The 71,356-nt window shown below is 39.7% G+C and overlaps 5 protein-coding genes and 1 pseudogene across 7 annotated transcripts in view; 3 read left to right on the forward strand and 3 right to left on the reverse strand.

Moving 5' to 3' along the window:
* Nucleotides 1-4,091: 4,091 nt before the first annotated feature.
* Nucleotides 4,092-9,226, forward strand: LOC121995563 (protein trichome birefringence-like 14). 3 transcript variants are annotated; one of them, XM_042549283.1, is made up of 6 exons: nt 4,093-4,364; nt 7,000-7,114; nt 7,216-7,439; nt 7,536-7,688; nt 7,869-8,064; nt 8,211-9,226. In XM_042549283.1, exons 3-6 carry the CDS (start codon nt 7,289-7,291, stop codon nt 9,037-9,039), a joined length of 1,329 nt encoding a protein of 442 aa, XP_042405217.1. In that variant the 5' UTR covers nt 4,093-4,364; nt 7,000-7,114; nt 7,216-7,288; the 3' UTR covers nt 9,040-9,226. The 3 variants fall into 3 exon arrangements, with proteins under 3 accessions (XP_042405218.1, XP_042405217.1, XP_042405216.1); XM_042549284.1 differs by lacking the exon at nt 7,000-7,114 and having other exon boundaries at nt 4,092-4,364; nt 7,257-7,439; XM_042549282.1 differs by lacking the exon at nt 7,000-7,114 and having other exon boundaries at nt 4,094-4,364.
* Nucleotides 9,227-10,842: 1,616 nt separating this feature from the next.
* LOC121995562 (protein ROLLING AND ERECT LEAF 2-like) lies at nt 10,843-15,231 on the forward strand. Its single transcript, XM_042549281.1, has 4 exons — nt 10,843-12,094; nt 12,224-12,408; nt 13,859-14,082; nt 14,152-15,231. The coding sequence occupies exons 1-4, from the start codon at nt 10,966-10,968 to the stop codon at nt 14,945-14,947; spliced, it is 2,334 nt and encodes a 777-aa protein (XP_042405215.1). The 5' UTR covers nt 10,843-10,965; the 3' UTR covers nt 14,948-15,231.
* A 3,116-nt stretch (nt 15,232-18,347) lies between these two features.
* Nucleotides 18,348-18,519, reverse strand: LOC121998944 (annotated as a pseudogene).
* Nucleotides 18,520-36,391: 17,872 nt separating this feature from the next.
* Nucleotides 36,392-39,737, forward strand: LOC121995565 (CBL-interacting protein kinase 1-like). Its single transcript, XM_042549286.1, has 13 exons — nt 36,392-36,750; nt 36,854-36,916; nt 37,609-37,680; nt 37,783-37,890; nt 37,989-38,069; nt 38,170-38,223; nt 38,303-38,428; nt 38,507-38,719; nt 38,818-38,922; nt 39,019-39,135; nt 39,219-39,287; nt 39,369-39,443; nt 39,530-39,737. The coding sequence occupies exons 1-13, from the start codon at nt 36,595-36,597 to the stop codon at nt 39,656-39,658; spliced, it is 1,368 nt and encodes a 455-aa protein (XP_042405220.1). The 5' UTR covers nt 36,392-36,594; the 3' UTR covers nt 39,659-39,737.
* A 95-nt stretch (nt 39,738-39,832) lies between these two features.
* On the reverse strand, nt 39,833-48,735 carry LOC121995564 (meiosis regulator and mRNA stability factor 1-like). Its single transcript, XM_042549285.1, has 3 exons — nt 48,315-48,735; nt 40,296-41,625; nt 39,833-40,215 (listed from the first exon to the last, which is right to left on the reverse strand). Exons 1-3 carry the CDS (start codon nt 48,586-48,588, stop codon nt 40,023-40,025), a joined length of 1,797 nt encoding a protein of 598 aa, XP_042405219.1. The 5' UTR covers nt 48,589-48,735; the 3' UTR covers nt 39,833-40,022.
* Nucleotides 48,736-68,801: 20,066 nt separating this feature from the next.
* Nucleotides 68,802-71,356, reverse strand: part of LOC121995566 (pyruvate dehydrogenase (acetyl-transferring) kinase, mitochondrial-like) — a 6,419-nt gene continuing 3,864 nt past the window's right edge. The window contains exons 5-6 of the mRNA XM_042549287.1: nt 71,148-71,356; nt 68,802-69,223 (exon numbers count right to left, since the gene is read on the reverse strand). The exon at nt 71,148-71,356 is cut by the window's right edge and continues 2 nt beyond it. Coding sequence (XP_042405221.1) covers nt 69,165-69,223; nt 71,148-71,356 — 268 coding nt within the window. The 3' untranslated portion in view covers nt 68,802-69,164. The remainder of the gene's footprint in view (nt 69,224-71,147) is intronic.

Consider the following 71,356-nt stretch of genomic DNA (forward strand, 5'->3'; position numbering starts at 1 on the left):
AAACTACCACAATTGACGAGGAGGATTACCGCATCGATAAAAAGGAGCATTCTGATGATGACTGGGAGATGGTGGAAGATGAGGCTGAGGCGCTGAGCTATTGAGCTAATGCCTAGTTTGATCGTATTACAGATTGTATAATACATTTTACATTAGCCGCCTATGGTGTTGAACAAACTCTTCATGTTGCACAACATTTAGCTTGGTGAAAAACTACAAATTCCGTTTGCTGTAAATATAAATGGGATCAATGTTCTCAGTATGTATTATTATTGTAAAAGAAAAAGGAAAAGAAAATGTGTCGTACAAACTAATTGTGAATAAATATATATTCGCATTGCCTGCCATTTCTATATGAACTTGGCTGCTATAAAAAGAGAATAGACTGGATGGACCAGTAACAATTCAGACATTGTAATTGACTAATTGTGTACAATAAAAAACAACAAAGTTTCGTTCATTAAGAAGCAAAAGAAGACAAGATATGAAGATTTATTCTTATATCGAGCTAGTTCATGCAACATCTCAACAACATAGCTGACAAACAGCAAACATGCCAAATTATTTAGCAAACCAAACCAAGCTCTTCAAGCACTAGACAGATGCTGATAAAGAAAGTTTGCCTCAAGCACAACCAAGTTCTGAAAGCAAAACTAGACCCACAAGAACACTGAAAGAGCAGATCAGTCACCCAACAAAGCGAGAAGAAAGGTCTCGTAGTCTCCAGAAGTCTTCTTAGCCACTGCATGTTCAAGGGGAACATTCTTCCTCTTATGAAACTTGTCTTTGATCTCCCCAAGATCTTTCTCGGCATGCAGTACGATAATGCATTAAAAAAATAAAAATATAAATACTATAAAAAATATATAAAAACATTAAAAAATAAAAAAACACATAAAAAAATAAAAAAATATACAGAAAAAGAAAAGTAAAAAAACATTAAAAAATAAATAATAATAATAATAATATTATTATTATTATTATTTAGTATAGTTGGTTTTGTAACTGAGGGTAATACGGTAAAATATTAAACTAGGGTATTCATTAAAACCTTCAAACAAACAAGTTTTTGTTGCATTACCTAGGTTGAACCAAACAACATTGGTTATGTTTTATTCCCCATAACCTTGGTTATGTGATTACCTAGTAATCACATAACCAAGGTTATACATGATGACTTGAACCAAACGCACCCTATGGGTTTATTAGGTAAACTTGAATCCAAATAAGTCCTCGTTTATTTTTTTAAGGCCCTTCTAATAATGCTCAAAACGAGTTAAAACTTTCAAAACATTGTAGTGTTGGTTTTCAGAAACCAGTACCACAACGATGTTGATATTTAAGCTATAGTACTGGTTTCTAAAGACCAACACCAAAGGAATTTTTATTTCATTTTATTATTAATTTTATTTTATAATTAGGTATTAAAAATAGGAAAAATATTTTTGATATTTGTTAAATTTTTTATTAAAGTTTTTAAAAAATAAACAAATTTAGAATGCCGATTAAAATTTAAATAATTAATTTTAGAGGAAACCGAAATGAAGAAAGATATTACATGCATCGACAGATTAAAAGAGAGAAAAGAGAAGAGATTAAATGGAAGGAAGGAGAAAACCATACTTGAAGTGCGCCTTTTGGAAAATTGTCGCTCTAATAAAAAATGATAACAACAAAAAAAACTTCGTTGGGTTAGATGTGTGCCTTTTTGGGGTAGCTATGTTAGGATAATATATTCTTCTTAATTAATTTGTTTGTATTTTATCGTGGACCGATGATACTAAACCATTTGGAATAAATGATATCACTCTTTTGCTCGGATAACGATAAGAAAAAAGTAACATAGATTTGTAGTTGATACTTATACATAGGGTATTATTGCAATAAAGTCACAGAGTTGAAGATCTTCAACGTGTGTATTGCAATAAGTCACTTAACCTATTCAAAGAGTTACTATGATGAATGAAATTATCATAATTTACTTTCTTCCTAGGCCCAGACCTAGAGTGTAATAAGTGAGACAAGTGCCTCATGTCCTAAAAATTTTAGGGCACACAAATCTTAAAAAAAAAAATAGTTTAGGGCACTAAAATCTTTAAAAAAAAAGTATTAGTATAATAAGTTCATGAGCCCATTTTAAGAAGCCCGCAAGTAATAGTTGATAATATAAGCCATATCTTAATTTGTATCCAAAAAAATCCTATCTTAGTTTTAAACGTGATTATGTAGAAAAGAAATGAACATATTCAACAAAACGCTGAATAAGGGAGAAGAAATCAATAAATTCATCAAACTTTCACATGCTAAAGAGAGGGAGGAGACAAAGATATTGGCGGCTGAAGTAAGAAGTCCAATTGTTGCAAAAAAACACACGTATAGTATTTCACTGTGATACTTGATTGCACTCTAGATGCAAGTCACGGGGAATAGATGCCCCTTGTCATTAGTCATTAGATGTGTAGATGATTCAGAAAATGCAATAGCGATCGAAGAATTTTGGATTGAATTTTCGAAAGTTCATGAAACTTCCGAGCTTGGGCTGTTTATAGAGCTAAAATATTTTGAGCATTCTCGAACTTAAGATTAAAAATATAAGAGGTCAAGGATATGACAATAAATTTAATATGAAAGAAAAGTATAAGGAAGTACATAGTATATTACTTGAAATTAATAATAAAGTTTTCTACACTCAATATGGATGTCATAGTCTTAATATCACATTATGTGATATGATAAATTGTTGTCCTAAAGTAATATATTTTTTTTAGTGCTATACAACACAGATATTCATTATTCTCTTCTTATACTAAGGATCATGTGCAAAGTTTTACGGTCAAGCCATTATCACAAACACGATAGGAAAGTCATGTTGAAAGCGTGAAGCCCATAAAACAACATATTTTAAAAATTTGAGATGTTTTAATTGAGTTGACAAACACTTATGATGACTCAAAAATAAAGAGTGGAGCTGAGAGTTTGACATCATTTGAACTTGAGAATTTTAAATTTCTGATCGGAATGATAAGTTATTATATAAGATTAACATTGTCAATAAGTTTCTCCAATAAGAAAAATATAGATATTGTTGTTATCAGAAAGTTAAAGGGCTTATTTCTTTTCTGCAAAAGTTAAGAGAATTTATGTTTGATTAAGCCTTGGTTGAAGTCGAACATATTGCAAATGAAATGAGAATTAAACCTATTTTTCGAGGAAAGTGCATCATTCGAAAAAAAAGATAATTTGATGATATCAACAATGAAGAGTTAATCCAATCTCCTAAAGAATTTTTTTGAGTTAATTACTTCTTGTTTATAATTGACCATGTTTTTTCTTCACTTCAAATTCAGTTGGAGCTGTTTTAAAAGTACAAAAAAAACCTTTGGGTTTTTATTTAGCCTAGAGAAGTTAAGCCTATTGATGATGATAGTTTCTTGAACTCATGTGTCAATCTTTAAAATTCATTAACATATTATGAACACTCCGATATTGATGGATCATATTTATTTCTAGAACTAAAGTTGTTAAGATATTCATTACCGGAGAATCAAAAAGAATAATTGATGTGCTGAATTATTTGAAAATCATGGATGATTGTTATCAAAATACTTATATTGCTTATCGAGTTTTGCTGACTATACCATTTATAATTGTATCTTATATTTGTTGAAAGAAATTTTTTAAAATTGAAGTTGAGTAAAACTTATCTTCAATCAACTATATCGTATAAAAAATTGAATGAGTTAGCTATGTTATCTATCCAAAAAAAATTATTAAAAAAATTGATTATACAAACTTAAGCAATACTTTAATCTAAAAAATAAAAAAATTACGAGACAAGTATTATTAAGGTATGTATTGATTCAGAATATAAATTTTATATTTGGTTTGGTTTTTTTAGTATTTAATTATGACATATTATTTTTATAATATATTTTATCTATATTTTATTTTTAAATTTTATAATAGAAATATTATTATAATATTAAATTTTATGGGTACCATATTTCAGCATGTCCTGCATCGGGGTCCTTCCCTATCGCGAAGGGACAGTCCGGAGGGACGGGCATGGGATTATCACCGATAACGACAAGGAGAAAAAAAAAAAAAAAAAAAAAAGGGAGTGCGGGGGGGTGCTTGGAGACAAAGGATCTGATAACAACAATGGCACACGCGCTTTCCACTTCGATTTATGCTTCGACGGAGAATCCAACGGCTGCCCATCCACTTCTCCGCCTCCTCCTGACACCATTGTCATCCACACAGTCACTCTCTCTTCCTCCTTCCTCCTTCCTCTTCGTCCAATCCATCCGTCGCCGCCTCAGCCGCTGCCTTCGACTGCTCCGACTCGATCCCACCCGGCATTGGTACGGACAGATGTTCTTCCTCAAGAAAATTCCATTTTTTTAAAAAAAAAAATTATTTTGGTCACCGCTTGCCCTAAATTTCTTCCGGCAGCGTTTGGCGTTGATGATTCCAATAGAAAGTGCGGTTTTTGATGACTGAAACTTTCCCTAATTTATTGGCTACATTGAGTTCTCGTTCATGTCTCTCGTGAGATTTGGCGGGTATCTGGTTTGGACGTCTGCTTGATTTAACTTCAGTTAAATTCCTATATTTCTATCATTGCTGATGTTGATTTTGATGTTTGATCGGGTTAGTCTGAGATTATCATCCTTGAAAGGTTTAATTAGATTTTGTCCAATAAAACTTGTTATTTGGATCTCTGACGCCTCTCGATCAGAACTGGTAGGTTTCTTAGAGTTCATGAGAAAGAAGAGCAGCCACTTCAATGCGTTGGGGAAACATGGTTGATTGAGATGGAAATACGGTGCTAAAAGCTAGTTGTGACATAATCAGTCACTGTTATACTTTCTACCAGGCTATCGTCTTTTGTTAAACCTCGATTTACTTTGTATCACTATTCACTGGTTTAAGTATTAATCTAATTCCTTAGGTGTCCTCTTGGTAATATTTTTATCATGCAAGTTGATGATGATTCGATTTTATCACATCCATGAATCAATCAATTCCGATGCCAAGTAAAGTAGAGAAGTTTCATCAACAAATTTATACATTTCAGTTATATCATATTGTAGAATCGTTACGTATGTGAGAGGGTGGGTTTGAATCACGTGGTTTTAGAAAATCTATCTTTTTCGGTTTTATAAATGAATACATAGCGGAAAAACTAAGTAAAATAGAAACTGAAAAAGCACAAGAACTTAAGCGGTTTTACTTGGTTCAGAGCTTTTGGCGACTCCTACTCCAAGACCCAGGTCTCTCGGATCTATCGATGGGTAATCCACTAAAGCTTCTTTCGGAACTATCGGAAGAGAGAATCGAGTACAGATAAAAGAATAGGAAAGTGTAACAAACCTACACTTTCCTTTTGTAGGTATGTAAAGTAAGTACAAAATTAAAACCCGTTACCAACACGAAGACGTCAGAGTGGGAACTCTCGTGTGTCGGTGACGGCTTGTCTGTAGTAGTCGGGCGTAACAATGTTGTAGCAGAATAACAGCACGAAGTCGGAACAGTCGGAATGTCGGACGAACGCGTAGAAGCTTGTAGAAGAAGTGATGAAGAAGCACCGGTCGAAACACTCTTTTATTGAGGGTTGAAGGCGCCTTCCATCCGCTAAGTTTTATCCCGAATAGCTCGCCTCTTATCGTCAACAAAGTCCTTAATGTTATCCGATCGAAGGTGCCTTCAAGCCTCTCCAAAGCAACTTTCATTGCCCATCTCAAGGTGCCTTCCATGCATGGAAGGCGCCTCGGGTATTGTTCACCGGAGGCATTTTGTACTTCTTTTGTCCTGCAAAATGTGTTAGTCTAACAAAACAAAGTATACCCTCCGAGACAAAGTTAGTACAATAATCAAATAGCAATATTAATTAGATCCTGTCTATCCGAGACCAGGATTTAATCAAGATCTCAGTTTATGTTTGCAAAATATACCTAAACTAGACTTACACCTAAAGTTCCAAATTAGAACTTGTTCTCGGAATACTCTCTTCCAGTGACTTACCTTACTTACCATGCAGAATCACTTGACTCTTCCTTGGTCCTCCAGGTGTTCCCGTCAAGTCTCGCGGATACAGCCAGACTTCCCGTCAGATATCCGGTCACTCCTTGACCTATCTGGACTTTTACACCAGCTATCAAGTCCTTTATACTTAGCTAGATTTCAGTAGAAAAGGTTAGATCACAACATATCTAACTTTAATCCATTTATCATTCATCAAAACTTAGGTTTAATCATTGGTGCCAAATGCACCAACACATATAAGTATCAAGTTTATTTTTTTTCTGAGCACTAGTGAAGGATGGCCTGTAAAACTTTATAAAACAGGTTGGAATAGCAAAGCTTGAATCCTGTGGTATCCTCCAAGCTGTTTTGACTGGAAAAAAAGAAGAAGAAGATAGAGTCTTGGTCTGGAATTACAAATTTATTTTATTACGTGCCTTGTCCTTTTGAACATTTTGTTCTTGCTGGTTATCTTCTTAGTATTATCCATTTTTCATTTACGAAATGGATGATGCCTGTCAGCTAACTAAGAAAACATGGATGATTGATAAATGAAAGGATAAGTTAGGGTCCTGTGATTATTTTATTGCACTAACTTCTGTTTGGAGCAACATTTGCATCTGTTCCAACGTAACACAATATTTTTTGCTTCACTATGGTTTCAACTCTATGGTTAAATGTACCTTCCGTTTAATGATTTTATGATATTTATCTTTAGTATTTTAGAAGGAACTCACAAAGCTCATCAGGGAAACTGAGATTTCTTTATTATTTACCTACTACAACCATTGCAATCCCCGTTGAGATTTCATAAGGCATTTGTAGTCAAGAAAATTCTTTAAATTATGGTTTATATATATATATATATATATATATATATTTTTTTTGGTTTACACTAGTACTCTAGAAGGAAATAAGACAGCTCATTATGGAAACTGAGCTGTTTAGTATTCTTGTTGTTATCACCTGCAGCTTACAAAATCAACTTAGTTGAATGCAAAGGCGTATAGAATCTAGGAAACAAGTCAAATTTATTGGGACAAGAAGACGGATAGATTCCTTTCTGATTAAGTAGTGATTTAAGGAGGTGCTCTCAGTAATTTTATTCTCTATTCTTTGGAAGGCTATTCAATTATTCCTCTGCATCATTGTGCAAGTTTAATGCGTGTTAGTCCATTTCTTTGGCAGACATGAAACTGTATCCTATGATGCAATATACAAATTTTTAGGCCAAGAAGTGATCCGGCTTTCTTGTAGAGGGATGAAATTGGGAAATCTAAATGGACTGAAAGGTAAGCAGCTTTCACTCACTCTCATCATCATCTTCACAACACTCCTTATTTGGAAATGGGAGAGAATGCCATACCAAGATTCTTTCCACCAACAACAGGACCTGGATTTGTTCCCTCAAGGTTTGTCCCATTGTTTCATTTGTATGTTTTTCTCTCTTTTGAGTTTTTGTATTCATTATTCTTGCATCATACAAAGGTTTTTTTTTCTACTTGTAGTTGCTAAGGTAGACTATGGGAATAAGCAACCTTTGGCCGAGGAAGACTTTCCTGATGTTGAGGCAGCCGGCGATCAGACAAGTGGAATGGCGGTTCAAGTTCCCAGCTATAATGTTGAAGGTTCTACGACAGCAAGTAAACAACCAGAAGCTGGTAAGAATTTTCACTCACAAATTGTAACAAACGTAGGTAGCTTTGTGTTTTCTAAGATCAACTTATATGCAAGAGGTTAAAGAGAGATCTATATATCATGGTCATGATATTTTTTGACTTGTTACTCGCAATGAAATTTATGAAATTATCTTCTTAATGGTTCTTGTTTGTCTCTCTTAGAATGTAACTTTGCAAAAGGAAAATGGGTGGCAGACAAGGGAAGGCCTTTGTATTCTGGGTTTGAATGTAAACAATGGCTCTCAGAACCTTGGTCGTGTAGATTGACTCAGCGCCCAGACTTCTCCTATGAGAAATTCAGATGGAAACCAGAAAATTGTGATATGCCAGAGTTTGAGGGCTCCAATTTCTTAAGAAGGTGCTATTTACTTATTTATTTTGTTTTAACCCTATATTTTACTTCATCTCTGATGATCTTGTTATCCTTGGACAAAAGTTTTATCTTATTCTGGAGATACTAAGGAATTGATCCTTTAATCTTCTTATAATTTGGATGTCTTTCAGATTGCAGGACAAAACTATTGCTCTTGTAGGGGATTCCTTGGGGAGACAACAGTTTCAATCACTCATGTGTATGGTCACTGGTGGTAAACAAAGACCAGATGTTGAAGATGTTGGTTCGTGGTATGGTTTTACCATGGGTCCGAATGACAAACGACCAAATGGTTGGGCTTATTGGTTCCCGAGCACAAACACTACCATCTTGTACTATTGGTCTGCAACCCTCTGTGATGTAGAACCTCTGAATGTGTCAGATCCAGCTACTAGTTATGCGATGCACCTTGATAGACCGACAACATTTTTGAAGCAAAATCTCCATAAATTTGATGTTCTGGTTCTCAACACTGGCCACCACTGGAACAGAGGGAAGCTTAGAGCCAATCGGTGGGAAATGTTTCTCAACGGAACACCCAACACTGACAGAAAGCTTGCATCCATGGGTAGTGCCAAAGACTTCACCATTGACAGTGTCGTGAAGTGGTTAGACAGCCAGCTACCACACCATCCTAGACTGAAAGCATTTTATCGGTCAATATCTCCCAGGCATTTCTTTAACGGAGAGTGGAATTCCGGTGGTACTTGCGATAATTCCAGGCCTTTAGCTGGAGGAAATGCAGTTTCACCAGATGCCGCCATTGATGCTGCTGCGGTGAGCGCCGTAAATGGCACAAGGGTTGTGCTTTTAGATATCACTGGTTTATCCCAACTGAGAGATGAAGGTCATATATCCAAGTACAGTATTAAAGGCACTGAAGGTATGCAGGATTGCTTGCATTGGTGCTTGCCAGGTATACCAGATACATGGAATGAAGTCCTTGCCGCGCAGCTTTAAGCTACTTCTTACTAAGAAATTTTCTCCAAAGGTTTGCCTTCCCTAATTCAATTTTACCTCGCCAACTGATGAACTTTCTTTGGAGGAAACACAAAGTCAAGAAAGAAAACAAGCCTGTTTTCCTGGCCCAGAGATTCTATGAAGATGTATGATTGCACAAAATCTAGTGAGTTTGCAAATTTTGTTACTATTTGCATAACAATTGGCAGGAGATTTTATTTTATTGTACTTAAAAAAAGATTAAATACAGATAATGCAAGGAACAAGAACCTCATTCCCACTTTGCCTACCTACTTTATCTGATCACACCTTTCCAAGAAGCATTTGGAAGAATCCAATTCCTTCACTAACAAAGCTAGCCATAAAGCTCAAGGCCAACAACACTTTCTAGATCATAGACACTTTGAGCATCTAAATACTACTCCCGTGTATAACCGGACCGACCGATCCTGACTTAGTTGAAGAAGATGGTAAGGGCACCATCCGCCCACATGGTTGGTTGGTACAAAGTTACAAGGTAAAGAACTTCCTTTTTTGTTCCCCCACTTTATTCTATCTTCCTTGGCTTACTCTCCTTGACCACTTGGAGATATCTTGTCTTAGCCCCCAAGGAAAAACCTAAAATGTTCCACTGATTTTTTTTTTTTTCTAATAAATGGGAAGTCATTGCTTTACCTCTCCACTCCACTATTAATTATTAACACTTATTATTATTATTATTATTATTATTATTATTATTCTCAACGGACACGTGTATTTGGAAAAATAATTCCTCTCACGTTTTAGTCATTTGACAATCGATTATAAATTGATCCTATAATTTATATCTCTTTTAGCATAATTTGAAGACGGATTGTGAAGACCGTCTAAGATGAACGTAATAATCTTGTGCTATAATTAACAATTATTATTATGCCCTCGGATAATGATACAACGACATGACACTTTCTCAGTTTTTCAAATATATAAGGATTGAATCTCAATTTTAGTAAATTAATGGATAAATTTTCCTTAATAGGTGGTTGACCTAAAAATATTGGGTTGATATGTCGTTCACTGCGAGTGTTTTTCAATTTATTTTAGTGATCAGTGAAAAACTTTCATGAGGTTGAGTCAATCATCACAAGATTAATCAGCGTAAGTTGGATATATGATGTCAACTAAAAAATAAAAAAATTAATAATTATTATTATGCCCCCGGGTGTGATAGTAAGAGGTAGGACAGATTATGTAAATATTATTATGCCTTATTATTATGGTGGCAACACCTCACTCGTCCCAGCATCCCCGTCAATTCGTCCTAGGGTTAATATGGAGAAGGTAAATCACGGGCGACTACTAACTTTTGGAATAGTGACTAGCACATAAGAGAGATATTTACCTCGGAAATTTGAATCCCAAATTTTATGATGATAATATTTTATGTGCTAATTACTAGATCATCCAAGGAGATATTATTATGTCTTATTATTATGCGATATTATTATGTCTTATTATTATGCTCCAAGTATGATGGTAAGAGATAGCACATACTTTTATATAACTATTGTGAGTGTTTGAAATTTAGGCAACATGTCTTATTCGTCCGTTGTTTTTGAACTACTCGTAATGTTGAAGTGTTTTTGAATTTATCTATGATTTTTAAACTACTAGTAATGTTGAGTAGTGATCAGTAATCATATGTATTTTTATATTTATCTTAATGGTCATAGTAACTTGGTAGGATAAATATATATGAATTATTATTATTATTATTATTCAGTGATCCAAAATTTCAGTAAAACAAAAAGGAAAAATAAAAAATCTATATGCCGAGCTGTCGCTTTCTTGTTCACTGCAATTTAGAGCCTGTTCCCTGATTGGTCGGTGCTCTCGCTGTTCGCTCGCTCGCTGCCCGACATTGACGCCGGTCGGTGGAGGAAAGAAATGGGTTGCGCGGCGTCGCGGCTGGAGAACGAGGACTGCGTTCGCCGCTGCAAGGAACGTCGCCGCCTTATGAGAGAGGCCGTCTACTCCCGCCACCACCTCGCCTCCGCTCATGCTGATTACCTCCACTCCCTCCGGCTCACCGGTTCCGCCCTCACCCGCTTTGCACTCGGCGAGCCTCTCGCTGTCTCCGAGGAGGCTCCGCTCGTTTTCCTCCCTTCTTACGCCTCCTCCATCCCCGCTGCTGCAGTTGGCTCCACACTCCCAGCTCCCAAACCCATGCCTAAACCCTCCTCCGCTCGCTCTACACCAGGGCCACCTCCCCTGTACCGTCCCTTCCATTCCCACCGCTTCTCACAGTCGCCTTCCCCTCCTGCTTCCGTCGTTTCCGCCTCACCTTCCTTCCGAAAGCAGTCTTCCGCAGCAACATCCGAAGCCGGCCAACCGCGGTTCCCGCCGTGGAACTCGGCATACACCGCCACTCCTTCTCAGTCTTCCTCCGCTTGGGACTGGGAGAAGTGCTACCCTCCTTCGCCCCCCGATTCCGATTTTTTTGATCGTAAGAAGAAGTCGGAGATCGAGGCGAGGAATCGCGTCCAACATCACCTCCCGCCGGAAGAAGAAGGGGAAGAGTCAGACGAGGGGCCATCGGCCCGAGATGAAGAAGGTCGAGTAGGAAGGGAAGAGGTCTATTACAGCGAATGGGACGAGCGCTGCAGCAGCCCCACCAGCTCTTCCGAGCCGGAGCGGCGGGAGAACCGGGAGGCCGAGAGGGACACACTCTCTCGAACCGAAAGCATGGCCACCAGATCCGGTTACGCCCACAGCCAGGCGCCGCCCTCGGAACTCGCATCGTCGGCAGCGGCGGAGGTGAAGTCTCGTCCGCGACCTGCGTCGGACGCATGGTCGTCCTCCGCCAGGTGGAAGAACGGCGTCCAAGAGGAGACAATTTCGTCATCTGCTGCAGCAGTCGCTGAGCTCCCTGTTGTGGTGCGCCACCGCAACCTGGCGGAGATTGCGGCTGCCATCGAGGATCTCTTTGTCAAGGCATCCAACGCAGGCACTGTCCTCTCTGATCTCCTCGACATTGGCTGCGCCCACTTCGACGGCAGCTTCCGGCAGCTCAAGAGTAAGTGGAAACTCACCCAAGGTTTTCAGGGTTTATCGACTTCTTGATCAGTTAACCACGAAATTAAGCTTATGTATGCTAAAGCTAAGGATTCAGGCATTCCATTTGTTGGCTTTCATTGATCTTTAGAGACGGTGTATCACTCGAACAGTGTCCTCAGCGCCCTGTCTTCAAGTTGGACGTCAAAGCCTCCGCTAGCAATTCGGTATCGCTTGGACACAGCTGCTTTAGAGGAATCAGGTGGGCGGAAAAGCCTCGGCTCCACCTTGGAGCGTCTCTTGGCTTGGGAAAAGAAGCTCTTCGAAGAGGTTAAGGTAATATATATTCCTTCCACAATGTAGTCATATGTTGTAACTCAATTTTGCTCTTCCCTATCATTGTGATATTACATTTTACAGATTGTAAACCTACCTGGCTTGTAGATTTACAATTGCAGGAATTTGTACTTGCATTTAGAGTGTTCAAGTTCATTTGGCGGAATTAAGTAATAGCTAGAAAACTCGTTTGCGTAAGCTCAATCGATGATTGAAGTAATTCATGATGACAATAGATTTCATCTTTATGCAAAATTTGTGTAATATGCTCATTATGTTTCAGCCTTCCGTACTTGAGTTCAAAATTTTCTTTTGTTTGCGGTTATTATTTCTTTCCAGCAATGTTTCAGCATTCGATTATTGATAAAGTTTCTACCTTGCAAAGTTGCACTCGAGTGAATGGTTGTAATAATCAGCCAAGCTCTGGTACATGAAAACAAATGCTGTTTTTCTGAAACTCATATGATTCATGGCTCGGCTGCCATTTGAGTGGATAAACTTATAAGCATTCTTGTGATGGTTAATAAATTGCCAATTCATCAGGAGACAGAAAACTAAAACCATTCCTTGCCGAGTCCAGAGTAGCTAATGTAGGGACAGGGAAGGAGAAGAAATTGGTATTAAGTAGTCAATAAGGCACTGTAAATTACCAAGAACAAAGTCAGGATAGCATGTGGCTTGTTGGTTTTGTTGGAGTGGTGCTAGCTGGATTGAAGCTGATGCAATAGCAAAAAATGGGATTTTCGTGCCTCGTCTATTTATAACATGTGGGTACAGTGTCGTAGTTCATGCTTATACAAATTGAAGATTTTCTCCTTATCTTATTCTCCCCCTCTTTGATAAATATTTATCTCTCGCCACATGTATTGACATACAAGTCTCATTTTCTCATTCGTTTCATTTCAGTAGTTCAAAACAGCTGGGCAGTATATCTTCTGGTTGATCATCACTAGTATGTGCCTAACCAGTTCTCCTTTACACCCCTTACCACACTGTCCTCTCCTACACATTAGAAATATTTATTATTTTGCTCCTTGGTTCACATTTGCAGTCATTATTTGTTTGTAAGGTGCAATCCTTCTGTGAATTTCTTATATAGTTTTCGCCAAACCAAGACTCATCAACCGCATTACTCTTTCAAATAACTAGGATCTTAGCAGAAAACAGTGAGTCTACCTGTCTCCCTAGGGAGTAAGATTGAGTTTATATACTATCCTTCAAAATTCCTTAAGCTTTTCCAAGGAGTCCATACCACTTCATATCGGTCGAAGTAACTTTGGTAAATATATTTTCTCGTAGATACTTCTAATGACCAACATAAGTTTTTATGTTAGCTAAAACTTTTAGCTTTGTTCCTACTGAAATTATGCAGAGTTTAGTATTTGTTCATCTTATATTATTGGACCTTCAAGGTGGAGTGCTTTCAACGGTCTCTTGATTGGTTGAACAGGCAAGAGAAGGTGTAAAGATTGAGCATGAGAAGAAGCTTTCATCTTTGCAGAGTCAGGAATTTCGAGGAAAGGATGAAGCTAAACTGGACAAGACCAAGGCTTCTATAAAGAAACTCCAATCACTGATCATAGTGACATCTCAAGCAGTCACAACCACATCTTCTGCCATCACCAAAGTCCGCGATGATGAGCTCGCACCACAGCTTGTTCAAATTTGTTACGAGTGAGTGGCTGTTTTGATCAAATTCTCAATTCTCTTTTCCAAGTTTTACTTATGTTTATGCATTCTTAGGGTATTGAATATGTGGAGACAAATGAATCACTTCCATGATGCTCAACACCAAATAGTGCAACAAGTCCGAGGCCTTGTGAACAGTGGACTTACCGGTGAGCCAACGTCCGACTTGCATCGGTTGGTGACACGTGACCTTGAAGCTGCTGTCTTAGCGTGGCATTCAAGCTTCAACCGTCTCATCAAATACCATCGCGATCACGTTCGTGCTATAGTTGGTTGGCTTAAGCTTACACTCATCCAAGTCAGCAGTGACGAGCACCGTAGAGATCATTCTTCGCCTATAGCCACTGGACTCTCAGCCTTCTGCGATGAGTGGAAGCAAGCTCTAGACCGCCTCCCTGATACTGTGGCCTCCGAGGCTGTCAAAAGTTTCATGAACGTCATCCATGCCATCTACACGAAACAGGCAGAGGAATTGAAGTTGAAGAAGAAGGCCGATACTTACTCAAAAGAGCTCGAGAAGAAATCCACATCACTGAGAAGCATCGAGAAAAAATACTACCGATCCTACTCGATGGTAGGCATTGCACTTCCAGGCAATGCCCACCACAATGACGGGCAGGCCTTTGACGCACACGACCCATTGGCAGAAAAGAAATCGGAGATCGCAGCATGCCAGAGGAAGGTAGAAGACGAGATGATAAGGCATGCCAAGGCAGTGGAGATCACTCGGTCGCTGACCCTTAACAATATACAGACTGGTTTGCCCGGTGTGTTTCAGGCACTGACTGGGTTCTCCAGTATGTTGGTGGAAGCCATGGAAGGTGTTTGCCGTCGCGCAAGGTCTGTTTGATTAAACAAACACCTTGATACGTTTTTTTGGTTAGTTTCTTTCTTACTTCTACGATAGCAAAGATTATATATATATATATATATATAAACAGAAATAAAGAATCTGGGGTGTTGTCAGTTGGTCGAGTTGGATAACTTGGTGTACATATCATTTTTGATACATTGTGTTAGGCCCTTTCTGGAATGTGGGAGGGAGGATGGAGTTTTCTGTACTCTAAAAATGGCTTGGCTTGATTTTGCTTGGCTTGGCTTGTGTTTTGAATAAAGATCAACTTGGCTTGTGCATGGTTGGTGTGGCATGTACTTTCCTCTATTATTTAGCAGCAGTTACACTTGCAGTACATAATATGGTAGCAACGTGTATAAAGAAAGAGCATTATTTGAGCCCCTTGAGGACGGTAAGAGATTGGCCAGACTCTAGCAGGGCATGATCTGTGATGTTCGAATCATTTATGAGGTTGGGTTGTTTGTTAGGATCTATTTATATTTTTTGAGTTTACCCTAGTGGTTTGTTTTGATCCCTTTTAAGATTAATCGATTCGGAAGTTTAGTAGGACCATGTTTTCTGAATTTATTCTAGTGTTTGGTGCAGATCACTTTAAAATTAATTGATTCGAAATATTATATGTATAAATTATTAAAAAAACATTATTGGAGTCATCATCATTCCATATTAAAAAAACATTATTGATTCATAATTGCGATAACATTAAGGGTGCATTTGGTTTAAGTCATCATGTATAACCTTGATTATGTGATTATCAGGTAATCACATAACCAAGGTTATAGGAAATAAAACATAACCAAATATTGTTTGGTTCAACTTAAGTAATGTAACAAAAACTTGTTTGTTTGAAGGTTTTAATGAATACCCTAGTTTAATATTTTACCGTATTACCCTCAGTTACAAAACCAACTATACATAATATTATTATTATTATTATTATTTATTTATTATTATTATTATTATTATTCATTTTTTAATATTTTTTACTTTTCTTTTTTCTATATATTTTTTTACTTTTTTATGTGTTTTTTTATTTTTTAATGTTTTTATATTTTTATATTATTTATATTTATATTTTTTTATTTTTTTTACATTTCTTAAATTTAAATTTTTATTTTTAAAATTTTTATAATTTTTTTTAAAATTTTTAAATTTTTTAAAATTTTTTAAAATTTTATAATTTTTTTAAAATTTTTAAAATTTTTTTAAATTTTTAAATTTTTAAAATTTTTTAACATTTTTATTTTTTATTTTTAAAATTTTTATTTTTTTATTTTTTAAATTATTTAGTTTTTTAAAAAAATAAATTTTTAAATTTTTTAAAATATTTTTTTATTTTTTTACATTTTTAATATTTTTTTTTACATTTTTTCTCTTTTTTTCATGTTTTTTCTTATCGGAGGGTATTTTTGGTAAAAAAAATTCGTTAACCCCGGAATCAACAAAAACCTTAGTTTTATGAGGTTTTTCGATTCCGGGCTGCATGACCCTTTTGCTGACGTGTCGGGCATGAAATATTACTTGGGAATCATCGAATACCTAAACCAAACAAGGTTTTTGTTGATAATCTTGGATGGATAACTAAGGTTATCAAGAATAATCCCGAACCAAACGTACCCTAAGAGGTAATAATCAAGGGTGGATCCTCAAAATAGACTGCCTATTTATTGGTGTTGAAAACACAAGCTATTTAATAAAGGTTCAAAGCTAAATTATATTGTGATCTAATAAGTTTAATTAAGTATATAGAAAAATTCTAAATAATCTTAGACAATGTGAAAGTCTTAGTTGAGACTAGGTAAAGAAGTCCTAGTGGATACTAGGCAGGTGAAAAGTTTTAGCTGTGAATAGGCAACAAAGTCCTGATCTGTGGGATTGGATAAAGTCTTGGCAGGTCGAGAACATCGGGTGAAATTCTAGGGTTAAGGACACTAGGTGGAAGTCCTGAGAGTCGCGGACACTAGGCGGAAGACTGGATGGGTCGGGGATCAAATGTCCAGCGTAGAGTCCTGACGTCTTTGATGATGAGCAAAAGTCCAGAAGGTCTGGAGGACCAGTTTGACAAAAGATAATCTCTCCTGAGAGAAGTAGGTGAAGACGCGTTCCATGTAAAGGGAGCAGTAGACGTCGATCCGATTTAGAATTTCAACGAAACTTAAAGTTAGTCTGGGCGTTGGAGTTGCTCTAGGCGCCCAGGTCAGTAGCGAAGAGGAGTGCCCGGGTGGCTGCCGAGGCACCTGGATGGTCCGGGTGCTTAGAAGGATTCATGCGCCCAGATCAGCAAAAGTTCATCTTCATTCTACGACGGTAAGCTTCAATTGGCCAATCCATGTCAACGGTTTAGGCACCCGGAAGTGATCTAGGTGCTCGGACATGGATAAACTTCTAGGATGAAGTTTCCATGAGAGCTCGCCACGTCAGCACACTCTAGGCGCCCGGGAGGGGGTCCAGGGCTCCAGGCGCTCGGATGGGGTTATAAAAGGAGGGTCCTACCAGCAACTCAAAAACATAAATTGGAACGACTTTCTCTCCTACGTGTTGCTCTGGAAACGATTCTATGATGAACAAATGTTGTTCCAACGACCGAAGGCTCGTAACTTCAAATCTTTAAAGTTGTTGGTATAATTTTATTTACAGTTTTTAATCATTGTAGTTCTAATACTCAATTCTTGTAATCTTATTCGAACTACTAGTGGGTTGTCCATCGAAAATATTCAACGAGTACATGCTTTGAAGTAGAAGTCATTACAGGCTCCGAACCAAGTAAAATTAACTTGTGTCATCTCTTTATTTTCTTTACTTCTTTATTTCCGTTGCACACTCTTGATTGTTTTTCGAAAAATATGAAAAATCATGAGCACTATTCACCCCCTTAGCTTGTAAAACAACGATCCTACACTACTTTCATTCCATCATACATCTCTCACCTATGTACTTGTATTTATCTTCCTCTATATCTATGAGGTCGGCTCTAAGAGGGTGTTAAGATAACGAATCTATCTTTTTTTTTATAACATGAACAACTTCATAACTGTTAAATATGAATATTTTATTTCTGATTAATACTAATGAATATCATATTATAGTACTACTTCTATTCTAATCAATACTAATAATATTGTGTTGTACCAATTACATATTCAAAACTATTGTAAACGGTTATAACTATGAAATTATAGTTGTTATGGAATTATAATTATTATAATTGCTTAATAGCTACATAATAGTAGCTACTATAATTAAGTAGTAGTTATAATTTTGTAGTTGTTATAATAACTTGAAAAATAAAAGTAATTTTTAAAAGTAAATTACACAGAGGACCAAAAAGTGAGAAATGGTTAGTATTCACGACCTCGAGCATATACGTTGCATGTGCAATATAAATTGGACTTGATAAAAGTGTATCAAACCCATGCAATAGTACAATGCAAAGATGATGCTCAAGAATCCCGACAACAAATTACAATAAGACTCTCCCTCATACATAATTAATTTAATTTTTATATCAAACATTAAACTAATAAGAACAAATGCTATACTTGATCTTAGCCAAAAGGCCGAGAAATATATTTTTTCTAATGTCACCGACCTAAGATATTTATAGAAACTTCTCTACTCACTGTATTACCAATCCTAAGATGTGAGACTAAAGAGAACTATGACAGTGCATATTTTTTATATAATAAATAGTTAGAGAAAATTACTAATAAACCTTAAATTTATTTTCAGTGTGAAAAAAATAATATTAACTTAATTTAATTTTAGACTTTATCAAAATTAGTTATTAAAGGTTCATATTTTTAATTAAATAGTAAGATATATATGATGTGACGTATAGTAGATGACCCAAGGATAGGGAGATGTGATGGTCAAAAGTCAAGAGGAAGTAATAGTCAAGGTCGGGGAGTACACGCTCAAACGGACCATTTTCCCCGGAACTTGGTTCCCCTTGCCTCAAGGCCATTGCTTTTAGTTCATAGTCAACTAGCCCCCAAAGCCGGTCAAACCCTCAGGGTTTAGCCTCTCAGTTCTCATGGGCATGACTCCCAGTTTACTTCAGTCGGCCTCTAGCTGATCGAACCCTCAGCGCTCAGCCCCTCACTTTCCATGAGCATGACTCTAAGTCTACTCTTGGTCAGCCCTGCGCCGATCGGACTTTCAGGGCTCAACCCCTCACTTCTCATGGGCATGACTCCAATCTACTCTCGATCAGCCCCTGTGCCGGTCGGACTATCGCCATGAGACAACACTGTCAGGGAATAACGGCTATTCGTTAGCGAATATTTCGATACTTTACCACATGCATGCTGTTAGGACCGAAAAGTAGCTAGAGGGGGGGGTGAATAGCTTCGCGTGTGCTCGTCGTGCTTCGTTGCTTGTTTCTTCAAAGTGATGCGCAGCGGAATACAAAGAAACAAACTACAACAATGCAAACAATAGGATTTTACTTGGTATCCACCTCACAAGAGGTGACTAGTCCAAGGATCCACGCACACACACACACCTCCACTAATAAACACTCCTTTTCGGTAACTACCGAAGGCGGAGAAGCCCTACAAGACTCTCAATACAAGTAGAAAAAAGGGTAGTAAAGAATAAGCAAAAGCTTACAAGAGATGCAGTAAAAACCCTAGCTTCTTCTTCTTCTCGTTGCAACTCGCCTCTTGACTTGGATGAACCTCCAAGAACCTTCAAGAACTGGCGGTGAGGAGCTTAGAGAGTGCTGGGGAGGAGCTGTGATGAATCTGGAATCAATCGGTGAAGTTTTTCTGAAGAAATCGCACGCCAACAGCTATAAACGATGTCAACGGTCGGATCCTGATCGATTCGAATGTTCCCAATCGATCGGGGAGGCTTTGGATCGATCCACGGATCGATCCAGAGCGCCTCTGTGCTCTGGAAACGCGCCTGGATCGATCCACGGATCGATCCAGCGCTTATCGCGCGAAGCAGCCGCGTCCCAATCGATCCACTGATCGATTGGGACCTCTGGATCGATCCACGGATCGATCCAGAGGCTCTCTGTTCGCTGGGACAGATCTGGATCGATCCACTGATCGATCCAGAGCCTGGATCGATCCAATGATCGATCCAGCACTTGATTTTTGTCTAAAACCAAGTCTCAAACCTCCCAAACCAACATCCGGTCAACATTGACCTGTTGGTATGTCATGCCTAGCATCTAGTCACTCCCTTGACCTGCTAGGACTCCCTTACCAAGTGTCCGGTCAATCCCTTAGACCCACTTGGACTTTTTCTCTGTGCCAAGTATCCGGTCAATCCCTTTGACCTACTTGGACTTTTCTTTCATGCCAAGTATCCAGTCAATCCTTTGACCTACTTGAACTTCCCAGCACCAGATGTCCGATCATCCTTGATCCATCTGGATTTTCCCTTGCCTGGCTTCACTCACCAGGACTTTCTTCTGCCTGGCTTCACTCACCAGGACTTTTCTTCTGCCTGGCTTCACTCACCAGGACTTTCATTTTGCCTAACATCTCAGTTAGGACTTCCCAGTCAAGTATCCAGTCAACCTTGACCTACTTGACTCTTCTTCAATCAATATCTTATTGTCAAACATCTAAACCCAAACCAAGACTCAGCTTGGTTACTCAGGTCAACCTTGACCTGAGGGATATTGCACCAACAATCTCCCCCTTTTTGCTGTTTGACAATACCACAATAACACTTACAATCCCATATGTAAGTTAGGCTAATCCCATAGCCTCCTTCTTCATGCCACTAGGTAATGAAAGCATAAATTAAGCTCTTCATTCTCCCCCTAAGAGGGCAAACTCCCTCTAGGTAATGAAAGCCTAACTTACTCCCTTTCATGAGTCCTTTCATTCTCCCCCTATGACCTTCCTATAGGTAATGAAAGCCTAAACTTAACCATACATTCTCCCCATATTGGCACACATCAACCCATCGTTGGACACACATCAACCTATGCTCCAATTCTGGGCACGCTTCAACAAATCCATTTGTTGAAGACTCTCCCCCTGAAGAGTTGCTCATCGTTGTTCACAACATCACTCGTTGTGATCAACATGATAATGAAGGTCCCATACCCTTCATTTATCCTTAACTTCTCCCTCAATGTAGACAACTGCCCAACCTTGAGCATTATCTACCACTTGAGTGTCCACTTGAAATAATGAGGATATCCACTCCCCATTTCTCCCCATTTCAAGTTTAAATGCTCAACCTTGAGCAAGTTCACAACAGAAGGTTAACCACCTTCCAAGGTTCATGAAAAATAATTTTCATGTCTTTAAAGAGTCCCTCCTCCTAAAGACATGGTGGTAACTTCTGTCATTGCACCAACAATGACTTGGAATCCCTAAAACATTAGGAAACCCAAATTTAGAAGTTTTGAGATTCAAATATTCAAAATTTGAAACAACCTCAACCTAAACTTCTACTTAGTCTTCATTAACCAATCCATCCTTGTTTTCAACATGAAAACACCCTTTGTATGTATACAAATGTATTTAAGGGGTTTGGAATGGTTACCTAGACTCAAAGAGGTTCAAAGATGCTGAAATCAAGCCTTCCCAGCCAAAATCAGCAACTTGGATCGATTGGAGTTGGGTTCCAATCGATTGAACCTTTCTGAATCGATCCACTGATCGATTCAGACTCCATGGATCGATCGGATGATCGATCCAGCGAGCTGCTGCTCGCGGGAATTACCGTTTGAATCGATCCATGGATCGATTCAGTAACTCCAATCGATCCATGGATCGATCGGAGCTCTGATAGTTGCTGAAATTCCATTTCAGTCAACTTCAGAAACCCCTAGAAAATTCTACAAAAATCCAAAAATTATGAAATTTCGTGTAGACATTATTTAGGGCATACTTAATCATGGAAAAATAGTTTTCTCTGAAAATACATCATATTTTCAAAGATTGACACAAACTTGAAAACTTGCAAAAACTTTAGTGTTTTTCTTCAAGTTTGTGTCTAACTATTCAATGGTGATTACTATCAAAAGATAGCATTCACCAAGGTTTTCCAAAAACATTTTTAAAATATTTTCAAAACCAATATCCCATCATGTTCCTTGGGCATAATGCACATGACTTGTACATTAGCTTTCCCAATGATGGGAAAACACATAACTTTGTGTTTTGATGAATTTAAAACTCAAAGGAATGCACTAAATCAACATCTTGAGTTTTGTTCATCATCCTAACATCTCACTTGTATCTAATGTGCACTAAAACACATACAAGTCACCTTATAGTCTTTGTGAGATGTAGATTTTGGTTTTGCCCTAATCTAGGGATCATGCATATCTATCTAGGCATTTTAGAGATATTAGACATCCACCTAGGATGTCACTTGTTAATAAGTGTTGTTAAATGCCATTTGTCCTTAATTACAAGGAATTAAACTTAAATGCATGATTATGTTATGGCATACATCAAAAGAAAATAATTTTCAAAAGAAAATATCCTATTACTACATGATGTATGAATGTCATGACATGGTATTTTTCATAATAAAACATGAATGCAAAAACTAGACATGATGTCATGGCATATGATGGGCAAACAATCATGGCAAGATTTAGCATAAATAAAATATACCTAGATTAGCTATCTAAGTATCCTTAAAATCTTAGCTAAACTTACACCTTAAACCTAGATTGTCCTAAAGTGCTACAAGAGAATGCCAAAGCCTAAATTTGGCATTTCTAATTTCCTTGATTTAATGTATGCCAATTGAAAATGAACATGTCCTCAAATGTTGGCATATTCCATTTTTCTTCAAGAGTAGCACTTTTGAATTAAGGCCCGGATTGCCTTAAATTTCCTAAGAACATACCAAAAACCCAACTTGGTAGTTCTTGTGTTTTCTCAAATTTGTGCCACTTTAAAATAAAATCAATACTTCTCCAATTTGGCATATTTTACTCTTTCAAGGAGTAAATAATAGGTCCATTTCATTTTTCAAGGTTAACTAAAACCTTGAAAATGCTCCTTGAGTGTCAATTTCCTCAAAGTTGGGTTAACTACCCTTCTAATCGGAGTTGACACTCTCTAACCCATCTATGGGGTAGAGAAGATGCTCCTAGGAACCCAACACCTATTGGTGCTCCTTGGATGCTCTAGGTACTCACTAGGGATAACTTCCCTAGATACCTTCCTAGTGACCTTGTTGGGCTTCTTAGAAGCCTTGGTCCCATTTTCTATGTCAACTCTAGGGATAACCTCCCTTGTGACCTTGTTTGTGACTTTCTTAGACTTCTTAGAAGTCTTAGTCACATTTATTGCAAAAATACTCTTAGGGATGACTTCCCTAGTATTCTTGGCTTGACCACTAGACCTAGGGTTTGTTCCATAACTATATGGAACTCTATGGTAAGAGGGCACATCCTTCTTAGCCTTTGGTTTGTATCCCAAACCTCTATGGCCATTGGATGACTTTTGTACCCCTAAACCTAGGTTATGCTCATTTTGCCCTAATAGGATATTTTCCATCCTTTTTAGGGTCTTTTCCATTTTATCAAGTCTTGATCTCAAGACTTGATTTTCTATCACTAAGTCCTTAGTTTTTGGTTTTTCATTTGATCCATGAGCATTTTTGTTTCTAGGCTTGTATCTTACATCCTTAGAGTTATCGCCTAGGTTTTTACCTACATTCCTAGCCTTAGGGATAGTAGTTTTGGCATGTAGGGCCACATGCTTTTCCTTAAAGCCCTCATGCTTCCTATTCTTATGGTAAATCGCATTAAAATGATAAAAATTTGAACTATCATGCTTTTTACCATAATGTAAAGGAGTAGGCTCAATAAATGTTACCTTCTTCTTTACCTTGGAGGCTCCCCCTTGACTAGTGCCTCCTTGAGCCTTGACCATCTTCTTCCCCTTGGGGCATTGACTTCGGTAATGCCCTTTTTGTTGACACAAGAAACACACAATGTGCTCCTTGCTCTTCTTTGTCCCGGGGTTGGTCTCCTTGGGCTTCTCCTTGCCCTTTTGTGTCACTTGACCCTTTTTCTTGGCCAAGTTGGGACACTTGCTCTTGTAGTGCCCACTTTCCCTACACTCAAAACATATTATATGATTTTTATTTTTAATTGAAACACTTATACCTTCTTGTGTAGGGGTGGTGCTTTCTCCTCCATGTGATGTGGATGTAGGGGCTTCCTCTTGATCCGATAGTGATGCTCCTCCATTTGATTTTTCTTGACTTGTGGAGGTGGAAGCTTCTTCATCCTCTTCATCTCTTGACCCGGATGTAGAAGCTTCTCCTTCTTCTTGATCCGGTGTCACCAAGGATTGCTCCCCCTCAATCCTAGAGGTGGAGGCTTCATCATCTTGAATATGAAACAAGGAGTATGCTCCCTCCTTATTCCCTTCGTTGCATTCCCTTGAGGATGAAGCATCTTGGATTTCCTCTTCTTCGGAGGTTGAGCATCTATCAACCTCGGAATCCTCCTTTTGGTCTTGCTCCAAAGAGTCACCCTCTTTGGATTCTTCATGATCTTGTACAGTGGAGGGGATCTCTTCATGAAGCTTGACCAATTTGCTCCAAAGCTCCTTGGCATCTTCGAATTCTCCAACTCGAGCCAAGATGTGGCTAGGCAATAAGTTGACCAGAAGCTTGGTCACTTTGTCATTTGCCTCGCCCCTTTGAATTTGCTCTGAGCTCCATCTGCTTTTCTTTAGAAGCTTGCCCTTGGAGTTCGTTGGAGCTTTGAAGCCTTCCATTAGAGCAAACCATTGCTCTATCTCCATCATAAGAAAGTTTTCGATTCTTGATCTCCAAGAATCGAAGCTTGCCGATGTGTATGGTGGAGTCACCCTTGTGTCAAATCCAAGTCCATCTTGGAATTGCATCTTGAAGTTGAGCTTGATAGAATCTTGAACTTGAAGAATTTGCTCCAACTTCTTCACCCTCTAGCTTTTCTTGTTATACTTGACCCTTCCGGCGATGATTCCGGTGAAGAGCGGCCTTGCTCTGATACCACTTGTTAGGACCAAAAGTAGCTAGAGGGGGGGTGAATAGCTCGTCGCGTTCGCTCGTTGCTCGGCGTTGCTTGTTCCTTCAAAGATGTGCAGCGGAAAATACAGAAACAAACACACAACGCTAACACGGTTGGTTTTACTTGGTATCCACCTCACAAGAGGTGACTAATCCAAGGATCCACACCAACACACACACCCTCCACTAAATAAAACTCTCCTTTATGGTAACTACCAAGGGCGGAGAAGCCCTACAAGACTCAATACAAGAAGAGAGGGAAAGGATACAAGAAATACAAGCTTACAAGCTTACAATGAGTACAAAACCCTAACCCTAGCTTCTCTTCTTGGCTTTGATCCGCCTCTTGACTTGGAGAGCTTCCAAGATCCTTCAAGAACTGGCGCCTGGATCGATCCTGGAAACGCGCCTGGAAACGCGCCTGGATCGATCCACGGATCGATCCAGCGCTTATCGCGCGAAGCAACCGCGTCCCAATCGATCCACTGATCGATTGGGACCTCTGGATCGATCCACGGATCGATCCAGAGGCTCTCTGTTCGCTGGGACAGATCTGGATCGATCCACTGATCGATCCACTGATCGATCCAGCACTTGATTTTTGTCCAAAACCAAGTCCCAAACCTCCCAAACCAACATCCGGTCAACCTTGACCTGTTGGTATGTCATGCCTAGCATCTAGTCACTCCCTTGACCTGCTAGGACTCCCTTACCAAGTGTCCGGTCAATCCCTTAGACCCACTTGGACTTTTTCTCTGTGCCAAGTATCCGGTCAATCCCTTTGACCTACTTGGACTTTTCTTTCATGCCAAGTATCCAGTCAATCCTTTGACCTACTTGGACTTCCCAGCACCAGATGTCCGATCATCCTTGATCCATCTGGATTTTCCCTTGCCTGGCTTCACTCACCAGGACTTTCTTCTGCCTGGCTTCACTCACCAGGACTTTTCTTCTGCCTGGCTTCACTCACCAGGACTTTCATTTTGCCTAACATCCCAGTTAGGACTTCCCAGTCAAGTATCCAGTCAACCTTGACCTACTTGACTCTTCTTCAATCAATATCTTATTGTCAAACATCTAAACCCAAACCAAGACTCAGCTTGGTTACCCAGGTCAACCTTGACCTGAGGGATATTGCACCAACACATGCCACGGAACCTTCCTCTATCCAATGAAAATCCATCTTACATCCTTCATCATTTGACATACTCTGACACCAAATATTTTCTGATGCCTCATTATTGTGGAGATTATGAGAGGCGACATAAAAAAGGGAGGGGAGGGAGGAAGGAAAGGGGGGACTACATACACTTATCTTCATTATGCTCTACATTATTCATGGTCTTTCGGTGGTCGACTAGAAGGAGGGTTGGATAGCTAGGTCACCCCCAAGTTCGATTTCTTCTCTATAAAAGATTAGTGCGTAGCGGAAATACGAAAACTAAAACAATGAAAGCAAACAAGAGAGAATACAAACGCTAACACGATTCCTTTACATGGTTCGGAGATTGCTTGCTTCTACTCTACGACGTGTCCTTGAGGTGGATGAACCCTTGATCTTTCGGTAGATCAGTCTTCAGCAATCTCCGGCTAGATCTTACTCTTTCTTAGTGGAGTATAACCTCTCACAAAGCTCTCTTCCTCTTACAAGATGGAACTTAGGTTTGGAGAGGAAGAGTGAACTTGGAAGCTTTGGGCAAAGACTTAAGGGTGCGTTTGGTTGGGGGTTATTCTTGATAACCTTGGTTATCCATTCAAGGTTATCAACAAAAACCCTGTTTGGTTTAGGTAATCGATGATTCTCGAGTAATGTTCCATGTCCGACACATTAACAAAAGGGGCATGCAACCAGGAATCGAAAAACCTCAGAAAATTGAGGTTTTTCTTGATTTCAGGATTAACGAATTTTTTTTACCCAAAATACCCTCGGATAAGAGAAAAATGTGACAAAAAAGAAAAAGCGTAAAGAAAAAAAATAAAAATATAAAAAATAAAATTAAAAATAAAGAAAAACGTAAAAAATTTAAAAATAATAAAAAAAATGGTAAAAAACTTTAAAAAATAGAAAAAACGTTAAAAATAGAAAAAACATAAAAAAAATGAGAAAAAAAAATAAAAAAAACGTAAAAAAAAGGAAAAAGTTAAAAAAGCATAAAAAATACAAAAAATAAAAAAGTAAAAAAAACTTTAAAAATTTTAAAAGTAAAAAAAATTATAAAAATAAAAAACAAACAAAATAAAAAAAATATATAGAAATAAAAAAATATAAAAGAGAAAGAGGGTTGGATAGCTAGGTCACCCCCAAGTTCGATTTCTTCTCTACAAAAGATTAGTGCGTAGCGGAAATACGAAAACTAAAACAATGAAAGCAAACAAGAGAGAATACAAACGCTAACACGATTCCTTTACATGGTTCGGAGATTGCTTGCTTCTACTCTACGACGTGTCCTTGAGGTGGATGAACCCTTGATCTTTCGGTAGATCAGTCTACAGCAATCTCCGGCTAGATCTTACTCTTTCTTAGTGGAGTATAACCTCTCACAAAGCTCTCTTCCTCTTACAAGATGGAACTTAGGTTTGGAGAGGAAGAGTGAACTTGGAAGCTTTGGGCAAAGACTTAAGGGTGCGTTTGGTTGGGGGTTATTCTTGATAACCTTGGTTATCCATTCAAGGTTATCAACAAAAACCCTTTTTGGTTTAGGTAATCGATGATTCTCGAGTAATGTTCCATGTGCGACACATCAACAAAAGGGGCATGCAACCAGGAATCGAAAAACCTCAGAAAATTGAGGTTTTTCTTGATTTCGGGATTAACAATTTTTTTTTACCCAAAATACCCTCGGATAAGAGAAAAATGTGACAAAAAAGAAAAAGCGTAAAAAAAAAAAATAAAAATATAAAAAATAAAATTAAAAATAAAAAAAAACGTAAAAAATTTAAAAATAATAAAAAAATGGTAAAAAACTTTTAAAAAAATAGAAAAAACATTAAAAATAGAAAAAACATAAAAAAAATGAGAAAAAAAATAAAAAAAACGTAAAAAAAAGGAAAAGGTTAAAAAACCATAAAAAAATACAAAAAATAAAAAAGTAAAAAAAACTTTAAAAATTTTAAAAGTAAAAAAAATTATAAAAATAAAAAACAAACAAAATAAAAAAAATATATAGAAATAAAAAAATATAAAAGAGAAAGAGTAAAGAAACTTAGAGTTTAAATAATAATAACAATAATAATAATAATAATAATAATAATATTATTATTATTATTATTATGTATAGTTAGTTTTATAACTAAGGGTAATATAGTAAAATATTAAAGTAGGTTATTCGTTAAAATTTTCAAACAAATAAGTTTTTGTTGTATTATCTAGATTGAACCAAATAATTTTTTGTTATGTTTTATTTCCCATAACTTTGGTTATGTGATTATCTGGTAATCATATAACCAAGGTTATACATGATAACTTGAACCAAACACACCCTAAGAGTTATTCAACAACCATGAGTAACCTCCTTCGTGTCCCAAAGCTACCTATAAATAAAAGGAGAGAGTTGATCATCATATAAACTCAACCCCGACACCAGTCGACTAATCCATGCATTAGTCAGCTGGTGTGACCGTAGGACACAGCCAACGACACTCTATAGAATCTGCGATCCTGCTAACGGCTATGTACCAATCGACTGGTCTTCGCAACCAACAACCACAGAAGCATTCTGTGCTCTTCGTGAATTTGGACCAGTCGACTGGTCCAAGTACCAGTCGACTGGTCCAAGTATATTCACTCACACTCATCTTTTCCGGAGTCGCCTTTGAAGCTCTCTTCATCGGGCTTCGTCCCTCAGATGCACCCGAGCCCACGGCTCCTCTCCGTGTTATCCTTTACGTTGTCTTGAAGTCCGCTTCTCTCGGCTCCACTCCATTGCTCCTCGTCCGACGGTCCCTCAGATATCTTCCACACCATCCTTCATCGACTCAAAGATTCGAGTCTTTGGATGAGCTTCCCACACTTGGCCGCACCAAGTTCCTCATGTGTATCACCAAGTCCTGCGAGACTCAAACACATATCAAATATATATGAAAGTCTAACTTAAACTCTTTGACACACATTAAAACCATGATCATACCGATCAAACTTAGGTCGATTGCACCAACACTTTATTCTTGGCATTATCAGAAACTAACTTGAGCGTCAGAGTGGACGATCGAGGTAGCCTGCTCGAAGTCCTTCCACCATCAACATCCCTACCTTCTCATCAGTTCGACTATCTACTCTGTTGCCCTAGCTCCACGCCATCTCCGACTCCGTGTCACCCTTCGTCTCCGCGCCATCGCCTCTGGCTTCATGTCGCCCTCCGCCTTCGCACTGTATCCGACGACTTTGTGCTACATCTGGCTCTGTGCCACCACCTCTAGCTCTGTGTCACCACCTCTAGCTCTGTGTCAGCACTTTAGGCCAATTCTTATGAGCCCAGTATATATGCTTTACATTCATTTTTTATGTTTTTATTACAGTACTATTTATTTTCTTCAGTCCTATCATCGGAGGCTGACTTGAGCATTCATTTTTTATGTTTTTATTACAGTACTATTTATTTTCTTCAGTCCTATCATCGGAGGCTGACTTGAACATTAGAGTGTCAGATCGGGACAACCCCGGTTTGTTTTCTAACAATCTTACAGGGACTTTAATCGGAGACTTTTTGATACCTCCGGTCTTCTCTTTTTTGGAGATCCGATGACATTAATCGAAGACTTTTTGACACCTCCGATCTTCTCTTTTTTTGTAGGCCCGATGACTTAATTAATATAGAAGACAATTCATCACATCTTCTACTTTCGAGCCTAGACAACTTAGTCCATATTTTAGTTAACTCACCGATTTTTTTATTTGACTTAGTTTTAGGACAGAATCCGTATATATAAAATAAAATGGTGAATCAAAACTCTCGGCTCATGTGAGAGGCAAAGTTCACGGCAAGCTCGTGGTTGTTATAAAATGGCACGACTACATGGCTGGCTGTGAATTTGCCAGCTCTTGGCAGCCACGATTGGTTATGAAATCGTGCATGGCTCGATCAATTAAGCCAGCCACACGCAAAATCATGACAGTGAAATCACAATCAACCGCAAGTGATTGCTTGGATCTAACTGGGATATATCACCCTTAATCATAATCACTCCTTTTCTTAAGATATTCTTTTTTAACCACCTTAGGACATCTTTAATTATTAAAGTTTTATATATATAAATTTTTTATAATCTCAAAACTATATCAAAAATTTAAAAATCTATTGTTATCTTCACCCAAAAAAAAAAAACTTCCTTCTAATTTTTTTTTTTCTGATTTTTTCATTGACTCTAAACCTGTATTGAATATATACGAATGGAGAAAAAGTGAAAGAGACATGAAATTTCATTGTAAATGAAATTTTAATCATATATTAGGAGTTTCAAGATATGTTGGTTAGTTTATATTAATTTAGATGCATTGATAATGTGAACAAATGTATAAGGAGAGACTCTTTCTCATATATGAGTGTGCAGGAGGTACAAATCCAAAGTCCGGATTGCACTGAACTATGTTGACTCGTGTGCGGACGTGCACCGAATAATGATCATTAATGATGTCCATCGGTCTGAGCTCCTATAAGGAGGTTGTGACTACAGGCAAAAAGTTACACGTTCAAAAAGATTGAATCTCTCCTCCTACGTTCCCCTTCTTCTATGTCAATGCATCTTTTGGTCGGGTACCTCTCAGTTCGGCCTTAGCCTATTTCACCCGGTCGACCACTGTGAAGTCTAAGATTATCAACTCAAGTCATTTCAACAGATAAGTTGAATTTATTTCATATAATTTAAATTCAACTAAATTCCTGAAAATTTACGAGCCCACAATCTAATTAAATTTTAACAAAGAACACCATACTAAACATACTTAAATTTAAAACAACACCAATTTATAAAAAATATATATAAATTCGATCAAAACTGGTAAATTTTGATAAAAAAAAATTAAAAACAGCCCATAAACATTTATAAAATATCTATATATATTTTATAAAAAAAATCACACTGAACCTATCTAAATTTAAAATAATACCAATTTATTATTTTTGGTGCTGAGCATAAAAAATTGACCTACAATATATCCTTTTGACTCAAGCAAAAATGAAATAAAATAGACGTCTGACACGTGTAAGACGTTTTTAAAGGCAGCATGAGTTGCACGCGCTGGCTGACCTAATAAAAAAACCATACAACAATAATAAAGAAGATCAGTTAGGAAGGAAGGTTAGGTCACAATAATACAATGCAAGGTCAATAAACACCCTCAACCTCAACAGTGTAATTGGCTTCCAATAATTGAGTGAAATAAAATTATATAAACTCAAAAACATATATATTTAATTAATTAGCACCACAAGAGTTCCTCTTCTTTTTATTTTTTCCCTTTATTTTATTATATAAAAATATTCTTGCTACAACTATAACCATGGAATCCATGGCTTATTCTCACTACTTTAGTACTTTGAACACGAGCAAACCATGCACAAAACCAAGTTGCCTTCAAAGTCTTCTTCAACAATAACTGCACTTCGCCTTCCCACGCAAATGTGCAATCATATGCATGCTTTTTGATTTTACGTGACCTTTTTCATTTACCCCCCTTATAATCTAATTATTATATTGTAAAAAAATAGATAAAAATATATAAATTAATTCACGTGCGTGAATAGTGTGCGATCGATGATGATGATGCAGAAGACATGGGCCGAGAAATGGGAGCTGTCAAATTTAGTTTATTTCATTATCATCAATTTCATTGCATTTTTTCAATGATATTATTGTACTAGCTGTCTCCTCCGTTGGACGCAAATGTGCCCCGTAAAGCCGGAAAGATGGCTAAGTTGGAAATTTAAAGGAGATTTTTGACTGTTCTACGTGTGACAAAGAGTATTAGTGTAGACTAGAAAAAGGATCATTTGAGTTAGCCTCAAACGCTTAAGTTAGCGATTAAGTTTTGAAGAGGAATAGTGAAAAATTATAACAGTGAGCGTATAAAAATATCTAGCATTGTGTACCTTTGCTCGTAGATGAAAAATTTAATTTCTTTTATAATATCATTATTATGTCTATGCATAAATGACGAAGCACTTCAACAAAAAATAAAAAATAAAAAAAAATAAAAAAAAGTTATTAAGTGATTTTGACATTTTTCCTAAAATGAACATGTAAATCCTTGTGATTTGACATACTATAAATTTCAAAAGTATGATTTGTCTATAGAATAAAAAGTTAAAAAAGAAAAATAATTTGTTGGGCTAAGTGATACATAATAGACTATTTTGACTAATTGATTGAATTACTGGTATAATTCAACCGGCTGTGACTCCCGAAAAATATCCAATCAATGTTTATGAGTGCAGTTGGCAACTCGGCTTCTTTATTTGAACGGTACATAACCAGACATCTAGTATGTTTGATTAGACCATACGTCCGATCGACTAGAGCACTCGATCGAGATAGTTGATACTTGACTTCATATTTCATCGTTGATGGCAAAATGAAACTTTGAGATTATATCGATCGGAATGCCCAATCAAGTGAGCCCCTAGCTTAACATTCCGTCCGAATATAAGATTGTGACTCACGATCTAGCTAGCCTGGAGGTCTGGTCGAGATTCTCTTGTTCCAAGGTGGATACAATAAATGAAGGGGCAATGTTGAGAAGCCAAAACGAAGATAGTAATGTAAATTAATTTGATTTTTCAGGAGACAAACATTAAGGTGGCGTTTGGTTTATGGGTTTGGGAATGAGGGAATGGATTCATTCCCAAACCTTGTGTTTGGTTAATGGGAATGGAATCAAGATTTTGGAATGAAACCAAAAAATTTGGATATGGATGAAACCCACCCCCTCCCTTGGGTTTTGATGGAAAAAGATTGTGAATTAAGTTTTAGACAAAAATACCCTTAGTATATTTGTTCAATTTTTTTTAATTTCACACACTCTCTCTCATCATATTTTCTTTCTCCTTATTTTATCATCAAATTTTCTCTCTCAAGATACTTTCTCTCTCCTCATTCTCTCTCTATATTCTATTCTATCATATACTCTCTCTCCTTATTTTCTCTCTCTTCATTCTCTTCTATCACACTTTCTCTCTCATTACACACTTTCTACTTATTTTTTCATCATACTTTCTCTCTCATCATACTTTCTCTCTCCTCAATCTCTCTCAGCATACTCTCTCTCCTCATTTTCTCTCATTACACTTTCTCTCTTATCACACACTCTCTCTTTATTTTCTCTAAGCACACTTTCTCTCTCATCATATTTTCTCTCTCCTAGTCTCGTATTTTCTCTCATCACACTTTCTCTCTCTTCATTTTTTCCCATCATTCTTTCTCTCTCATCATACTTTCTCTCTCCTCACTTTTTCATTTTCTCTTATAATACTTTATCTCTCTTCATTTTTTCCATCACTCTTTCTCTCTCAGCATATTTTCTCTCTCCTCATTCTCTCATTTTCTCTCATCATACTTTCTCTCTCTTCATTTTTTCCATCACTCTTTCTCTCTCAACCCACTTTCTCTCTCATCATACTTTCTCTCTCATCACACTTTCATTTTCTCTCATAATACTTTCTCTCTCTTCATTTTTTCCCATCACTCTTTCTCTCTCATCACACTTTCTCTCTTATCATACTTTTTCTCTTCTCAATCTCTCCTATCTGCACTCTCTTCTCATTTTCTTTGATCATACTTTCTCTCTCTTCATTTTTTCCCAACACACTTTCTCTCTCATCATTTTCTTTCATCATATGTTTCTCTCACATTCAACTTTCTCTCCCATCTAATTTTTTCTCTTATTTTCCTGTAAGGGTAAAAAAGGAAATTTAGGTTCATTCCGATTGAAAATATTTAACTAACCAAACATCATTTTTAAGAATGATACCCAAGCTCATACTCATTCTCATTCCATAATACTATGATACTCATTCCCATTCCTAGGAGCGAACCAAACGCCCCCTAAAAGTTTTAATAAATTAGAATCCTAAGTTGAAAATAAAACATATTTACATTTTATTTTTAAAAATATTTATTGTTGGGTTCTGAATTACAGGATTATAATTATTTAATCAATTGTATAATTTTTTATAATAATCTTCAATGAATAATGAAAGGCGTCGTGCATTTTTTTTTTAATCATGAGAATACCCATCCTCCTATGAGTACTTGAGTATTTAAGTTATCGCCCCCGCGGGCTGGATCAACCGGTTAAGGCGTGGCATCCTTGCACAATGAGTTGTAGGGTCAAAGGTCCACGGATGCGCACTGGATGAATAATCTGGGCCGGCTGTGTTAAATTCCGGAGACACCACGCTTTACCCGGGCCAGCATTCACCGCTGATTTACCTCCTCCTAGGATCCCTGTGGGGCCAGGCCTAGGGGGCCGCTGGGCGGCGGAACCCGCCTTTTGCACAATTGAGTATTTAAGTTACCATTAAGGTCATAATGGATTTATCTATTTTTTTAACGATATTTAAGTACGCTATTTGATCAATTTTGACATTTTATAGACATATTTTGAATTTTTTTTACTGATTAATTTTAAGTTTAAATCTTAAATCGGTTGATCGAACTTGACTTGTTGAACAATATTCAAATTATAGTAGTTATATAAATTTAATTTATTTAAAAATATTCACATGGTAACCATTATGATTTTTATCTTTTACAATGTGTATTTATAATATTTACATTATAATAATTATAAATCTAACTGTTAATATTTACATTGTAATATTTATTGTGATAAAAGGTGAATATATTCGTCTCCAGTATTCTTATCAACCTGTTCCAAGGTCAACACGGAAGAGATAAATCACGGACGACTACTAGTCTTTGGAATAGTGACTAGCACATAAGGGAGTCCTCATTGTGACAATATCTCATGCTCTAATCACTAGACTCATCTGAGGGGACTACATTATAACATTTATGGAACTATATATAACTGCTACAATCTGGATTTGTCATGTTTAATAGAAAATTTTAGTCTGGTCACTTTAAATTAATTGACATAAGTTGGATATCGAGGCTAATTAAAAAACTATTTTTATATTATTATTCAATTAAATTCATGGAAACAAAAATAATAATTCTATTTCTATGTAAGCATGATTGTTTGTGTTTTGTTTTCTTGGAATAGTGTAGTGGCTAGCGCATAAAGTGCTACCAACATAAGGTCTATGATTCGAATGTTGACATAATCGAGGTAATTGTTTCCCTTATACGCCTAATAATTACTCATAATTTTTTTCCGTGTTAATCTTGAGACGGATTGATGAAAATACTGGAGATAAATATAGTTGTCTTTTACTATCGTCATGACTTGTGTCTAATAAAACGTCGCTGAGAGTTTTAACGTTACTTAGTTAAACTTAATTTTCAATATTTGTTGAAATTGGCCTAATACTTTTGTTATATATATATATATATATATTTTAAAATTGCTATAAGAATATTGATCATGAATATTTTTTCAAGTAAAATTTAGGACGAGTGCAGTTTGATTAAGTTTATTTTTAAATACGGTGTTTTTTTTAACAATAACAAAAATAAGAGTGCCTTTTTAATTTTTGTCCAAATTATTAGTAACATCACTATTTACGGTCTTCTCCCTCAACTATTATTCTTTCCTAATAAACTAGTCATATTAAGATAAATACTAACAAAAACAATATTTCATTAATTCTTTTGGAATTTTTTTAATTCATCTGTTAATAAAATATTAGTTTGCTTCTTAACTATATTCTTCTTTGAACAAATCATATAAGCTCTCGAGAGAAAATTAAATTTTCGTTCTAACTTATATTTTTCAATTTTAATCCTGTTATATGATAATTTATCTTTTTAGTCCAATAATTTATAACATTTTTAAATTTTAATTCTTTTTTCCAAAATTTTCCATCTAAAAATACTCAGTTGGTCATTTTATGCATACCGACCGTGGACAATTTTCAGTGAAAAATTTTAATTTTAGAGAAAAAAATTAAAATTAAAAAATATTATAAACTACTGACTAAAAATATAAATTTACTCATAATAAAATTAAAATTAAAAAAAGTACCAGATACATGATAAAGACATAATTTTCTCACCTCTTAATTATATAAAATTCACTATAAATTACTTTTTGTTTATACAAAATGAGATGATTAAACATTTTATTTATATATATACATAAAAAAATAATTTGTATAAAATAATAAAATATTTTTTATTTATTTTTTTACGAATTAAGTAAAGATTGAAAGTTGAAAAACTTAAATGGTATTTCTGTTATATGAATAAGTGACAAGGGGCAGAGTGAAATTTTCACGATATTTGTCTTTTTGTATACTTTCTCAAAATAGAAACAGAACGGCACAAAGGGAAGCTAATCGGCGCAACCTCCATTCTTCCCTTTCCCTGCTTCCTTCTCTATATATTCTGGATCCCCGATCGCCTCCCTCCTCCAGCGCTCTCCGAACTGCGACGCTTCGAGCACTCTTGGGCGATCGATCGAAGAGGAGTCGAGGTAGATGCTGAAGGAGGGAAAGGAGTGAGAGTGGAGAAGCAATAGTTGTAGAATGCCACCGTTTCTGTCCAAGTACGTGCTTGGACGGACGCTGGGCGAGGGCAACTTCGGGAAGGTCAAGTACGCGAGGCACGTCGAGACCGGCCGCTCCTTCGCCATCAAGATCCTCGACCGCAAGCGCATCCAATCGCTCGACCTCCACGAGCAGGTGAGTTCCATTTCGATCCCGCTCGTTTGCTTTGATCGAGGATTTCATCGGCCATCTTTGCGTGCCGGCCGTCGTTGATTTGATTCATTGAACGTGGGAACAGATCAAGAGGGAGATCGCTACCTTGAAGCTCCTCAAGCACCCTAACGTCGTCCGCCTGTATGAGGTCCGTTGCTTCGCCTTCTCCTTCCTCCTTCCTCCTTCCTCCTCCTCGATCGATCGCTGCTCCTTTTCTTACTCCATTTTAGATTTCGTTTTAGGGATTTAATGAACTAATAAGTTCGGTTTGATTCGATCGCGACGATTGCGAAAAGGATTGGGCGGTTATTTTGCGTTGATAATTGCATGCCTTAAGAAAGGAATCTCGGTGGTTGTTTTCGTGTTTTGGGGGAAACCGCTGGATTAATGCACGGCGTTGATTAGCCACGTACCTCCGGGCCCTTTGGCAGGGCTGTCCCCCAGCGAAGCCAGTTGCTTGAGATCCATGGCCCATGGGATTGGCCGCCTGGGCCCTAGAGTGGAGGCGTTGTCTCCGATCCATCGCTAGACATGGATGATGGATCCGAGCGACCGACTCCTTTTACCGGCGGCTCCCCGCGTCCCACGTTCAGAAGCGCAGCAAGCTCTTGGGAAACGGAGTCATGTGCACCACTCATTCACGACGCCATGTCGCTTATCTGGACTGCTTTTGGCATTCACTTCCAGATGTTCTCTTTGCCCACGTTATTTTCGTTTAGGCTCGTAGAATCATTAATATTCAAACCTCAGTTCTTCAGTGACAATAGTTGCACGGAAGAAGGTCTTTTGGTTAAAATTTAAGCATTTACTCACATTTAATAATTTTTGGCCGTTTGACAGGTGTCCGCTAGCAAAACCAAGATCTATATGGTCCTGGAATACGTAAATGGTGGCGAATTGTTCGACATAATTGTAAGGATCTTCGACTTGTGATGTTTTACGTTCTTGCTTATCAGAATGCAGGGTTCCTAAAGATGGCACCTGCTCTTGTTGTTGTCTTTTTCTCTGATGAAGCATTCGAAGGGAAAGCTTTCTGAAAAGCAAGGACGAAAGCTTTTTCAACAGTTGATTGATGCGATCAGCTATTGCCATGATATGGGTGTTTACCACAGAGATCTAAAGGTATGGTTTGTCAAGTTTTACCATAGCTCATGATTATTGTATGCAAGCTACAAGGGCTCTTCACTTGTAAGATTTAATGACCTTTCCTTAATTTACAGCCGGAAAATGTACTTGTAGATGCAAAGAGAAACATAAAGATATCTGATTTCGGCCTCAGTGCTCTTCCTCAGCATCTAGGGGTGTGTGTCATTCAATTTTTTTCAAATGAAACAAAACCCAGAGCAATCTATATATCAAAATCCAGTTTGGCTAATGTTTTCGTGTGTGTGTGTGTATCAGAATGACGGCTTGCTGCACACAACATGCGGAAGCCCATATTACATTGCTCCTGAGGTACAATTCCTTCCAAGAATGAGATCATTTTTTTATATCTTTGCGCGTCTTAAGAGTTGTCACGATCAATGCAAACTAGGTTCTCTCCAACCGAGGTTATGATGGTGCGAGAACAGATATATGGTCGTGTGGTGTCATTTTGTATGAACTTCTGACCGGTGTTCTTCCTTTTGACGATAGAAATCTTGCTGTTCTATATCACAAGGTAAGTTTTAGAAGGATAAAATGATACAATGGGGGGCAAGTTACTTTTGGCTCATCCTAATGTGCCTTGTTTGTTCAGATATCTAGAGGAGACACCAAGATTCCCAAGTGGCTCTCTCCTGGTGCTCAAGACATACTAACAAGAATACTCGATCCAAATCCTATAACTCGGATAAATGCAGCAGGGATCAAGGCAGATGAATGGTTCAAGCAAGATTATGTACCAGCTGTCCCGAATGATAACTACAACGATGAGGAGATAATCCTTCATAACTCTGTTCCAAGTAAAGAGGTAAACTTTGTTGATCTAACTGAAACGGAAGCGAAGATTGCCGAAAGGATGTTGAGATATAACTAATCTTTGTTTCTCTGACATTTGTTTGTTTCCAGCACAATGCGGCAGATGAAAATGCAACTTCACCTAGCCATATAAATGCATTTCAGCTGATTGGAATGTCTTCATCACTTGATCTTTCTGGGCTTTTTGAGAAAGAGGTAAAGATGTTAATATCATAAATGAATTTTATCGAGGAACAATCAGCTGGAGTTGTTTGGACGATGAACACTCTGTTGCCTTGTGTGCTATTACAGGATGTCTCAGAAAGGAAAATCAGGTTTACATCAAACTATTCACCTAATGTTCTGTTTGAGCATCTAGTGGACATTGTCAGACAAATGGACCTTCAGATTCAGAAGGCACTGGGCAAAGTTAGTCCTATTCTGGATATTCTCATCGAAACTGTCAAACTTCCATTTTAGAACGACAACTTATTGTTCTTATCCATTGTCAGTTGAAGGTTGTTCAGAAGCTGGACTCCAAGAAACCAAAGAACACTGGATCACTCTGCGTTTGGATAGAGGTAATTTGACGCATGAGTTAGATAGTGAACTAGTCCATTATCTAATTTAAAGAAGACATCATGATTACCTGTGGCATGCAGGTGTTCGAGCTCAACCCATCTCTTTTTCTTGTAGAATTGATGAAATCACAAGGTGATTCTTCATTGTATAGAAAGGTATTGGATTTACTCGTGATTCAAAATTTTCAAAACTCCTACATCTACAACTGCTAAGCTCAACTTTTCCGGTTCTTGATTCACAGATGTGCTCAAAGTTATCAGGAAATTTGGGAATGGCTAAAGACGAGCAGCTACCGATGAGACAAATGGGAACAATGGAGGAAGGGGAGGTGCCTTGCTCCGTTGTGACGCAGGATAGTTTTGGTACGTGAGTGTATTGTGGAGTGAAAGGGTGTACATAACAGTAGTAACTTGATGTATGGGGCAACCAAGTTTTCTTTACTGGAAAAATGGCACTAGTAATCTCACAAGAAGCAATGCCTATAGCTATCAAGAGTGACTAAGCAAAATTATTGTGTAGTAATTGAATTCATAATGCTCATGCATCTTGCTTAGATATGAAATCTAAGAACAATAAATACAGGATCAATACCAAACGTCAAGTGATTATGAAATTAGCATTCATGATAGTCAAAAGCACAGTATGCATTACATGTACTAATGCATCCATTCACAGGTGCGCCATACTCGAATTGCATTCAGATAATTTTTTGCATCATAGTTTAGGAGAGCATCTCAAGATTTGCCAGTCACACCTGTATTTGCTTTCTTCTCAGTATCTGGCAAACTGAAAGATAATGGCTGCCAACCCGATCGGTGAGGCATAATCCACTTTTTCACATCAGTTATTGCTTGTAATATCTGAAGAACTTCACCTAAAGCAAGATGATTCAGGCATGATTCTCTAATACATGTTGCTGCTCGATACCTGCATAAGATTATCATTTTGATGAAGTGAATGCAAAAGGAAAATCAAGCATCTCCATAAAGGAAAAATATATATATTACCTGCTTGGTGATGTCATAACCGAATGATGCCCTTCTACTGACGATAGAAATTTAAGAACAGCATCCCAAGTTGCCTGGGGATGTTTTGCATGAACATCCATAGTATTCACCCATTTCCAGAGTGCAATATTTTTTCCTACATATAAAGTTAAATTACCGCCCAACATATGCTTCACAACATGTTTATGTTGGATAGCATAATCTAAGGCTGCCTTAATGTCAAAATTTTGGAAACTCATTTCACCATATCGAATACAATCGACTATATTTGCTTCCGTCGGGATCATTTTGTTGGCTTTTAAGATATGCAAAGCATTTAAAATATTCTGGACCTCGGAAGTTGGCACAGGACACCCTGTGTTTGGTAGTCCATCTTGAGACATACATTTATCTCTGATGGGTGGAAGTGTAGGCAGAGGCGGAGCTGGAGGTCTGTGCATATGTTCAGAAGTCCAAGTGCCATTTTGCACTGGGAAAGAACTCATATTTTGTTTGTTTGAGTAGGTATCATAGTTATAGTTTGGCGACTTTGTTGAAGACGAATGCCCAGGTTGACTATTAGGCTGTGGAGGCAATAAATCACTTGGTTTTAGTAGCTGAGGCTGATGTGATTTGTGGTTACTAGGAAAGGTATTTCCATGTTCTAGGGCAAAATCAGGCTTAGATGCTGCATAATTTGCTACATGACCACTAGAAGAGTTGGGCCAATTTCCTTGAAAAAGCTCATGAGGAGTTGCCTTAAAAGGCATTGCTTCAGAAGGCTGAGAAGGTTGCTTTGGAATTGATGACTGAGGAAACAGACTAGTATTCTTCCCTTGCAACCTGTCCTGGAATTCACTACTAGGTATAGTTGAGGGAGACAATTGCTCAGGATTTTTTATATTATTGCTAAATTGTTGGCTACTAACATGAGCAGGAAGGGCTTGGCTTGCCAGCGGCTGATTGACTGTGCATGGCGTCGAGGCTTTGCCACTAGTTGACTGGATAGGATTTGATTGTTTCCTTTGTTTCCCTTTTGTGCGATTATCAACTTTGGCATTAGCAGAATAGCCATTAGCTGTATCTTCAATGCCGGGCAACATAGCCAATGGCGGACCACCAACCACAAGGTCCTTCCAGTTCCAGACACTTTTTGCTGCTGCAACAAGGGCTTGTGATACACTTGGTGGTTGGGCAAGAAGAATGTTGTATCTCCGAAAACTAAGTTGGTGGAGTGCATTTGAGAAGTCACGATCACCAGATATTAACAAGTAGTTCGCAGGAGGTGGATTATCAACTGCCCAAAGTAACATGTCAACCAAAATCTTCTTATCACTTGCATCTTTGACGCCTGTGTAACGAAGACCAGGATAAATGTATAAAATGACTGTAAACAAACCTTCTGAAACTACTCAGTACTACTCAACACATCAGATCTCCGCCTAAGAAAGGGAAACAATGAAGGCTAGCACAAGCACACACTAATCAAAATAGGATTGTAACATTTAAAACCTAGCTTCATATCAATTGGCCAAATTTCATTTTGCCAAATTTGATAATAGTTTAGCCTTTTTGAAACATTATCCTAGCCTAAAGATTTACTATTGTCCGAAGAAGTAATGTAGAGACCAAATTCAACATGGCATTGGCCATCAAGTTAGTTCTGCAATGGAACCTATTTCTCTTTGTATCCCTTTCTTTGCCCTATGTATTTGATTGGAACAAGTCAAAGAACCAATATCGGGAAGATTTTAATGTCTCATAAAATATGAGAAGTTAGATTAAAGATAGAACACTTCCACCAACCATTAAATGCAAATGTCAATTTACTCCATAGCGAACTCTGGATGGTGCCATCAGATGGGTATCTCAATCCCACTCTTGCCCTTTGTTGTATAAAGCAAACCAGTTCTATGGCATGTTCTCCACCAGAAGCTTTGCCAACTTGCTCATGCTCTGCCATAGCAACACCACCGACAAGCAACATCACATTGACAGCTTTAGTTTTTGCACCAACCCCTCCCTCCCACATTTAGCGCTTTATGACATCCATGTCAAACACCTCCATCGTTCCATTTCTGAGCTTCATTCTGATGAGGATCTTCAGTGAAAAGATCCCAAATCTGTACATGTCCGTCCTTGGGTTGAAGTTTTCCATCTTTAGCGGTTTCAATTTCTTGTGACAGTTCATCTTCACAACTAACAAGATTGCATTGGAGACAACTACCACTAATAACTTGTCAATTTCAAAGTCAATTAACCACAACATAAACTCTTTGATGTTCACTTTCTTAGCTGCATCTTTTGTATTTTTCCAAAATCCCCAACAAAATGGAGGAGCTGCAGACACCAATGCACTCAAAAGGTGATGTATCCATCATTCCAATTCAACAGAAGCTTCCCTGCTCTGATTTCTATAGGATACAAAGACATATGTTGCAAGCAGATAGCAAAAGAGGTGGATTATTGCTCCACCATAGCAGACAGCTCTAATAAGCAACAAAGGACTATGCTTGTGTTTTGGAGGGCAATTTCGCTTTCTTTTGTTCAAGCCTTAAGCTACCTATTGTAAGTAACCCAAATTAGTTTTAATGTGGTCAATTAAGTTAAGTTATGTCCTATTATATTTGATGTCTTGTGCCTAAGTGTGCAGAAATTTAGGTACACAAGAAGTCGAGCGGAAGACGTAATTGACGAGAAAGATGGCATGGAAAGTGCGGAAGAGTACACCGATAGATGAGAAGGATGCGCGCGGCGTATTCGAGAGATGAGAATCCAGGGAGGAAGTTTACTCAAGGAGAAGGTCAGAATTAGGTTTGGGTGAGCTCAATTCCGAACAGCCGGAGGATCACCCAAAGAAGAGCAAAGAAAAGTTAACTATTTGGAGGTAAACAGGTCGAAGGCAGCTAATGGAGGCACCTCCAATGAAGCTGGAGGCGACTCGAATTATGAACGGAGGTGCCCTGAAGCAACTTCGAGGCGCCCTCACGTCTCTCGGAGGTGCGCTCAAACATAGAAATTCGTTGGTTAGCCGTTGGCTGACCGTTGAAGAGTGGATAAAGTTTTCTTCACTTGGAGGCGCCTGAAGTGCTTTGGAGGCACCTCCAAGCAACAGTAACTGATCCCAAAAGGCGATAAAAAGCCCCTTTGAGCTAGAAATTATTTAACAACTACTGTATCCAATTCCTAGTTAATTTCTGAGCTATCAAAGAGTGTTTCTCTACCTTCAACGAAGGAGATCTTTTTAGTGCTTTCAACTGCCTTGGATTTGTTAGAGTATATACTAAAAGTCTAGCTTTTGTATAAACATTTATTTAGAAATAAGAATCACAATGGTCAAGTATCTACATTTATATATACTGAGTGTAGTCGTTCAATTAATTTATATTGCAGATAACACGGTGTGTGGTGTCACACACAGGAGATCGTGTTATCGATTCTTTATAAATTATAAACAGTAGCTCATGACTAAGATGGAAAGGAACAAACCATTGAAATAGTCGTAGTGTAATTAGGTATTAGTTTATCTTTACTAATAAATTATATTAGTGCACTCTAAATATATTGAGCAGGACCATTTAAGGAAAGTTCTTTTTATACTGACTTAATAAAAGAACAAGTCCTTAGTTATTATGAAAGTGTGTGCTCTTAATCCTAATATAATAACAAGCACATATTTTTAGTATTCATTTCTTTAACTTATCAAAGGGTGAGATTTAGCTTGATAAATCAAAAGAGCCGATAAGTTGAGAAATAATATTACTTATAGTGTGTGTTGTTGATTATAGAAGGAAACTGTGTCCTAGTAATCTAGGTTGATAATGTCCCCAAGAGAAGCTCATAAGGATTGTCATGTCAAACCCTGCAGTGGACTTAGTCCAACATGACGATAAGATTGAGTGGTACTACTCTTGGACTGAGATATTAATTAAAATGAGTTGTCAGTAACTTAATTAATTAGTGGACATCCAACATCTTAAACACAGGAAGATTAACACACTCATAATAAGAAGGAGCCTAAAATGTAATTTGAGATTGGTGCGATAGTTCAATAATAATTCTTTAGTGGTATGAATTATTATTGATCAAATTAAGTTGTGTGTTCGGGGCGAACATGAGAAGCTTAATTTCATCGGGAGGCCAAAATCAATTTCTCCTCTCGGTCCCTATCGTAGCCTCTTGTATATAGAGAATTAGACCAACCTATACCCCCTTTCTACCCACCTTAAGGTGGCCGGTCAAGCTAGCTTGGAGCCCAAGCTAGGGCCGGCCAAAGCTAATGGTGGAGCCAATTTTAGGTGGCCGGCCAAAGCTTGGGTCCCAAGCTTAGGTGGCCGACCACTAGAAAATAAAAAGGGATTTTTATTAAAATTATTTCTTATGTGGATATCATGATTTTAAAAGAGAGTTTGAAATATAAGTCTTTCTTTTATAGCTTTCTACAAAAAATTAAGAAAAGATTTGAAATCTTTCCTTATTTGTAGATTAAAAGATGGATTTTAATTTTAAGAAAACTTTCCTTTTTTAACCATGTTTATGATTTAAAAGAGTTTAAAAATTAAATATTTCTTTTATAAGTTTCTACAAAAGATTAAAAAAATATTTGATATCTTTCCTTATTTGTAGATTGAAAGGAGATTTTAATTTTTAGAGATAACTTTCCTTTTTGGAAATCATCCACATATTTAAAAGAAAGATTTTAATTTATAGAATTTCCTTTTTACAAACCACCATGAAGGAAAAAATTATTGGAGAAATTTTTTATAAATTTCCGAAAATAAATTAAGAAGTTTTAATTCTTGTGTTAATTAAAATTCTCTTTGTTTTGGAGATTAAAGTGGTCGGCCATTATAATTAAGAAAAGGATTTTAATTTTAATTAATTAAAATTTTCCTTTTCATGACAAAAGAATTAAGGAAGTTTTATTTAAATTTCCTTATTTGCCAAAACCAAGGATTATAAAAGAGGGGGTAGAGGTATCTTCATGGGAACAACTCTATTCTTTTTCTTCCTCTCTTTTCCTCCTTGGTGTGGCCGACCCTAGAGGTTCTCCCTCTCCTCTTCTCTTCTTCTTTAGTGGCCGGTTTAATCTTTCTTTTGGAGTTGGTGTTGGTGGTCGGTTCTAGCTAGGAGAAGAAGAAGAAAAAGGAGGCTTTGTTTCTTGCATCCCTTGGAGCTTGGTAGTGGTGGCCGGACCTCTACTTCTCTTGGAGTATTAATGGTGGGTGAATCTAGCTTGGAGAAGAAGGAGCTTGGTGGTTCTCGTCTCGGAAGATCGTGGCCCACACAGCGTCCGAGATTAGAAGAGGAATACGGTAGAAGATCAAGAAGTTATTTGCTTACAAAGAAAGGTATAACTAGCAATTGTTTTCCACATCGTACTAGTTTTCTTTGTATAGTTATTTTTGGAAATACCAAATACAAGAGGCATATGATTCTAGAGTTTCGAATTTGTAATTCGAGTTTGTATTTTTTTTTTGTTTTTCAAATTTGTGATTCGATTGTTCTTTTTGGTTAAACCTAATGTTATTTTAGGAAATTAAATATTGAATTTCTATTAAAGGCTTTGTCGAGACAGTGGTGGATGATCCCATACTCAAGAAGGCCTTGTGCCTCGCCATGTTTGACCTGGGAGTCGATTTTAGAAATAAATATTTAATTAACTTTATAACATAGGTTGGACTTGGATCAATAGTGTTAAGTTCCGTTTGGGATCTAAGTCTAAACTATTAAGAGCAGATAAGTTAAATTTAGAATCAATAATGTTAAATTTCGTTTGTGATTCCTAATTTAATTTCTAAAGAACACAATAGGTTGTTTAGGAAATGTTCGACACTTGTACAAAATTTTTGTACAGTGGAACCGATACAATCTTCCTAGGACCAACTAACAGGATTAACAACCAACTTGTAACCAAGTAAACTTTGGTTTCTTACTTATTTTTTAAAAGTTGTTATTCTTTTAATATTAATTGTTTGTGCCTAACTAATCTTGTGTCCTTGCCTAAGTTCAATACCAAGAGGTTTTTTCTAACTTTGATTCTCTAGTCGGCCAAACTGGGACCTATACCTATGACTACCATGTATTCCTCTGATCACCATAGGGTTTGAGACTAGGAGGCAACATTGAAGGATTTGAAATTATGGAGGCAACTTGGTGAGGCATTTGACAATAGTAAAATATGAGACTATTTTGAACTAGCTACTAAACTTTAGGGCTAAAAGGAAATTTGGACAATACATCATGGTTCTAACCCAATACACAATTAATTTGAATAGATTATAATTTCTTATCAAGCTATCACAAAGAATACATAATAAGAATCTTAAGATAACATTAATTATTTCATTCTTGCATGGAATTATACATGTCAATACAACCACAACAACAAAACTTTGCATTAGTTTGAATTGATAGGATCAAATACATGATATTAATCCTTCCATCCAACTCTATATAAGTGACAAAAGGCGAGACGCTCTCACTAGCGCCCTCGCCAGTCCGTCCAACGACCAACACAAAAGAGGTAAATGACAGTGGTTAATGAGGCAAGTGGATGCGGGGGTGAATTACACGGGGTGAGTTACACAAGATTTGCATCCTGCCAATCCCGAGATTCAACCCGACTTCAAGTGACAAACCTCCATCCACTTACCACCTCAGCTATGCTCGTGAGGGCCCATTCAACTCTATATAAGATTATATCACTAGAGGTAAGATTCAAATCTTTTAAATAATTTTTTTTTCACTTCCTTTTCTCTTAAAAGTCACATTGACACTTCTAATTGATTTGATATGTCTAACTAGATACTCTACTAGTCAACTTTCTAAGTCGACCTATTTTCTTGTATTTGCACCTCTACTGGAGCAAATCTAATGGGTCCTTGACTACTAATTTTAGTCTTTTTTTAATAGACCATCAGTGAGAATCACATTAAAAACCTTTATTTTCTCTGAATATATCCATTAATTTCTCTTATTTAATGAATGACATTGATAGTTGATCTTCCAAACATAAAATCAAATTGGTTCTTAATATTTTTTGTTCCATCTCTTGTTCATGTATAAGCCACTGCCCAAAAGCCCATGATACAATTTATTATCTTAGACCTTATAAAATTAGAACATTGGATGCCACATTCATTGTGTTGGGGGAAATCCTGGTCATCCTCTTAGAGCTATCATGAATACAACATAGTATATCAACTACCATTTGCCACCAACATGTCACCTGCTAAGAGATGGCTATTAACAATCTTCTCCAAGTTCCTCTAATAAGCCACAATATCTCATACACCTCCTCTTTGTCCAGCATATGTTTTCTGTATAACAACCATCTATTCTTACATAGTCATTAAGCTTCTAATTGATTACCTGCAACTATATTGAATCATCCCTGTAAGTACTTTAACTATAGAAAGAAACACAAATCTTGAAATAAAACAATTGAGAAAATTCAAAAAGCCGTCTATACTTGTATACTCTGGATTAAGATAGGCACAGGTTATAAAGTAATCCTATATTTCCTCCATAACTCTGCTGATAAGATATATTGCAAAATACATAAAAAGTCACTTGAACAATGATGATCGCTAGATAAGTGGTAGTATGATTATTAGGAACAAAAGCAGAGTGGGAGTTGGTAATTGATTAGGTAGGCTAAAGTTTATAAATTAGGTATAACAAATGGCCAAGAATCATGACAACATGAGCGACTATTCATCGAAAAGAATATTTCAACCAACCTAAGTCCAAATAGAAACACTTAAAAATATGGCATCTCGATAGCCAAATAAACTTTAGGAGAGATTCAACTTCTACCAGAATAATCTGACAAGTTAGAACATGTATGACATGTAATTAACAAAAAGGACGATAACTCAACAACGAAATCCGACAAGATTATGGAACAATTCGACTTAAGACTTATCATAAAGCAGAGTGAATGAAAACTAACGGGAACAAAGTAGGTTCTTGCATAGGTAAAGGGGGACGGACAGTAGGGTGTACCCTAAAAACTAAAAGATCAAGAAATTTTACCGGCAGGGACGTGGTTAAGGGCGATGCCGGTGCTGTTCAGCGCTTGCACCGCGGGCTGGGCTATCTTGCTTGTGTCTCCGAAGGCAGAGATTGAGACGGGGCCGCGGTACCCCATCTCCGCCAACGCTGAGCTTATGTTTTGGGCGATCAGGTGCGGATCGCATGCCCTGGGAACCTGGCAGTTCTCGATATCCCACCACACCGACGTCCTCACAGTGGCATACTCATCCTCCACCACCGGGCCAGTCGGCACAGATCCGCTGCTCCCTCCCATAGCCTAACCCCTCTTCTCTAGGTTCCGGCGAGGATCAATAGCTTCCAGCGGCCATCTCGCTCTCGCTCGCTCTTTCCTTCGTCGCTAAGCAGTGGGTGTCTTTATTGTCGGTTTATTAATCTCAGAAATTGGCCGGGGACGCGTTCTGGGGACTTGGAAGTTGGAAGGACTTGGGAACGGCACAGGTTTCGGATTAGATGTTTTGTACTGGGTACGGAACAATGTTACAAACCAATTAAAATCGATTTTTGTGGTTTCTTAAGGGAACGCGCGTATCTGTAACGTGTCATTGGCTGTCTGCTGTGTGGCGAATTGGAAGATGAAACGCCGTAGTGTCCATAGAGAATAATGAATTACGAATTATATTTTTTGAAAATTTGCATGCTGTACCCTCATAAATAAAATTTTACCTGTAGACTTATAAAAATCCTTATTTTCACTCTCTAATTAAATATATTAGATTTTAATTTATCTAATTAATTTTAAAATTTTTAATATAAAAAACCTAAAAATAAATATATATATATTTTTAAATTCAACACATTAAATTAAAATTTAGTATATTTTCTATCAAATTTAGCACGGCTCTTTTTCCACCTTAATTGGATGAAAAATATATTAGATTTTCTTTAAATAATACTCGATAAAAAATATACTGTATCTTTTTTAAATGATTCTGAATTTAGGAAGAATTATATTAAGTAGAAAAAAAGTGGTGCTCAATTTGATAGAAAATATACTCGATTATAGTTTAAAGTGCCGAATTTAACAAAAATGATACCTATTTTTAGATTTTTGTACCTAAAAAATATGAGAGACAATTTTGATAGAAAATATACTCAATTCTAATTTAAAGCACTAAATTTAAGATAAATTATACTCATTTTTAGATTTTTTGTACCTAAAAAATCTGAGGACAATTAGAAAGTCATGCATAGAAAATATACTTAATTTTAATTTAAAGTGCTGAATTTAACAGAAATTATATCTATTTTTAGATTTTTTTTATACCTAAAAAATATGAGAGGTAATTTTAATAGAAAATATACTCGATTCAAGTTTAAAGTGCTGAATTTAAGAAAAATTATTCTCATTTTTGGACTTTTGTACCTAAAAAAACTAAAGGGTAATTAGGTAACGATATTTGCATAAGAGAGTTTAAGCAAATAAAACTTTACATACAGAGAGTAGAAATAAAATTTTTTAAATATGGGGATTGTATGTAAAGTTACAGTTATGATGAGATATTTTTCTCTAATTTATCGTTATATTTTTTTCCAAATCTAATCGATCGAGAATTTGATATCCGATCTAAATGAATGGAGGAGGGTATATCGAAAATATCCATATCTGATACTCGATCTGATTATTCAATTAAATTATATATATAAATAATTTTTTTAAAAAAAAATTTATTAACTATTGTTTTATGTGGTTATATAAATGTTTAATCTATTTTTTAATTATATATATTTTTAATATGATATTAATTCTAAAATACTTTTATTAAATGGGGATAGTTGAATAGAAAAAAGTTAAAGATATTCGATCTTTTAAAAGATATGAATATGAGGATAGATAGTTGATTCTCGATTGGTATGAATATAGAGGATATCGAACTGAATCTGATTTATTGTTATCCCTAAACCCATCCTCATCCTTATATCCATCGAGTTTTAATTTTCATTTTTATCAAATTGGATATTCATCCTCGTGTGTATATATATATAATTGATATAATGCGGACCCATCCTCATCCTTATATCCATCGAGTTTTAATTTTCATTTTTATCAAATTGGATATTCATCCTCGTGTGTATATATATATAATTGATATAATGCGGATAAAGTGTCGTGGACTTTATCCATGATAATGGTTGAGGCGCCTGGATTGAATTCATGCACCTTAATCGATTCAGTAGTTTTTTTTTAACTTCGGGGTTAAGCCAATTAGATTTTGCCTTTAGAGTTTAGGGGTTGAATTGTAGTATCCAAGCTAAATAAAATTTAAAACTAAAAAATATTAGGTGCTCACAGGGTATATATTTAGGGAGTCTGATAGTATTTTTTTAATTTTTTTTAGCTTCGGGGTTAAGCCAATTAGATTTTACCTTTAGGGTTTAGGGGTTGGGTTATAGTGTTCAAACTAAAAAAAAAAAATTAAAGCTAAAAAATTTTAGGTGCTCACGGGGTATAGTATATGTATTTAGGGTTTAAGATTTATGAGAATATTGATTTAAAAAAAATGAATTGAGGCGCATGGATCAAATCAGGCGCCTCATGTCATTGTGGAATAGACGAGTCCGCACGCACTCGTCTGTAACGTAACTTATTGTTGCGTAAAGAGGGGAGGCAACACTTCTCAAACTCTTACGCGGAAGAAGAGGAAGAAAGAAAAAGATCGCGCGGAGCAACAAGACAAAGACACATATATAAGAAAGAGCAAACACGAGGAGGAAGAAGAAAAATTATCTTGGTTTGGCGATGTGCCTACTCCACAAATTAAAAACAACCCATGCTTTATTAGAGTTCTCTCTACACAAGATAATTACATTCAATAATTCTTATAATACAATAGGTTTGTGATCCGGCAGTAAGAATGGGGGACCTCATTTAGCAGAGTCAACGCCGCGAGGAGGGCCATAGGCCTCGGCCGAGCGGATAAGGAGGGCGACGACCAGCTGAGGCTTCCGAGCGGAAGCAATATACCTCGCCGGAGGCGGGGTTCCGACGCTCATGATGAACAGTAGGAAAGGCAGAGCAGAGGGCCGGCTCGGCCGAAGGAATAAAACATCAACGCTGCGAACAGTCCAGAGCACATGACCCGGAAGCTCCCGTGCGGATCAGAACGTCCGATCGGCCAGACGCGAGGAAATGGCCGACCGGTCGGACGATTGACGGGGAGTAAGAAAAGGCAAGGATAGGAACATCTTCTGACAGCATATAATATGCAGGATCCTAGGACATGGGCTCACTGTCCCATCAAAGACGTGCTCGTACTGTAGCAGTAAGGAGTCAGGCAAGCTCCTCTGACAAGCCCATACTGGATATGGGTTGAGGACACGTGTGTGTGCCTCGGTATATGTACATCAGCCTCCTCAGAAGTCTATATAAGGCCTCCACTTCTTCAACCGGAGGTACACAAGTCTTCTGTTTCTGAGACACCTCTTCATCTATTTCCTCGCTTGATTTGAGCGTCGGAGGGCCGTCGCCGGGACACCCCTCCCGGCTCGGTTTTGTTGCAGGTTCGCCGGAGCACCTGAGGATCTAGCAGGGAGCGCCGCATCCCCAGCGTTCGTTGACCCCTGGTTCGGACAGGATCAATTTGGCGCCGTCTGTGGGAAGGCACCTGCATCCGAACAGAGACAATGGACGAGGCTGGAAAAATACACAATGTGGCACTCTCACAAGAAGAGTTGGACGCTCTGGTCAAGATGAGGGCCGCCAAACTTGTGGAGCAAAAACAGAAAGAGGCAGCCGAGCGGCGGGAGCAACAAGCAACATCTGCGTCAGGTGGCCGAGTGGAAGCACCTCAAGCCACCGTTGCGTTCCATCGGGCCTTATTCCGCACCCCTGAAGCCGTACCAGCTCGGAAAGATAGAGGATCTTCTTCCGACGAAATGCCCAGGCGAGACGCCAGAAAGGGGAAAGCTCCCCGAGCATATTCATCTCCCGAGCGGATCAATCGCCAATTCTCGGAGGCTATTCTACGAGACCCTTTGCCCAAGCATTACGTGCCTCCGACGATCAGCGAGTACAATGGAACAACAGACCCGGATGATCATCTGGGTAAGTTCGATAACACAGCTACGCTCCATCAGTATACAGATGGAGTAAAGTGCCGAGTCTTTCTTACCACTCTATCGGTATCGGCTCAACGGTGGTTTCGGAGGCTGCCGGACGGATCTATCACTAGTTTCAAGGATTTCCGAACGGCCTTCCTCCACCACTTCGCCAGCAGTCGGCGTTATCAGAAGACAAGTGTCAGCTTGTTCGCAATCAAGCAAGAGCCGAGAGAATCGCTTCGAGCTTACATCCAGCGATTCAACCAAGTGGCGATGGATATTCCCACAGCCACATCGGAGACAATGATGAATGCCTTCACGCAAGGCCTTGTGGATGGGGACTTCTTCCGGTCGCTCATCCGAAAGCCGCCCCAAGATTATGATCATATGCTGCACCGGGCCAATGAATATATCAACGTGGAGGAAGCGCAGGCAGCCAGGAAGAAAGAAACACCAACCGAACGGGCTCCTCCTGCCGAACGGAGACCCTTGGCCGCTCATCAACCGCCAAGAGGACCAAGGGCCGAAGCAATCTGCTCCCCTCGTATGAGGTCCCAAGTACAAGAGGTAGCTGCCGCTCGGCCCAAGCCAAAAAAGAGATGGACCCCTATGTTCTGCTCCTTCCACCAAACGGATACGCACAACACGAGGGATTGTCGAAGTCTTCCCTTCGTGGCCAATCCCGTTCCCAGGAAGGCCGAACGACGGTCTCCTCCCATCGACAGGAGACAAAGGACCCATGAAGCCGACCGGAACCGCACCGAGAGGCAACATCGGCATACGCCCGATCGGCACCGGTCTCCAAGACAGGAGAATCGACGGGCATCCAGAGAACGGTCCCGACCGTCCGCTCGGGAAGAGGAGAATAGAAGCAATATTGCCAGAGGCGAGATCAACGTTATTGCTGGTGGGCCGACCGGAGGAGACTCCAACCGAGCCAGAAAGGCAGGCGTTCGGCAGCTCCAGATCCACGCAGTCGGTTGCAGCCAAGAGCGGGCAAGTGGACAGGAAATCACTTTCGGGCCCGGGGACTTAGAAGGAGTCGAAGTGCCCCACGACGACGCCCTGCTCATTAAAGCGGTAATAGCAAATTACACTATTCACCGCATATTTGTTGACACAGGGAGTTCGGTCAACATCATATTCAAGAAGGCGTTTGACCAGCTGCAAATTGATCGAGCCGAGCTGCTTCCCATGACAACCCCGCTCTACGGGTTTATGGGTAACGAAGTTCAGCCGGTCGGACAGATCCGGCTGGCTACCTCGCTGGGAGAGGAGCCGCTCAGGAGGACCAGGACAATAAATTTTGTGGTGGTCGATTCTCCCTTGTCCTACAACGTCATTTTGGGCCGACCGGCGCTCGGCGAATTCCGAGCAGTCGTCTCAACCTTCCACCAGAAGATGAAGTTCCCCGTCGAAGACAAGGTGGGAGAGGTACGGGGAGATCAGTTAGCAGCTCGGCGGTGTTACATAGAGATGGTCCGAGCAGAATCCAACTCCGCTCGGAAGGCGCCTCGAATCGAGGTAAATGCCATCACTGAAAAGCCACCCGCCTTAATTTATGAGGAAAAAGAGGAGGTGCAGATTCATCCGACCCGATCGGAGGCCACGACTTTTGTTGCCTCTGATCTGGAGGAGAAGCAGAAGGAGGAGCTGATCCAATGCCTCCGACGAAATCATGATGTATTCGTCTGGTCGACACATGAATTGCCTGGAATCTCGCCGAGCATAGCACAGCATGAGTTGCATGTCCGACCGGACGCTCGGCCGATAAAGCAGAGAAAAAGAGATTTCAGCGCCGAGCAGAACTCCATCATCCGAGCGGAGGTCGAGCAGCTTCTGGAGGCCGGCCATATATGAGAAGTACAGTTTCCGAGTTGGTTGGCTAATGTAGTATTAGTCTCCAAGCCGGGCGGCAAGTGGAGAGTCTGTATTGATTTTTGGGACTTAAACAAAGCATGCCCCAAAGATTTTTATCCCCTGACCCAGATAGATCAGCTGGTGGACTCTACGGCTGGCTGCGAATTAATTTGTATGCTCGACGCGCCCGGGAAGATCAAGAAAAAGTAAGCTTCGTAACGGCCGACAGCACATATTGCTATAATGTGATGCCGTTCGGATTGAAGAATGTCGGGGCCACTTATCAACGCTTGATGAACAAAGTATTCAGAGAGCAGATCGGGCGGAATCTGGAAGTTTATGTGGACGACATCCTTATCAAGTCCGCCCGAGCGGCCGACCTCTTCAAGGACATGGAAGAAACCTTCCGAACGCTGCGCAAATATGGAGTCAAGCTAAATCCTCAAAAGTGTCTGTTCGGAGAAAAAGGAGGGCATTTCTTGGGATACATAGTGACCGAGCGGGGAATTGAAGCCAATCCCAGCAAGGTGAAAGCTCTGCAAGACATGCCGCCTCCAAGGAATACAAGGGAAGTGCAGCGATTGACCGGTCGGATAACGGCTTTATCCAGATTTATCTCCAAAACCGCCGACCGGAGCCTACCATTCTTCAAAATTTTACGCAAGGCCACTAAATTTCACTGGGACGAGGAATGCGACCGAGCATTTGAAGAATTGAAGACATATCTTAATTCTTTGCCTATACTAGCCAAGCCGATCGGGGGTGAGTCACTTTATATTTATCTGTCGTCAATTGAGCATGCTGTAGGCTCAGCACTTGTGAGGGCGAGCGGCGAAGAGCAACCGGTGTATTTTCTAAGCCACATTTTAAAAGATGCTGAATCTCGTTACACCGGGCTCGAGAAGTTGGCCTTTGCTTTGGTTCTAGCCGCCTGGCGCCTTCGACCATATTTCTTGGCTCACACCATCATCGTCCGGACAAACAGTCCACTAGGAAGAGTGCTGTTGAATCCAGAAGCATCCGGACGGCTCATCAAGTGGACGACAGAACTAAGTGAATTTGACATCCAATACCAGCCCCGCTCGGCGATCAAAGCGCAATCCTTGGCTGATTTTGTGACCGAAGTGCAGAGGCCAGAGCCGGAAGCTATGTGGAGGATATATGTGGATGAGTCTTCCACTCGGCTCGGAAGTGGGATTGGAATACTGCTACTCTCACCCCAAGAAGAAAAGATGCACTTATCTGTCCGGCTGGACTACAAAGCCACCAACAATGAAGCGGAGTATGAGGCCCTCATAGCCGGACTGCAGGCAGCACGGCATGTAGGAGCCGGTCGGGTGACACTCTATTCAGATTCACAGTTGGCCGCTCAGCAACTTTCTGGCACCTTTGAAATCAACAGCGTTCGGCTTAAGCTCTACGCTGAAGCCTTTGAAAAACTCAAAGCTACTTTTCGAGAGGTCCTTATTCGAAAGATTCCCCGAACGGAGAACCAGGTAGCCGATGACTTGGCCAAGCTAGCAAGTTCTATAGTGCCGGTCACCATTCAGCAACCAATTGAAAAAGTATTGCTGGTAGCGCACGTCGACCGGATGGAAAGCCTCATGTTTCCAAGCGACTGGAGGACACCCATCATAGAGTTCCTCCGCTCGGGAGCCACACCGGCCGATCGGGATGAAGCCCAGCTGCTCAGGAGGAGGGCCGGTCGGTTCACACTCATCGGTGATCAGCTCTACAAAAAGGCTTTCTCACGTTCGCTATTGAAGTGCGTGAGCTCGGAAGACTCGGCTTACATTCTCCAAGAAGTACATCAAGGATCGTGTGGAGGGCACCCGGGCGGACGATCATTAGCTAAGAAGATCCTGCTAGCTGGATACTTTTGGCCGACCTTACAAATAGACGCCGCTCGGACAGTATCTACATGCCTTTCGTGCCAGAAATATCACAACTTCTCCCACCGACCGGCAGAGGAGATGAAGGCATCAACCGTCTCATGTCCGTTCGATCAATGGGGAATGGATATCGTGGGTCCATTTCCGATGGCGACCGGGCAGAGGAAATTTTTGCTGGTGGCGGTCGATTATTTCTCCAAGTGGGTGGAAGCCGAGCCACTAGCCAGGATCACCGAACAGATGGTCAAAAAATTCATATGGCAACACATCATCTGTAGGTTCGGTATCCCTCGCCGATTGGTTTCCGACAATGGGCGGCAATTCACAAGGAAGGTGCTAGAAGAGTGGTGCCAAAGCTATGGCATTGAGCAACACTTCACGTCCGTGGCTTACCCCCAAAGCAACGGTCAAGCCGAAGTAGCCAACCGGGAAATTCTCCGTATTCTGCGCGCTCGGCTCGACCACGTGGAAGGAAGTTGGCCGGATGAAGTGCCGGCCGTTTTATGGGCCATTCGGACGACTCCTAAGGAAGCGACGGGCGTCACACCTTTTCATCTGGTGTACGGCGGCGAAGCAGTCATCCCGGTTGAAGTTGGCATTGAGTCCGTCCGGGTCCAATTGTACGATGAAGGCAACGCCGATCGGAGGAACATGGAGCTGGATTTGATTGACGAGGAACGAGCCAAGGCATCCGTTCGGCTGATGGCATACCGTCAACGAATGAAGCAAAACTACAACCGCCGCGTCATTCCCCGATCATTCCAGGTCGGCGACCTTGTCTGGAAGAAAATCAAACCGGTCGGCGACGTTGGCAAGCTTGAAGCATCGTGGGCAGGCCCGTTCAAAATCATCGAAAAGCTCCACTCGGGCGCATATTATTTGGAGGATGAGGACGGCCGACAGCTAGATAGACCTTGGAACGCGAACCACCTCCAGCCTTACCGGGCGGGGTGAAAGGTGTGCCAATGTAAATCATCCTGTGTACTTTTTTCGACTGAATACTTGAAATGCAGAAATGAAAAATCAAGAGAACAAATATAAGGCATCGTCAACAAGGAACGAAGGCCCCGCGTCGTTTGGCAGGAGGTAAATGGGTCGAGCCAAGCGCTCGAAGATCGAAGACCCAATACCTTCAGGATGGAGGTAAATTATCCGAGCCAAAATACTCGACGAAGAAGACCCTGAGTTGTTCGGCAAGGAGTACGTTCTCCAAGCTAGGTGAAAAGGGCATATGGATTATCCGAACCAAGCGCCCGAATAGTAAAGGCCTCCCAGCCGATTGGATTCGCAAGCAAATGACCCGTGTCGTTCGGCCGGACACAAAGATTGTCCAAGCGCGAGATAAGTTATGAAGGCCAAGGTCGCTCGACCTGGTAAGGAGTTAGCCTTGGAGGCCGACGAGCTCCGTCGTTAAACATCGAGAGCTGCGCCGACCGGCTATAAATATCCGCGCCGACGAGCCCCGTCGTTAAACATCGAGAGCCGCGCCGACCGGCTATAAATATCCGCGCCGACGAGCCCCGTCGTTAAACATCGAGAGCCGCGCCGACCGGTTATAAATATCCGCGCCGACGAGCTCCGTCGTTAAATATCGAGAGACGAGCCAGCGTCTATAAACCCTCCGAGCGGAAGACCGACGAGCCCCGTCGTTAAACATCGAGAGCCTCGCCGACCGGCTATAAATAACCGCGCCGACGAGCCCTGTCATTAAACATCGAGAGCCGCGCTGACCGGCTATAAATATCCGCGCCGACGAGCTCCGTCGTTAAACATCGAGAGCCGCGCCGACCGGCTATAAATATCCACGCCGACGAGCCCCGTCGTTAAACATCGAGAGCCGCGCCGACCGGCTATAAATATCCGCGCCGACGAGCCCCGTCGTTAAACATCGAGAGTCGCGCCGACCGACTATAAATATCCGCGCCGACGAGCTCCGTCGTTAAATATCGAGAGACGAGCCGGCGTCTATAAACCCTCCGAGTTGAAGAACGACGAGCCCCGTCGTTAAACATCGAGAGCCGCGCCGACCGGCTATAAATAACCGCGCCGACCGGCTATAAATAACCGCGCCGACGAGCCCCGTCGTTAAACATCGAGAGTCGCGCCGATCGGCTATAAATATCCGCGCCGACGAGCTCCATCGTTAAACATCGAGAGCCGCGCCGACCGGCTATAAATATCCGCGCCGACGAGCTCCGTCGTTAAATATCGAGAGACGAGCCGGCGTCTATAAACCCTCCGAGCGGAAGACCGACGAGCCCCGTCGTTAAACATCGAGAGCCGCGCCGACCGGCTATAAATAACCGCGCCGACGAGCCCCGTCGTTAAACATCGAGAGCCGCGCCGACCGCTATAAATATCCGCGCCGACGAGCTCCGTCGTTAAACATCGAGAGCCGCGCCGACCGGCTATAAATATCCGCGCCGACGAGCTCCGTCGTTAAACATCGAGAGCCGCGCCGATCGGCTATAAATAACCGCGCCGTCGAGCACCGACGTTAAAGATCGAGAGACGAGCCGGCGTCTATAAATCCCCGAGCAGAAGACCGACGAGCCCCGTCGTTAAACATCGAAAGCCGCGCCGACCGGCTATAAATATCCGCGCCGACGAGCTCCGTCGTTAAATATCGAGAGACGAGCCGGCGTCTATAAATCCCCGAGCGGAAGACCGACGAGCTCCGTCGTTAAAAATCAAGAACCACGCCGATTGTCTATAAACATCCGCGCAACGAGCACTCGCAAAAACTAAATTGTTTAAGTCCGATCGGTCGTCGGTTTGTTAATACTCCGCATTCATTGAATGCAAACAGTATAGCCAAGCGCTAAACGATTTCGAGGAAAACGAGTTAATTGATTAACCTGATCGGTTGTCGAGTGGGAGACACGTATAGCTTAACTGACTCTACAAATGAGCACCAAACAGACAGAAGAGGGCAATAAAGGACCGACAAAAATGGAAGCAAAGGAATACAATTAGGCCGAACGGCACGTACAAAAATTTTACATCCGCCGAGCGGATGAAATACAGTAAGTACTTGAAAGAACTCGCCTCACTCTGGGTCCTCAAAATTGAAAAAGGCATCCGAGATATCGTCAATCATGGCTGCCAGGTCGGAGGCGGGAATGTGCATTCCCACAGGAAGGTGGCCACCCTTCTTCAAGTACGCCACGGTGACCTTGACCGCCTCAGCGAAAGTTGATGAGACGTTGCCGCCGAATTTTGCGCCGAACCGTTCCGAGCGGAGGTATTCTTGGCGCGCTGTCGCTAGGCGGCTCGGCTCTCCCTCCTTATATTTTTTGAGCGTCGCCCGGGAAGCGGTTAAGGAATCTTGGACTGCCTTCAAGTCCATTGTAGCCTTTGTGCGTTCTGCGGAACGGTCCTTCCGCTCGGCGTTCAGCTGGGCCTCCAGATCCTTGGATCGCTGATCTAGCGCACGGACATCTACTTTCATCTTGTCCAGATCGGCTATTGCTCGCTTCTTCCGGGCAGTAGCGCGTTTGGCATCCGCTTCGCGCTTCTTGACTTGGCCCTCTAGCCGAGCCACCTCTGTAGCCAGGTCGGCTGACTTCTTCTGTTCGGCCTCGAGGGTTTGTTTCTCCCGCTCGGCCGATGGACCCTCCGACACTTGGAGTTTTTCCAGAAGACCCTCTAGCTCGGCTAGTCGATGGCTAGTGACGATTTGCTCAGCCCAACGCTGTAAGGGAAATAATAAGATCAGCGACCCAACTGAAGCATGGCACAGGAAGAAAAATGAATTTACCTGAGTCGCCTGCTGCATGTTGTTATCGCCGAGCTGCTTGGGCGTCATGAGGGCCACCTGAATCTGCGCGTCCTCGAAAAGCTTGGCGAGCGGACCTGTCAGGGTTATTTCATGAACGGGGCTTGCGGGCCAATCGGCTGACAGTAAATATTCCTCTGATGGGAATCGAAGGGTAGTCTTGATGGTCGGGTGGCCGGCCGGCGCTTCCTCAGCCGCAGTCGCCTGGCCTGAGGACTCCCCTATGGTAGAGGTTTCGCCCAACCGTCGTAAAAGACGACGAGTTTGGGGAGGAGAGCCAGAGGGCTGTGCGGTAGGTGAAGCCACGGGGGTCCCGATCTACGGCGGCGTGCGGTCTGGCGAATCTACCCCGATCGGCACCTGTGGTTCCCCCTCTTGGGTCGGCGGGAGGCTGGGGTCTCTTCGACGTTTCCGCCGAACTTCCAGTGGGGGATCCCCGACCTGGGGGACTCCCAGCTCTGCTGGAGCAGAGGAAACAGGATCCGCCTCAACCTCCGTTGAAGCGGCTGAGGTAACTTCTGTTTCAGGGGCGGACTGCGTCCCCCCCTCTCCTGTAGCTGCCGGGCGGCTGGGGATAAGACCCCGCTCGACGAGTTCTTTTTTAGTCGCCGCCTCAATTTCCACGGCCTTCAACTTCAGATGATCGGTGGCCTTGGAGCGCCACATGACTTCAGCTGTAATGGAAGAAATTAAAATCAGTTAGACAAAAAAGGCGAAGAGAGTAAAAAGTTCTTACTCATGCGGTAGGGGAGATTGGCCCGAACGGGAGATAATCCGAAAATATACAACACCCCCTTGAGAAGCAACTGGTCGATTTTGTACCGCTGACCGGACAACCAGTTCGCCGCATGAAGGTAGGCCGGATTGCTTCTGAATTTGCCGAGCTCCGGCTGGGTCGGCACAGCGGTCTGCCATTTGGTTCTGAATGCTGGCCGCTCGGGAAGTCGTATGTAGAAGAAGAACTCCTTCCAGTGCTTGTTGGAGGTCGGCATATTATCAAAAAATTTAAAGCCTATTCTACTCTGGAAAATGAAAGTGCCCAACTCGGATTGTTTGGGGTAGAAGAAGAAGTGGAATATTTTGGGGTCAAGTGGGATACTATGCAGCTTAAAGAGGACAACCACCCCGCTCAGCAACCTAAAGGAGTTCGGCACAAGTTGGCCGAGCGGGATGCGGAAATAATTACAAACCTCCAAAATGAATGGATGGGTAGGAAATCTAAGGCCGCCCTGGAATTGGTCTAGAAAAAAGCAAATGGTGCCGATCGGCGGGTTATGGGGCCGATCGGACGGGTCGGCTAAAATTATTTCGTGGTCATCAGGGATCCCATACGTCCGAACAAGACGCCGAGCGCCCTCTTCATCAAACCGACTCTCCATGGTTATATACCAAGGGCCATGAACACCAACAGCGGGCGCAGAGGAGCTTGCCATCTCGGGGAAGCAATAAGATGGCAAGAAACTAGAGGAACGGGAACGAAAGAGGCAAAACGACTTGGGAAGACCTTGTAAACGAAGGGAGAAGACTCACTGAGAAGGAAACGGGCGGAAAGGATCACCGGTGGGATGGTAGCCGCCGAAAAATAGGAACTGGATCGTCTGAGGTCGCAGCAGAAGAAGAGGCGGAAGGACAACGCACAAGCAAACATGCGGCGAGGGAAGTAGACGGAGGCTTTATACGGCCGAGGCTGGTCGGCCTCCGCCGTCGGATGCAGGTCACGAGAGACGAGGTCATCATCTAACCGTCCATTTCAAAGTAATCGGCGTCCCATCGTACGGATCATCACCGCCACGCAGGAAGAGCCACGTGGCACTCTGTCACCAGGCGCAATTAATGCGCCCATACCACGCATGCTTCGACTTAATGGAAAAGATTTACGCGATTTTCGAGAAGATTTAGACAAGCAAACATCCACGCTGGAGGCCAAGACATTCAGAACGAAGAGCCGAGCGGATGATGAGTTATGAGGGCCGAACGGCTCTAGGTATATCATAAGCGGCGACCGCCCGTTCGGACACATAGTCCAGTCAGTCGGACTCACTGCCTCCTTCGACTAGACTTGAAGAGGAGGCAAGTGATCCGACAGTAAGAATGGGGGACCCCATTTAGCAGAGTCAACGCCGCGAGGAGGGCCACAGGCCTCAGCCGAGCGGATAAGGAGGGCGACGACCAGCTGAGGCTTCCGAGCGGAAGCAATATACCTCGCCGGAGGCGGGGTTCCGACGCTCATGATGAACAGTAGGAAAGGCAGAGCAGAGGGTCGGCTCGGCCGAAGGAATAAAACATCAACGCTGCGAACAGTCCAGAGCACATGACCCGGAAGCTCCCGTGCAGATCAGAACGTCCGATCGGCCGGACGCGAGGAAATGGCCGACCGGTCGGACGATTGACGGGGAGTAAGAAAAGGCAAGGATAGGAACATCTTCTGACAGCATATGATATGCAGGATCCTAGGACATGGGCTCACTGTCCCATCAAGGACATGGGCTCACTGTCCCATCAAAGACGTGCTCGTACTGTAGCAGTAAGGAGTCAGGCAAGCTCCTCTGACAAGCCCATACTGGATATGGGTTGAGGACACGTGTGTGTGCCTCGGTATATGTACATCAGCCTCCTCAGAAGTCTATATAAGGCCTCCACTTCTTCAACCGGAGGTACACAAGTCTTCTGTTTCTGAGACACCTCTTCATCTATTTCCTCGCCTGATTTGAGCGTCGGAGGGCCGTCGCCGGGACACCCCTCCCGGCTCGGTTTTGTTGCAGGTTCGCCAGAGCACCTGAGGATCTAGCAGGGAGCGCCGCATCCCCAGCGTTCGTTGACCCCTGGTTCGGACAGGATCAGTTTGCAATAATCCCTATAAATAGTACCTAAACCCTAGACCTGGTAAAATCATAACGAAATTTTATTATGAAAAATCATAACAGAATTTTGTTATAAAAAATTATAACAAAATTTTGTTATAATAAAATTGTAAGATAATTCTATTACGAGAAAACCTCAATAGAATTTTCTTCCATGACATCCCTTTTATTGACCTTCATTCAGATATGAGTTATCCGTTAACAATCTTTATCTTAGCGAATATTCACTCCTTCAAAGAATACAAGTATCTGAGTAAAACTCTACCTGGATATCTAGGTTTGAGCTTCCTTCCTCTAACATCTAGAGATATAAATCAAGTTCAAGCAATGCTTGAACTTCTCTGTAGTCACTGACTTTGTCAACATATCTGCAGTGTGAACATTCTTATGTTGAATTTTTCCAAAAGCAATCAACTCTCTGATCTTGTGAAACCTCACATCAATGTTCTTAGTTCTCGCATGATACATCTAATTTTTCGCCAAATAGATAATACTCTGACTATCGTATAACAAACTTGACTCCACCTTGCTAAACACCCAGTTTTCTGACCAACCCTATAAGTCATAAAGTTTCCTTCGCTGCTTCAGTTGCTGTCGTTTACTTTGACTCCGTAGTAGATAATGTAACAATATATTGTATCATAAACTTCCAACAGATAAGTCCTACCACAATGAACACGTCTCCTATAGTAGACCTCATATTATCTAAACCTCTTGCATAGTTTCCATCTACTGAAAGATCTTCCGGTTGTCTATTAAACATAATGTCATAATCAGTTATATTTCTTAAGTATTTGAAAATCCATTTCACAACATCTCAATGTGGACGACCAAGATTTGAGAGAAACTTACTCACTATACTAATTGCTTTCATCAAATCTAGTCTCATGCAAACCATGACATACTTCAGACAGCCAACTGCACTGGACTTTGACATCTCTTGGATCTCCTCATTCGTCTTTGGGTACTGTGTACTAAATAACTTGAAGTGATCTACCAGGGGTGTGCTCACTGACTTTGCATTCTTCATGTTGAACCTATCCAACACCTTCTCCATATAGCTACGTTGAGACAATCATAATCTCCCTACAACTGTATTCCTGTGAATCTTCATCCCAAAAATCTTCTTGGTCTCGACTAAATCTTTCATGTCAAATTCCTTGTTCAACAACCTCTTCAATTTATCGACATCTTTTATTTTTTTCGCAACAACACACTTTTTCGCAACAACACATCTTTTATCTTCATCCCAAGAATCTTCTTGGTCTCGACTAAATCTTTCATGTCAAATTCCTTGTTCAACAACCTCTTCAATTTATCGACATCTTTTATCTTTTTCGCAACAACACACTTGCACTCTATAGCTCGTTTTCCCTCAGGAAGTTCCACTAGATCTCGCGTTTGGTTCTCATGCACCAACTTCATCTTCTCTACCATAGATCCATCCACTTGTCCTTCTCAGAGCTGTGTACTACCTCCTGAAAAGATGTAGAGTCTCCACTATTGGTAATAAGTGCATAAGATATCAAGTTTCCGAATCTGTATCTAGTGGGTGGTTTTATGACTTGTCTCGTTCTATCATCAACTATAGTGCGATGCTCCGTGTGCTCTAAGCTAGAATCATCGGAGACATGACTCTTTAGCTCCACATGCACAATATCTTTCTCTTTGTTACTTTGTTGTGTTTTCCTTTCCTTTTTCCTAAGTAAGTTATAGAATGACACTCTCATCAAACATCACATCTCTGTTGATCACCACCTTGTTTGCCTTAGGATCCCAAAGCTTAAAGCCTTTAACTCCTTTCAGATACCTAGGAAAATGTACTGTTTTAACTTCACATCTAGCTTTGATCTTTCCTTACTAGATATATGCATATAGGTTGGACATCCAAAAACTCGAAGATATAAGTAATCTACTAGATTCTCAGTCCATACTTCCTCTGATACTTTGTCTTCTAGTGTTGCCCTTGGTGATCTATTAATAAGATAGCATGTCATGTTAACCGCTTCTACCAAGTAATTCTTTTCTAGCCCTGCATTCAACTTCATAAATATGCATAGCGGAAAATAAAATAATAATTCCTAAATTATTACAACATGTTAAACATGATCGCATAATTAAATTTTTGTACGAAAAGTAAATTTACGCTTGGTGTACCTTATGGATGACCTGTAACGAGAAGGACATCAACCATAACGACGTTATCGAACCTCGCCTCTATTCGTATCTACGCCGAGCTTCTTAAGACAACTCCTTGAGTACAAGCCTGTCCTTTGGAAGTTACTAGTCACGAGCGAAGAAGAGGAATCAAAAGGAAGACGGATAAAAGTACACAAAGAAGAGATTTCTTCCTTGGGGTGGTCACGACAACAAGGGGAAGAGCTTCCCCTTGTTGGCGGCGGCAAAGAGAGAGGGGAGAGGGAGAGAAGAAAAATTCGATTAAAGTTTCCAAAAATCTTACAAGCCAATTAATGATCTCATGTGTATATTTTTCTCTCAACCATATCAATATATAGCCCTTATTAATGAGTTGGATTAGAAAGTCCAAATCCAACTCATTATCCCTTAACAAAAAATTAGCTCATTAACACATTGGTTTAGTTCACAACTAAACCAAGTTGGTTCATGACTAATTCATGATTAAACCAAATATGGTCCAACTCTTCCATAAGAGATGTGACACATCCGCGCTTCCATTGCGATAAATATTTTCATATTTGTCTTATGTATGGTCTAACCAAATATTTATCTCTTGATCTAAGAATCATATTCTTTAACTTGTTTTACGTCTTTTAGAGACTAGTTAGTGCGTGTGACCCAATAGGTTTTCGATTTATCTTGGCCATCCATAATTAACTACTTAATTATAAAACGATCATGAGTGACACCTAGTAATACATCATGATCCTCAATTAATCAGAAAATTATAGTTGATCTTAGAATTAATTCTAAACCCTTCGGTAGCTACAGTGAGTCGTGTCTCGTTCTTTTCACTCGTCTTATACCCATTTGGTTCAGAACATGGTTTATGTGTCTTGTCCCCACTAGGTTGACTACGTCACACCTAGCCCAAGTAATACTTCCTCGTTCTGCAGATTCAAATTACTCATACATGTGTACAGGGGTCTCGTACTCTTAACATGTCATACTTTAGCCAAAGACTTTGAGTAATAATCTTAACAAGTGGTCATAGGGTATATGTCTCCTTGCAATGTGCGGTGAATCCTTTGTGAGCTATCCAAAGATCTTCGGGCACTTCAACTTATACCCAATCATCCCGGCTCCACACCTCAATGAGATGTTTGCTTAAGACGTCAAAGTATAAGTGTTCAAGACCAAGATGACTTGTATACCTCAAGTCAAAGGAAACTTGCACTCGTTTCACAGACATATCTATATATATGTAGAGAATCATATGAAGTCTTACAACGAGTCACTCCAATGAACTAGTTACCATAACCAACATCCACATTTAACTCTCGACATCTCAATATCTCCAGTCAATGAGAAAACAGCTTGTTGCTTGGCCGAACCAAGGAGTATAACCCCATGCTAGTCTTACAGAATTAATGATAGTCGAATGCATCAATTCAACGACTAGGGAAATTTCAATATATTCATAATTACACATATAGAGATAATCACTAGTTGTGATCTAATCACAAATTCTCTCATACTATGAATTATATTACGGACAGTAAATGAGTTTAAGGCAATCAAACATATAATATGCACTCAAATAGTGAATCTATACTTATCAAATAAATAGAAAAAAAAATCGTAAGACGATTGCCTTAGGACATCCCTCAAATTCTAACACCCCGGTCCTTGTCCACTCGGCCCCGTTCCTCTGATAGAGTCCGGAACAATGCTCGATGGAAAAGGATCGGCGCATTGGGTGCCTCCCCATATGTGTCGGTCGACTTCTTGTTCTGTCCTCGAACAAATACATGCTCCGCTCGGTCTCCATATCCTACTTGATGCCTTGCCATTGATGTCACGGGCACATGCGCTTAGCGCTTGGCTAGCGCTTGTTGTTGTTGTTGCTCTAGTATCCTTGCCGCTTAGGCTTGTATAAGCATATCGAGCTCCTCCTTTGTCAGTGTCGCCGTGGTGAGTCACCCAGCGTCCTCCATCTTCTCATTTCGGATATAGGTCACATTTCCACAGACGACGCCAAAATGATTCTGTCCGAAAATGATCCTTTTCCATCGGTGGTCACCCCCCCCCCCCCTTTGACAACGGTGGAACCCCTAATATTATGGGATTCCACCGGTGGAGATGGAGGATACCGTCCCTTGTTTATCGTGATCTGCCCCTTCGTACTTGAATTCCTGGATCCGTCACTGCCCAGAAGGATATTGAGAGATATAACAATGGTCCTGCTGTTTGGTCGAGCGGGGTAGTCGCTCGGCTAGGACTCCTCCACTCTGTTGACCTCATAGAGATAACTATGGTCCCGCTGTTTGGCCAAGTGGGGTAGTCGCTCAGCTAAGACTCCTTCGCTCTGTTGACCTCGACTGTTCTTCCTTGCAGTGACTGGGTGTAGTAGCTTGTCCATCCTATTCAGATAAGTTCTTCGGTCTCCTCAATGTCCTGCTGCTCCGCGCTCAGTGTCTGGCTGTCTTACCGCATTATCTCAAGCTGGACGGTTGACCCGCTCAAATACTGATTGACCCAACCGGCTGTTGTAGTCTCTTGTCGATCAGACACTGATTACTTCAATCGACTATTATAATCGACCTACGTTGAATATTATAGGAGGACCTTTTGACACCCTAATATTGACTTTGATCTCTATCTCAATATTTGATCAGGATCCCTTTTATCACCATATCAAGAAGCAATCATGAAGAATTACTTTTGAACCAAATACTTTTCACGTGATAAGATGGCCATTCTTATCCCGTTGAAAATTCTAATTACTAATTTAGAAGAAAATATTGAACTAGGATGATTGAATGTTAGAATAAATCTTAAAACGTCCGTGGCTGGCGATCTAAATCGTAGTATTCTATAGTTACAGCATCCATATTAGTTATTATATCTAAAAATTTTATTTTAAATTTTAGATAAGATAATTAAAATTTTTTTACAATAATTATCCTATCCATTCTCTAAATTTAGATTCAATGAATAATGATTTTTTAAATTTAGAGAATAAAACCTCTACCCTAAAAATAAAATAATATTTCTTTTTAATCTTTCTCCTTCCAATCAATCTTTTCAATCTCTCTCATTCCACTCATTTCATAAATATAATAATAAAAAAAATAGAAGAGAGAGAATAAAATAATAAAAAATTAAAGATAATGAAAATTTTAAGGTAATTAATGTAGTGTGTAATGAAAAATGATTGTCTAAATTTAATCAAGTGAGTCATTTACTTTAAATTTTAGATATAGTAATAAAGAAATTGTTATAGAGATTCTTACGTCTGATCTAGAATTTTTTTTTTATATCGTAGCTGGGATTAAATTATGAGATGTCTAATTACTAATTTAGAATATTTTAGGATAGATATTTATCACATGAATTGGAAAACACATCTATCTAGGTGTAAATAAATTTAATTGCCCTCGGTTCATAGCTCAAATGATAAGCTAATAGTGGCACTAACAATAATATCTAATTAATTTCTAACAAAAATATCAGGCAACTGAGAGTTTTCTAGATTTGTCGGTGGAAAAGACTTATATAAAGATAGAAAGATGAAATATCAAAGTAAATATCTCTTTTATATATTAGTCATTATTCTAAAGACTAGTAATCATCCGTGATTTATCTCCTCCGTATTGACCCTAAAATGAATTGATAGGAGTACTAGAGACGTATTCATCTTTTTACCACAATGATTGACCACTTCGTTGAGAGAAAATTCAATATAAACTTAAATTAACAAGTGCATGGACATCAGTCTACAATAACACACCCATTAACAACCATGCATATAGAGGATTTAAGTGAAGGCTCTAGTATTTCGCATAATCATCCAAATATTTAAGAACCTCCCTAACTATTATTTGTAAAGGTTTTCTGAAAAATCTAATCAACTACCTTAAAGAATGAGGATTTAGTAGTTAGTACAATTCTAGAGACAATTTTTCTGATGCATATCCTGAATTAGAAACGTGGAATTTAGGTTCAGTTACCTTCCAAGCAGCTAGACAATTGGACAAAAAGAAAGAAAAAAACTGAGCATGAAAGCTAACACAAATAACTCGCGAGATGCAAGAAGCACAAGTTTATATACACAAATGTTATTCCTTCACCATCAAGATTCCGAGGGGTGATCATCGCTGGAAGATCATTTGTAGAGCAGCGCAACAGGAATTTGTGAGCACAATAGGTTGAATCAGCAACTCACAATTGATAACTTCTTAATGAGCAAGAATTGGCCCTATGGAAGGGGTTCTTGTGAGTCTCCAAGCCGAGAGAGATGAAGGTAAGCATCCGTCCCTGAGAAGGAAAAAATCTCAGTGAAAACATTACAGTGAGGTTTACCATAAAAAGGCAATTTGTTTAAGTTAGATTTACTAGACCCAATTTAAGTTAAATCAATGGATTTTTGCCAAACAAGCTAACCGAGCCCGACTATTGGATCAATACTATATATATAACCGACGATGAGTCAATGTGACTCTAACCGATGGAACTCGGTATGGCGATGTGGACCTTGTCTCATTTATACTCTCGACATCTCCTTTCGGTTATCGAAGTATCTCTTCGGGTAAGAGACATACCCTTCTTAGTATTGTCGTTACCGACCTAATCTCGTCGGTCGTCGAGTTATCCCCTCGGATATCGATACAACCCTTTTGGGTAAACTTATCCATAAGGATAAGAGTATTAAGGTCAAGGTGAAAGCTAGGTCTGCTTTCCTTAAGACGATATTACCCCGCCCAGGATACAAAGACTTGTGTCTCGAAATAAAGCACTCCAAATTTCAAACCCTGTCAAACTTTCGAAACCTTGAAACTCTTAAGATAGGAGAGAGAGAAGAGAACTCAAGAGAAAAATTCACAACTTGAGAATTGAGTGAGTTGAGTGGAAGGAATGAGGTTTATTTTATAAAGATAAAAGATTACTCTCAAGAGGTGAAAGGTTTCTTCTAAGAGATGAAAGGATATAGGATGTGTCTTTTCCCTGTCTTTTTCCTTAAACCTTTTCACTTAAACCTTTCCATTATAATTAATTAATTTAATTGATTAATTTGATTAACTATTTACTTAATCTATTGTAAATATTAATTAATCAATTAATTAATATCACAATATGATTAATTTTTTAATCAATCAATTAATTAATCAACGAAATTAATTATAATTTCATACCCCTCAATGGTTCCACATACTTGAGTTAGCGTTCATCCATGAATCCAACTCGTGTACGAGTCAAACTTCCGTTTGATCATATCGGATCAATCCTTCATTGGACATTAATTTTTCATTCACTCGATAAATTAGTTTACGACAGTCTACTCGCGAAATAGCTGTCTTATCCCTATTAATTTATAGATCACCAAAATCAATTTTCCAACAAAAATCTTAGTGAAAACATTAACAGTGAGGTTTACCATAAAAAGGCAATTTGTTTAAGTTAGATTTACTAGACCCAATTTAAGTTAAATAAATGGATTTTTGCCAAACAAGCTTGTGGAGGTGGGTTCCTTGCCAGAGTGGTGTGTCACTGACTCAACGTGCCAAAAAGGAAAGATCAACCAAGGAGAAGGTAATATGGGCGGCGTGGAAAGGTCAAAAGTCATACATAATATCTTTATTTAAGGCTGGCAAATACTTCATCCAGCACTCCATGTGGTTCTGTTATATTGTAGGGGTCACCGTATGTTGGCAAGCCAACATGGTTAGCTAGTCAACATCGTCATTTCAAGAGGTCCTTTAAGTCCTACACTACCAAAAAGTATACAAGTTGATAATTGAGGTAGCAAAACCAGTAGAACTTGTAAGATGCAACTCGATCACCAAGTTGGAACATGATCTTCTACTTGAAGGTGATTCAACTAAAATTCGTACTCTTATCCAAGTGAATCAGATGATTCAATTCTCAACTTAACTGATTGAAATGACTGACAACTACAATTTTGTTTCTATACTACTCAACCCTCATTGTCATGTTGGGTGATCTTGAAGTTCAAGATCCATATGCGTTTGGCAATGAGGCCTTGCTAGCTTGGAACATCGAGATAACAATTAGATTCTTGTCAAGAGGATTTACTAAAAAGTCCAAGATAGCTTGAAGTTCAAGGGCTCAATTAAATTCTAGAAAGTCCAACATAATAGGCAGTGAATGAGCCATATTGGAATTCAAGCAGGACAAATTGAACTTGAGATTAAGTATTGCATAAAGAAAGAATTGGATTTACCATATCCTTCCATAGAGATCATTTGTAAATCACCACCAAAATAGCGAGCATAGAGACGACTAATTGGAAGCCCATAACCATAACCAGCCATGATTACTCCATCTGAGCTTCCTTCATCATTTTCCTCGAGTGGATTTTTAGCAGTGCTATAGAGATATGTGAAAATCTTTGGAAGACCACTTCTTGGTATGCCACCCCCTTCATCTGAT

Source organism: Zingiber officinale, chromosome 6A (genome assembly GCF_018446385.1).
Source record: "Zingiber officinale cultivar Zhangliang chromosome 6A, Zo_v1.1, whole genome shotgun sequence".
Lineage (NCBI taxonomy): Eukaryota > Viridiplantae > Streptophyta > Magnoliopsida > Zingiberales > Zingiberaceae > Zingiber > Zingiber officinale.

Bases quoted from the DNA above. Each gene is read 5' to 3' on its own strand.
- LOC121995562 (XM_042549281.1), top strand. From the start codon at position 10,966: ATGGGTTGCGCGGCGTCGCGGCTGGAGAACGAGGACTGCGTTCGCCGC. The intron at 12,095-12,223 runs GTAAGTGGAAAC...ATTGATCTTTAG, and splicing joins CAGCTTCCGGCAGCTCAAGA to AGACGGTGTATCACTCGAAC. The intron at 12,409-13,858 runs GTAATATATATT...TTGGTTGAACAG, and splicing joins AGCTCTTCGAAGAGGTTAAG to GCAAGAGAAGGTGTAAAGAT.
- LOC121995565 (XM_042549286.1), top strand. From the start codon at position 36,595: ATGCCACCGTTTCTGTCCAAGTACGTGCTTGGACGGACGCTGGGCGAG. The intron at 36,917-37,608 runs GTCCGTTGCTTC...GCCGTTTGACAG, and splicing joins ACGTCGTCCGCCTGTATGAG to GTGTCCGCTAGCAAAACCAA. The intron at 39,288-39,368 runs GTAATTTGACGC...TGTGGCATGCAG, and splicing joins CACTCTGCGTTTGGATAGAG to GTGTTCGAGCTCAACCCATC.
- LOC121995563 (XM_042549284.1), top strand. From the start codon at position 7,289: ATGAAATTGGGAAATCTAAATGGACTGAAAGGTAAGCAGCTTTCACTC. The intron at 7,440-7,535 runs GTTTGTCCCATT...TTCTACTTGTAG, and splicing joins CCTGGATTTGTTCCCTCAAG to TTGCTAAGGTAGACTATGGG. The intron at 7,689-7,868 runs GTAAGAATTTTC...TGTCTCTCTTAG, and splicing joins AAGTAAACAACCAGAAGCTG to AATGTAACTTTGCAAAAGGA.
- LOC121995564 (XM_042549285.1), bottom strand. From the start codon at position 48,588: ATGGGAGGGAGCAGCGGATCTGTGCCGACTGGCCCGGTGGTGGAGGAT. The intron at 41,626-48,314 runs GTAAAATTTCTT...TTCGTTACACAG, and splicing joins CCTTAACCACGTCCCTGCCG to GCGTCAAAGATGCAAGTGAT. The intron at 40,216-40,295 runs GTAATATATATA...AATCTTATGCAG, and splicing joins GTTATGACATCACCAAGCAG to GTATCGAGCAGCAACATGTA.